Below are 72089 nucleotides of genomic sequence, written 5' to 3'. Positions count from 1 at the left end.
GAAGAAGAAAAACAGGTTTAATGGATACAAGATGATGTTTGGCTAGATAAGAGTTGTTTCAGTTCTGGACACTCAGCATGGCTTGCCATTTTTAATTCAACCGAAGCTGCCAAATTTATAATTGAACATAAAGGTCTGAACTTCAGAGAAGAGGCCAGAAATACAGACAAGAATTTGAGAAAAGTTAGTAAATAGAGGTAAATGAAAGACAAAGAGATGTATCATGTCCTAATAGGAAGTGAAGTGTGAGAAGAGAAAATGGTGGAAAAGTTCCAGGAACTTCCAGACTCATGACCCCCTAGAGGTAGAAGGATATACAGTTGTTATTTAACTCTCTCCTATTGAGGTACACTCTGGTTGTTTCCAATTTTTGCCTATCACACTCATACATAACAGCATTTTTACATACATTATTTTGCAGGTGAATAGATATGCTGTTGGCCAGATTCCCAGGAGTGGGATGGCTGAATATATGCGTGAATGCTTTCGCAATTTTGTTGGCTGTGGTAAGATAGCTTTCTATATGTACTGTTGTTGACCCTCACCAGTAGTGTATGAGAAAGTCTGCTTCTTACTAACGGAGTGCTTTGTCAAATTTTGGCATCTCTCCCAATAACCTAGGCGGCTCATGGAATCTCAAAAAGGTGTATTGCAGTTGTATTATTCATTAATCTTATCATAAGTTGGGTCAATCCTTTTTACATGAATTTTTGTTTGAAAATTCTTTCATGGGAAATATTTGTTTATGATCTTTACCCATTTTTCTCTTTAAGTTTTGTTATTTTTCTTTTCATTTTAGGAGCTCTTTTGTATTATAGAATTCTTTATTATAATGAGTTGCAATTTTTTTTCTCCAAGGTTATTGTTTTATTATTTTTTTTCTCTCTTGTCATGTTTTAGGTATGTTGCTTATATTTTATTTATTTGTTAATATAGCTGAACTTGTCATTTTAGTTTAATGGCTCCCAGATTTGGAATAATGCCTAAATTGTCTCTTGACTCCACATTTACAAAGGAATTCTGATGTTTTATGTAAGTACTGTTACTTTTTCACATTTAAGTGTTTAACATATTTGGGCCTATTTCGGTGTGTAATGTTATATGGAGATAATGTTAACTCTTATAAATGGCTGTTTAGTTGTTCCCACACCATTCATTACGCACCCATTCCATATTCATACTACATGACTTCCACTAGGCGTTTGGTTCCATTTCTGAACTTTGTCATCATTTCACTTGTGAATTGGTGCTGTTTTGTTTTATTAGGGAGGTTTTATAATATATTTTTTCCGTTGTGTTTAATCCTGCTCTTATTATACTTCTTTTGAAGAGTTTTCTTCCAGATTACTACCATTTCTCTTTATGTTCCTGATTCTTACGTACATTAAGGGCTGGTGGTGGGTCAAAGGGTAAAGGTGAAAATTCCATTAGTGGTGTGTAAATATGAATAAAAACAAAGAGGCTGGCAAGCCATTAATTCAGAAGGGTTTGCATTGGCAAAGAGAACTCAGGTTCGGCTAGTGATTATCCCTTGGTCCTCTAGTTTACCCTCATGGGAAGAGATTATGGAAGTTGGTCAGTAAAGGAGTCTTTCCACATCCCCATTTCATTTATGGCCATAGAGGATAAAGAACACTGGTGTGAAGTACCTAGGACTTGAGGACAATACACAAGGGGAAGGCTTCTAAAGAACAGAATGAAAGACTGCTGAATTATATAATCTAAGACTTTATGTAGGATAGCAAACCTTTGCTACTTTTTTCTTGCAGTTTTTTATTCGCAATTATCCAAAATAATTGTATATTTCTCATGATGTGTATTTTATTTTCTGAAAAGTTTTATTTTTAATTGTGGGTATTTTATCTCCCAGTTGTGTATCTTAGTGACGATATCAGCAGATAAATTCTAGTTTGTTCCATGAAGAAACACAGAGAATGGCCTCAAATGGGGAGGAGTTACCATAATCTTAAAATCCTGTGTATGAAGCTAGACACTAAAGCAGAAGTCCCGATGAGACTTTAGAGTCCTACCCCATGGACAGGGAGTGTGAGTGCTTCATTATGGAAGGAACGCTGCATGTGGAGGTGGGTAGCCAAAGGGGTAAACAGTGGCAGGCAGTTCTAGTTGTCAATCCTATATTCCTTCCCCTTCATCATTATTAATAAAAACCAAAGGTGGAATGCTTTCTCTGATATGTGGAAGCTAATCCACAATAAGGGGTGGGGGGATAAAAAGAAAGAATAGAAGGTCAGTGGAGCAGACAAAAGGAAATTGAAAGAGAGGGGGATGGGAAAAGGAGAGACAGTGGAATGAACCTGACATAACTTTCCTCCATACATATATGACTACACCACAGGGAATCCCCCCATCATGCACATCCATAAGAAATTAATTTTTAAAAAATAACTATGAGTAAATGGCAGTAGAGGGAAGGAAGCAGGGGTGGGAGCAGAGGGGGACTGAATTAGAACAAGTATATCACATGCTTTTATTATTATGTTAAAACAGATTCTAAGGTCATGTATAACTGAAAAGAACAACAACAACAACAAATCTCCAGATGTTTCTCAAGGTAGCAATGTGCTGACAGAGTTCAGGTACATTACCTTAAATATGGCATCTTAGCATTTGAGAAAATATCAGAAGCAGAAATTCTCTCTGGTCTTCTCCTGCCATTCTTACCCAAGAAAAGCCACGACATACTCTTTGACTTTCCTCCAAATTAGGCATGAAGGCCCTCATTTCAGAAGGTGGTCCCCTATATCCAAAAGAAAGGAATGAAAATACAGGGACATGGAGAAGAGTCCAAGCACCAGGCCTTGCCAGGTGCCAGTCCCCAGGTCATTACCATTAGATCAGGCCACATTTTTCTAGTCAGGCTTCTTTGTGACTTTCTGTTTTTTATTAAACCTAAAAGCATAAAAAGAGCCAATTTTCCCAGTTTCTCCGAGTCTTCATTTCGGAAGGCTCCTGTGTCATGTATAACTTATGTTACATACATTCCTATGCTTGTCTCTTATTAATACACCACTTGTTACAAGGGTGTCAGCCAGCCATGAATCTTACAAGGGATGAGGAAAAGTTATTACCTTTCTCCCCTACTGTGTCCAAATAAAAATCGCTGTCTGCTTTAGTGCTGAGTTTGGGTGAACAATCATGTATAAGGTAGAGTTGCTTGGATGGCCTCTGGGATGACATTTTAAAATATAGTATAAAAATTCTCAAATATGCACGAAAATTGAAATAATGGGATATCCTAACTGAAACACTTTGAGTGTAACGAACAACCTTCATGTCTTGATGATGTAAGATTACACATCCATATTTCCATCACAGTTTGCCGAGGGACTTTTCTCTAGGTAGTTCTTGCTTGGTATTGACTGGACATGCAACCATCATCTGAACTACTGCTAGTGCCATGGAACTAACAAAGGCAGCAAATTCTGTACTGACGATGTAAAATTCTGCCTGAAAACACACATGTCATTATAAGTTGTATTTCTTTGGTAAAAGAAAATTGTACGGCCATATCCCACTTAAGTGCTTGTAAAGAATAAACTTGGATTATTTAATCCAATCGAATATTGAGATGCTCTGAAGCTAGGCATAAATTCCTCTTGGATTAGAATCAGTCTTTTAAAAATTTATTTATTTATTCGATGCTGGGAATCAAACACGGCCTCACTTGTGCTAGGCAAACACTTTATCACCGAACTACATCGACAATCCTGCAGATTTTCTTTTCCAAGTCATCTCTTATGCCTATGGTATAACCACTTGGCATCCCAGTCCCTAAACCTGGGAGACTTTTGTTTTCTTCTTGATGAACCCTGAACCTCAGTAACTGTCAGTCTAGCACAAGGTCTTTCAAAGCTCTGTTGACAAATCAGCCTGTTGGCTAATGCTTCTGGATGCTTCTCCAAACCCATTAATCATTTCTGAGATTTTCATGTATATTTTGTCCCTATAATTCTTTTCTGTCCTTTTTATTCTCCAATTTTTCAAGAAAAGTTTTTTTTAATGTTATAATCATTTCTTGTTCACAGTTGTAAGTTTGCTCTGAATTATTTAATCCACCAGTTCTGGAACACTAGAAGAATTTATTTAAAAGAACTATACTCAACTGGCATCCACCTTTTAATTTTTCTCCTGCCCTTTACCACGTCTTCTATCTTATAATTTAGATGTAGCAATAGCATTGAAATAGTTATCCTGTGAGTTTGACAGTAAAAGCCACATTTGGAAGCTAGAGCGGCCATCTTGGATAATCCTGGAAGCCGGAGCTCCGATCTTTAGGTGGGGCAAATCCAATCCTGAGACGCCTGCTGGAGGCTTGATGCTCATTGTCAGGTACCTCTCATGCATCAGGCTAATGAACACTGGGAGGTTTGAATACTATATGACTGTTATAGTGTAGATTTTCCTTTTTCTCCTTATTGAACAATTTTAAGGTTTTTTTTCTTTACTTTTCATGCTCTCTTTTCTTTTTGTATACCTGTACCCTCAGAGTCTCTTTCTCCCGTTTTGCACGCTAACATCCAATTTCTTTTGATTACACTTTCACCCTTTCTATTATCTAGAATTTCTGCATATTCTTTTCTTATCCCATTAACAGCTACATCCTACATCCCTCTGCATCCTCTTTGTCCTCCATTAGAAACTGCAGACCAATAAGGTCTGCAAATATGTTTGTTATACTGAAGATAATATGACAATTTTGTTATTGTCCTCATAGGGGCTATTTGGTCTAGGATTGCATAGTGTCTGAATTGGGCACTGCTAATATTGATCTCCCCTTAAAGAAAAGGTTTTGGAAACCTATAGGGCCACTATAAGCCTATAGGGGGAAATTTGCAATACCCCAGATCTACACTGCTAGAGGGGAAGATACGTGAACAACATGAAAAAACAAGGGAACAAAATGATCCAAACAAATCTAGATTCTATAGTAACAGAATCCAATGACAGTATGTTAGAAGAAATGTCAGAAAAGGACTTCAGATTATACATGATTAAGATGATTCGCGAAGCAAAGGATGAGATAAGAGAGCAAATGCAGGCAATGAATGATAATACCAATAAGCTGAAAGAGCAACTGCAGGAAGCAAAAGATCATTTCAACAAAGAGAGATTTAAAAAAAAAAATTCTTGAAATGAAGAAAACAATAAACCAAATAAAAAAACTCAATGGAAAGCATCACCAAAAGACTAGACCACTTGGAAGACAAAACCTCAGAAAATGAAGACAAAATATTTAATCTTGAAAATAAAGTTTCCCAAACAGAGAAGAAGCTAAGAAATCATGAACAGAATCTCCAAGAACTATGGGACATCATGAAAAGACCAAATTTAAGAATTATTGGGATTGAGGAAGGCACAGACATACAAACCAAAGGAATGAACAACCTATTCAATGAAATAATATCAGAAAATTTCCCAAATCTGAAGAATGAAATGGAAAATCAAATACAAGAGGCTTACAGAACGCCAAATGCACAAAATCATAACAGATCCACACCAAGGCACATTATAATGAAAATGCCTAACATTCAAAATAAAGATAGGATTTTCAAGGCCGCGAGAGAAAAGCATCAGATTACATATAGGGGGAGACCAATACGGATAGCAGCAGACTTCTCAACCCAGACTCTAAAAGCTAGAAGGGCCTGGAACAACATATTTCAAGCTCTGAAAGAACATGGTTGCCAACCAAGAATCCTATACCCAGCAAAACTAACCTTCAGATTTGTAGATGAAATAAAATCCTTCCATGATAAACAAAAGTTAAAAGAATTTACAAATAGAAAGCCTGCACTACAGAATGTTCTCAACAAAATATTCCATAAGGAGGAAATGAAAAACAACAATGTAGGTCAGCCTTAGAGTAAAACCACTCAAAGGAGAAACCAAGCCAACTTAAAAACCAAAAATAAGCCAAATGACTGGTAATAAGAATCATATCTCAATAATAACCTTGAATCTTAATGGCCTAAACTCATCAATCAAAAGACATAGACTGGCAGAATGAATTAAAAAGAAAGACCCAACAATATGCTGCCTGCAAGAGACTCATCTCATAGAAAAAGACATCCACAGACTAAAGGTGAAAGGATGGGAAAAAACCTACCACACATGTGGACTCAATAAAAAAGCGGGGGTTTCCATCCTTATATCAGATAAACTGGACTTCAAGCCAAAGTTAGTCAGAAGGGATAAAGAAGGACATTTCATACTGCTTAAGGGAACCATAAATCAGGAAGACATAACGATAGTAAATATTTATGCTCCAAACAATGGTGCATCCCTGTACATTAAACAAATCCTTCTCAATTTCAGGAATCACATAGACCACAACACAATACTTCTGGGTGACTTTAATGCACCACTGTCACCACTAGATAGATCTTCCAAACAAAAACCAACCAAAGAAACCATAAAACTCAATAACACAATCAATAACCTAGACTTAATAGACATATATAGAATATTCCATCCATCAACGAGCGGATACACTTTCTTCTCAGCAGCACATGGAACCTTCTTGAAAATAGATCATATGTTATGCCACAAAGCAGCCCTTAGGAAATGCAAAAAAATAGAGATACTGCCTTGTGTTCTATCAGATCATAATGGACTGAGAATAGAAATCAATGACAAAATAAAAAACAGAAATTATTCCAACACCTGGAGACTAAATAATATGCTATTGAATGAATCATGAATAACAGAAAACATCAGGGAGGAGATAAAAAAATTCTTAAGAGGTCAATGAGAATGATGATACAACATATCAAAATCTCTGAGAAACTATAAAAGTGGTACTAAGAGGAAAATTCATTGCATGGAGTGCATTCCAGAAAATAATGAAAAGTCAACAACTATATGACCTAACATTACAGCTCAAAGTCCTAGAAAAAGAAACAGAATAACAGCAAAAGTAGTAGAAGACAAGAAATAATTAAAATCAGAGCTGAAATCAATAAAATTGAAACAAAAGAAACAATTCAAAAAATTGACAAACAAAAAGTTGGTTCTTTGAAAAAGTAAAAAAAGTAGACAAACCCTTAGGCACACTAACAAAGATAAGGAGAGAGAAAACTCAAATTATTAAAATCCTGATGCAAAAGGAAATATCACAACAGACACCACTGAGATACAGAACATAATGAGAAGCTACTTCGAAAATCTGTATTCCAACAAAATAAAAAGTACCGAAGACATTGACAAATTTCTAGAGACATATGCTCCTCCCAAACTGAACCAGGAGGACATACATGATTTAAACAGATCAATATCAAGCAATGAAATAGAAGAAGTCATTAAAAACCTACCATCCAAGAAAAGCCCAGAACCACACAGATTCTCAGCCGAGTTCTACAAGACCTTCAAGGAAGAATTCATTCCAATACTACTCAAAGTATTCCAGGAAATAGAAAAGGAGGGTACACTACCAAACTCATTCTATGAAGCTAATATCACCCTCATATTCAAACCAGGAAAAGACACATCAAGGAAAGAAAATTTCAGACCAGTATCCTTGATGAATATAGATGCAAGGATCCTTAACAAAATATTGGCAAACTGTATCCAAAAGCATATTAAGAAAATCATGCACCACGATCAAGTGCGGTTCATCCCTGGAATGCAAGGATGGTTTAACATCCGTAAATCAATAAACGTACTCCATCATGTCAACAGACTTAAGGATAAGAATCATATGGTTATATCAATCGACACAGTAAAACCATTCGACAAAATACAAAACCCTTTCATGCTCAAAACACTAGAAAAAATAGGGATAGTAGGAACATACCTGAACATTATAAAGGATATTTATGCTAAGCCCATGGCCAACATCATTCTTAATGGAGAAAAACTGAAACCATTCCCTTTAAAAATGGGAACAAGACATGGATGTCCTCTTTGACCACTTCTATTCAACATTGTCCTCGAAACTCTAGCCAGAGTGTATGGCAGATTAAAGAAATTAAAGGGATATGAATAGGAAAAGAGGAACTTAAGCTGTAACTATTTGCTGATGACATGATTCTATATTTAGAGGATCCAAAAAACTCCTCCAGAAAACATCTAGACCTCATCATGAATTCAGCAAAATAGCAGGCTATAAAATCAACACGCATAAATCTAAAGCATTTTTATATGCAAGTGACGAAACAGCTGAAAGGGAAATGTGGAAAACAACTCCATTTGCAATAGCCTCAAAAAAAAAAAAAAAAAAAAACCTTGGGAATCCATCTAACCAAAGAGGTAAAAGATCTCTACAATGAAATCTACAACACATTGAAGAAAGAAATTAAGGAAGACCTTAGAAGATGGAAAGATCTCCCATGTTCTTGGATAGGCAGAATTAATATTGTCAAAATGGCCGTACTACCAAAAGTGCTATACAGATTCAATGCAATTCCAATTAAAATCCCAATGATGTACCTTACTGAAACAGAGCAAGCAATCATGAAATTCATCTGCAAGAATAAGAAACCCAAAATAGCTAAAGCAATCCTTAGCAGGAAGAATGAAACAGGTGTTATCCCAATACCACAACTTCAACTACACTACAAAGGAATAGTAACAAAAATGGCATGGTATTGGCACCAAAATAGACAGGTAGATCCATGGTACAGAATAGAAGACTTGGACACAAACCCACATAAATACAATTTTCTAATACTAGACAAAGGTGCCAAAAACAGGCAATGGAGAAAAGATAGCCTCTTCAACAAATGGTGCTGGGAAAATTGGAAATCCATATGCAACAGAATGAAACTAAACCCCTATCTCTCACCCTGCACAAAAATCAACTCACAATGGATCAAGGACCTTGAAATCAGACCAGAGACCCTGCATCTTATAGAAGAAAAAGTAGGTCCAAATCTTCAACTTGTTGGCTTAGGATCAGACTTCCTTAACATGACTCCCCTAGCACAAGAAATAAAAGCAAGAATCAATAACTGGGACAGATTCAAACTAAAAAGCTTTCTCTCAACAAAGGAAACTTTCAGCAATGCGAAGAGAGAGACTACAGAGTGGGAGAATACCTTTGCCACTCATACTTCAGATAGAGCACTAATTTCCAGAATATATAAAGAACCCAAAAAACTCTACATCAGGTATACAAATAACCCAATCAACAAATGGGCTAAGGATATGAACAGATGCTTCACAGAAGAAGATCTACAAGCAATCAACAAACATATAAAAAATTCTCACCATCTTTAGTAATAAGAGAAATGCAAATCAAAACTACCCTAAGATTCCATCTCACCCGAATTAGAATGGCGATTATCAAGAATACAAGCAACAATAGGTGTTGGCAAGGATGTGGGGAAAAAGGTACACTCATACATTGTTGGTGGGGCTGCAAATTAGTGCAGCCTCTCTGGAAAGCAGTATGGAGATTCCTTAGAAAACTTGGAATGGACCCACCATTTGACCCAGCTATCCCACTCCTCAGCCTATACCCAAAGGACTTAAAATCAGCATACTACAGAGATACAGCCACATCAATATTCATAGCTGCTCAATTCACAATAGCCAGATTGTGGAACCAACCTAGATGTCCTTCAGTTGATGAATGGATAAAGAAACTGTGGTATATATATACAATGGAATATTACTCAGCCATAAAGAATGATAAAATTATGGCATTTGCAGGGAAATGGATGAAATTGGAGAATATCATGCTAGGTGAGATAAGCCAGTCTCAAAAAAACAAAGGAAGAATGATCTCACTGATAAGCGGATGATGACACATAATGGAGGGATTGCGGGGCACAAGAATGGGGGAATGAAGGACTGTATAGAGGGAAAAGAGGGGTGTGGGGGAAAATAACAGAATGAATCAAACACCATTACCCTATGTAAATGTATGATTCCACAAATGATTTGCTGTTACTCCATGTACAAACAGAAACAACATGTATCCCATTTGTTTACAATAAAAATAAATTCAAAAAAAAGAAAAAGAAATAAACAGGAAAATAAATTGGTTTACCTCAGGACGATGTGCAGAAAATGGGTGAAGCATAAACTGCTGAGACTAGCCCAGTGGTAGGATGGTCCTCTTGTACTTCATGTGCTCTGACCCAGTAGTGCTGGTGACACCCTGGTGGTTTACCTGCATATGTTGGGTTAGCATTATCTGCATTGTGTTAGAGTGAAATAGGTGTCCGGTTGTCACTTACACACATTTTTAATAAGAAATCTTTTATCAAGGGAGCATCTTTGGACTCTCTGTTTTTAAAACCTTCTGAACCATGACTTGGAGCCGGCAGAGTAGGCTGTGGCTCTGGACTTCAGTACAACCATCAACATTGCTGTTCAAGAAATTACAATTTACGTCCATTCCAAGTTGTAAATGCTAGTCTTTTTTTTTTTTTTTCCAATAAAGAGACCATTACCTTAAAAAAAATAAAACACATCATTACCCTATGTACATTTAGGATTACACGAATGGCATGAATCTACATCGTGTACAACCACAGAAACGAAATGATGTACTCCATTTGGGTACAATGAATCAAATGCGGTCTGAAAAAATAAAAAATAATAAATAATAAGAGAATATCATGCTAAGTGAGATAAGTTAATCTCAAAAAACTAAAGGATGAATGATCTCGCTGATAAGCGGATGAGGACATATAATGGGGGGTAGAAGGGGTAAGCGTTAGGGTTAGGGTTAGGTTTAGGATTAGGGATAAGGAGGGTGGTAAGAATGGAGGAAGGAAGGACTGTATAGAGGGAAAACATGGGTGGGAGGGGTGGGGGGGAAGGGAAAAAAATAACAGAATGAATCTAACAACATTGCCCTATGTAAATTTATGATTTTTAATAAAAAAAAGAATGCAATGTGTAATGCAGAACAAAGGAGCAATTTAATATCTGATAAATAAAAGCAAACATAAAACTAGCAAATTGATCTACCAGCCCTAAATAAGTTCAAGATACCTGACATGTAGTTAACCTACTTAACAGTGGCTCTTGACAAACTAACAAGGAAACTCTGTAGTAAAGAATGAGAACTAATATGGGGTACACAGTAACTAAGATTAACGTTTTATGGGGTACACAGTAACTAAGATTAACGTTTTGTAGTCAGTGTGTATCAAGACTCTGATTTTGTGGGTCACTGCACCACATAACTCTAATTGAAGTTCTCATAATCTTTTAGAACACTGGGTCAGGTATGTGGTTATGTGTTTTACGAAAGAATTAATAAAGCCTGCAAACTGTGAGGCATACAAGGCTGTCAACAGATATTGATCCACAGCTATCTTTCCGCTAGTGACATTAAGCTAAATTTCACCTCTCCTTATTCTGAGTCTGAGAAAAAGAATAATAAATAATACAAACCCCTCAACTAGGCATCATTTTAGCTGTATATCAAAAGAAATTCAATGATAATTTAAGCAGTTTTTATTCCATTCCATGGACATTTTAATAAAATTTCAAATATAGCTCTTAACTACCATTATTCTTTTGTTGTCTTGCCAGCCACACCGTCAAAGCCTCAGGAAGAGAACCATTAGACATTTTACACTTCCATTCCTGTCTCTTCTCCAGTTAAATTCTGTACATAATATTCTATCTAAACCCTGAGAGCAGCGCACAGAGAGTTGTACATTTTTAGTTCTTCCATTTTGGTTAGTGCATACAGAAGAAGAGAAAAAATACCAGTCTATGTCAGTTGGCTAGTATGTGTGCATATGTGGCTAGGATAGAGTAGAGAATTGGGGAGGGAAAATAATCTAGCACTCTTATCTTCTATCCTGTGTACTTTATATTCATCTTCTCCCAAAACCCCAAATATACAGTACTGTCCACCTATTTTCATATATACTGTAGAGTGGAAGATAAAAAACATTCAATTCCCAATCATGTCTGACTATTTGAGCTACTATAACAAAAATGCCTGAGACTAAATAATTTATAAACAGCTTTGAAGTTCAAGATCAAGACACCGGTAGGCTTACAGTCTGGTGTTTTCTCCGTCAGTGTTGTCTTCTCACATGGGAAAAGGAATGGAAGGCAAAGTGGTCCAGCTGGTTCCTCCAACTCTTTAATAAAGTCATTAATTCCATTTAAGAGGGCTCACCTAGAGGTCCTACCTCTTACTACTATCACATTGGGATTTAAGTTCCAACATAAATTTTGATGGAATACATAGAATTTGAACCATAACATTGTTTCCCTAAACCTTTCTCTATACTTTTTAATATAAAGACAAATTTCTCTTTAGTTATGATGTGAAATACCATCCATATTCAAATAACTACCCAATCCATTTATCCACCCTTGTTTTCTCTTCTAATCTAAATAGTTCAGATACACCAAGCTAGCAACTTATTATCTCAGTTGCATGTCTTATGGAAACACATTAAACAGATTTGATTCTAAATATTTGGTTAATCTCTACAAAACTTTTTTCTGCATTTCATATTGTCCATCTAAAAACTCTTATTTTCAATTAATAGTTCCTGGGGAGAATTAGATGAGCATTGGTACCTCTCTGTCTCCAACCCATAATCAATAAAGTATATTAATAATCTGCTTACTCTTTATGATTATGAATCTGATCGTTTTCTCCTTTTCACTGTTATCCAATATGATCTTTCCAGATAATCTTGACTGCAACCTTCTAGATGTTCTTCCTTATTTGGTTCTTGATCTACTCCAGTCTGCTCACACGACCAAGGCCAAATTCATGTCCTCAAATAAACATTTCATAACTTTACACAGAGTCATCCACTCCTTCTCTAAAACTTCAGTTTTGCCGCATGTTTTTTCTTTCCTTTATTACAGTTATTTGCTCCCATTTGTTAACTACGTTGAGTTCTCCTTCTGAGTATGGTTTAGGATTTTACTTTCTTGTCCTCATGAGTTTAGTCATGGCCGCATGACTTTCATTGAACTACAGGCAATATTGTTTTAGAAAGATATATACTACATAATCCTCTTATTACAAATGATGTAGAAGTTGAAAGGCACATGAAGATACACAGGTAGGAAGTAAATATCCATTATTTTAAAACACAGAGACTCAACCATTATTTGCTTGTCTTTCAAAGAACATGCCACACTCCTTTGTATTTCTGAACAGTCACACGTTTTTCCTCTGCTAGAGTGCTTCACCCATCACCTTCCTCTCCATCATCTTCACCTTCATACCTCAATTTATCCTCCCCTATGTCTGTTTAAATGAGAACTTCCCTGGTGCACCAGATTGCATGCTCTCGTGTTTCCTGGTTTTAAGTATTTACCATAATTGTAGGATTGTTTTCAAAATAACATGTAAAATGAAATATTTTAAAAGTATTTTGATTATTAGCTCTATGAGGACATGATGCAGGGTCTGTCTTATTCACCAGAATGAATAAACAAATAAAATCCTTCTTATGAGATCTGCAGGGGGAAAAAAAGCATTTTGGAGTTAAGTAAGCCTGATTTTCATTTGTCTTGAGCTATTCAGTAGAATATTCCATTGAACAAGTTACAAAATTTCTTTTACCATTAATTTCCTGATCTGTAAGTGGGTGTCCTGGACTATTTTATGTTGCTATAAAAGAATGCTATAGGTTGGGGAATGTATAAAGAACATACCTCTATGTCTTCATAAGTCCTGGAGGCTTGGAAGTCCAAGGAACCAGCATTTGATCTGGTGAAGCCCTATTGTGGTTGTGTCCTCGTGTGGCAGAAAGTAGGAGGACAAGCTAGCAAACTGCTAGTGAAGCCGCTTTGAAAGGACCTTAGTTCCATAAGTAAGGGAACAGCCCCCAGAGTCTAATCACCTCCTAAAGGCTCCACCCCTAATACTGTCGTGGGGCAACACCTGAATTTTGTAGTGGACACATGTGAACTATAGCTGTGGGGTAGTGTTTATCTCTAAAATTTGTTGGGATAATCAAAAAATTAAAGTACTAAAATGTCTATCATGCTATCTGGCATGAAGTAGATGCATAAGAATAGTTCCTTTTCTTCCCATACTGAGCAAGTAAAATTCTAATGTCAGTGCTATCAAGATATTCAGAACTTTACTGACCCATTATACAAAGGGAATGTTGGTTTTTTTTTATATCAGGTAATATTTCAAAATCACATTGATTTCCCCATCCATTTTCCTTGCCTTATCTGTTGTATTGTTATCAAATTATAATATCTTAGGACACACAGTCTTTGCTGACAATATTTCAAAATTAAGCATGTTCCTCCATATACAAATTATAGGAAAAAATAGTTTCATACTAATAAGTATACCTTCATGACACTGTTATGTCACATTAGCTTGGTCAATTGTAAATTGCCTTGTTTTGCTACAATTTGATAATCATTACTGTTAATCATTAAGAAGTTCCATCCAGTCCTTGGCCAGAGAGTCAAGCCTTGTGCATTTAGCCTAACTTAGTCTTAATTTTGGACAACTGCTTTTTCTACCTGCCATGTATGTAGCATTGTGTGAGTTAGTATAATTGACTTTTTGGGGGGTTGCAGAGCAGGTAATGGATTATAGAATCCTGTATTTGAATGAGTTACTTGAGCAAAAGTCATAATGGTTTGGATAGCATTGAAAAGCAAGTTAAACACTATGCAGTTTCAAAAAAGAGAAAATTTGTCCTATTGAGGAAGAGATGTCAGTAAAGAATTAGTGAAACTTTCCATGAAAGTTGCTTTAGATAACAGTGACATTGAAAAGATAATTGTCTATGAAGTTAGAAAAGCATTTATCACATACAGATACTTAAATAAAGTACTTGTGCTTTTTGAGCCTTTACTTATTTGCAAAATACAGACTACTGTAACTGTTCTGTAGATTTGTATGTTATTTAAATTATATACTGTTTGTTCTGGTACCTAATGATACTGTTATTTATTTATGCTTTAGATATGCAACATTTTACTGTTCTTTTTAGTGGCCAAAAACAACTGAGGGAAGCATAATATTTAAGCAGATAAAGATCAAATAAATATTCAGCTTATTATTTCAAATTTAAATTATTTTAAATTTTTTATTTTACTTTTTTTTTTAAATTCCAGTGAAGACTGGGTTGAGTGTGGTGGTTTAACTATGTAGCAACAGTAGGTTTCAACTGTGCAGCAATAGTGGGTTTCCTAATATTGGGCCCAAGGTCTCAATAGATTTATGCATTCGTCAAACTACACTTGTTCTGGAAATGGGATAGAAAATTTATAACTAAGTGTAGTTCATCATGCAGCCCAAAAGGGAGGAAATCATAATCTCTGAAAGCAGTTTTACCCCAAAGTGTAAATATGGAAGAAACTGAACTACGTATACCCAGTGTCTTTTCCAAACTTGGTAATCGAATAAATTACTTCCTCTCTAGGAATGAGGATGAATGAAAGAAGAGTCAATAGAGATATGTTCACAAAAGGACAGATCCAACATGGCAGCAAAACACTACCTTCACATAGTTTCCACCTTGGAATTCTCTTTCCAGTTCAGAGGAGGAAGGTCATGCCCTTAGAGGAGATTCATGGTTTACAGCCCAGTGCCAATCCCACCTTGATATTGTCACCCCTCCATATCAGCTCAGGCTTGATTGTAGATTAGGCCTCCAAGAACCATTGCACACACTAGATTTTAGAACCCCACTCACCTCAGAGGGAGGGAATTTCCATAATTCTTACAAGATTTAAACCAACTCCAAAAGTAAAAATCTGTGGAGCGAAGTGGCTACAGAAGGATTTGAGATTGTGGTTATCTCTACACAATAACCATTTGTAAGCAAATAGTTGTTCAAGAGTTGAAAAAACAATGATGTTGAAGAAAACTGCTAAGCTAGTATAAGGACAAAAATGAGTTAAAAAATGAGTTAATTATCTCTTGAAAATAAGGGATTGAGATTTCCCTCCCTCTTCTATTTTTCCTCCGAGCATTTAACTTAGAAAATTTGTAACTGTAAGTAATTTCTCATCTCCTTAAAATGTATGTATGCATACAAGTTCTTTTGAAGAATAGACAGACCTTTTTCCAGTTTCATGACCCAGGGAAATCATTTGCTTTGAAATGTGAATATCAAGGGAGAAAGTACTTTCTGTGAAAAGGTAGGAACCTAGTTTCAGTAAGGTCCTTGCTCCAAGTTGTAAAGCTCCTTCTTGCCAAGAGAACTGAGAACACTTTTCCACCTCTGGGTAAAGCCAATTGGCTAACACAGATGGTCACTCCTAAGTTAAAATGAACTGTGTTCTCCAAATAGTATTATAAATTCTGTTTGAGGGCAAGTTGTTTACTGCTTATCTTAAAACCCTGATTTAATGAGTTGTATGTTTGGCTATGTAAAAGGAAGAGATTTCTTTCTGTCTTTGCAATCAATCTCTGAATGGATTGCCCAGGGTGTACATCACATTCTGATCTAACGCTTGCTCAATTTAAAAACTTTTCTTTCTCTTATACTTTTGTGGAGAGATTTTATGGGTTGGCAGAAAATTTTGTTTGTAGATTACATTTAAACACTAGTAACCTCATGCTTTAAAGCCAAGGATGTTATAATCAGAAATCCAAAGAGGAGAAGAATGTAACATGAAATTATGGCAAATGATGATTTTGGATCTAGAGATCTCTGCAGTGGGTTATAAGGGTACATTTATTAAACTTCATGGGACCTCTGTATTCTACACTCAAAGATCATTATAAACACTCTTATTGTAAAATAACCTACTGGAAATTTTGAAATAAAGTTAAATTGACTTTAAGCACTCTGATACTAAATTGCTCATAATTGGGCATCCTACATTTGATTATCTATGTCTTTCTGCTATTATTTTACCGGATGAAAATTAATATCAAGCATTCAGATTGCTTTGCAATTCAAAACTTAAAGAAATTAAGATTCATATTCTAATTCTTCTGGTTTTTTTGAATTAATAGTCAAAGAAATTAAAATTTAAAATCTATCTCACCCAATTACATATTTTGCTGAATCTCAGCTAGGAAAGTTCTAAATGCTTCTGAACCCTCTTGGGTTTATCTCTACTGTTGTTTCCTTGACTGCTTCATGCTAGAATGAGTGCAGTTTGATCAAGAATTTTTATCATCAAGATCAGCCCTCTGATGTTCTCCACTTCGAACATCCAAGGATTTACAAATAAAGAATGACATGACACTGGCCTCACAGCCACCAAATTTAGTTCGATTTTGCCAGCAAGGACCATTATCTGTTGTTTTTTTCTGGCCCTGAGAGTCTCAAAGCACATGCTCTCTACAGATTGGCAGATCCCAGAAGGGGCGAAATGGGAAATGGGAACGAGGTGTGTGGAAGTCAGGGGAAGTCCCACTTGCTGAGCACCTCTCTGAAATCAATTTCCAGGCTGATGAGTCAATCTTCATCTCTCCCCAGAAGGAATAAACGAGGAGAAAAGAGGATAAAGGTAGTGTACTATAGGCTGTCCAGCCACCATTGAAAAGGAAGATTCAGGAGTGACTACTTTTCCATAACACTGTTAATAACAGATTGTCCCAGAGTACTGTGATTTCTCATACTTTTTTGTCCTGTCTTCTCCTAAGTAAATTTTCTTTTCCATTCTACCAAAGTTGTGTTTTATTTTTATTTTCAGTCAATGTTCTTGGTTTCATGTTGTGTCTTTGTCTTCCTCAGATTTCTGACTATGAGAAGTCTTTTCATCATGAGGCTGAGTCCAGTAATTTCCTTCTATATATATTAATTTGTTTAAACTTTTGAATAATTGTTTTCTTATAAAACTACTTTTAAGTAGGATGAGCCAAAATCCCAAGTCCTTTTGTAGATATTTTGTTCCACAGGCTTTTTATTTCTTGGAGTAGGATTTTGAATCTTGTAAGACTTACATTTTATGCTCTCCCAGTGAGTGAGTGGAGTTATAAACTCTGCTACACAGGTGGTGCATATTTCATGTCTGTTATGTCTGTCTGTGTTGTTAGATGTGTAATGCTAGCAGACATGAACTGTCATGGAATTATTTCAAAATTTAGAGAATTTTAAAGCAATTGTTAACAGCACTGACATAAGCAAGCAAGTTTGAGACATATGAAGGAAAGATGGTCTCCTACATATCATTTATTTAATTAGTTATATCAAAAATAGTCTCAATTAAAAGTGACCCTTGGGAACTGAAATCCTAGAAATAAAATAGGACCTTGTTTTAGATGAGAGATTTTAGTAATACCTCTGAACAGAAATATCTGCATGGCAGGACAGTATTCTGGGGATTTTAAACCTAATGCACTAAAAGATAATTTGATATTTTGAGGCATTCCACAAATATGAAGATCATTTCAGCAAACATTGTTCTAGTAGAGTGATATACAAAGAAACATAAGGAATACTGAATTCAAAAACAGACGTTCACATTTAAACAATGCAGTGTTTTTGTCAATTCAGAATTTCACCTATTCATTTATCATGCAACATTCCCTTTAATTCATTTTGTTAGTTGAAGCAAATTAACATCTACACACATGGAAAAAAAGACACCTCAGACGGTCTTAAGAGTGCTATCCCTCTTAAGTAGTAGTAGTGCTATCTACTTTGTTTCATAATGTGATAATGTGTGTTTGTGGTTCAAAATTAACTCACCATGAAAAAGCCCAATCTAATGTTTATATTTAAAGTACCTAGAAACTAAAGATAATATCTTTTTTGTTGTTAATAAATAATGGATTAGTAGTAGTGCTATCTACTTTGTTTCATAATGTGATAATGTGTGTTTGTGGTTCAAAATTAACTCACCATGAAAAAGCCCAATCTAATGTTTATATTTAAAGTACCTAGAAACTAAAAGATAATATCTTTTTTTGTTGTTAATAAATAATGGATTAGTAGTAGTGCTATCTACTTTGTTTCATAATGTGATAATGTGTGTTTGTGGTTCAAAATTAACTCACCATGAAAAAGCCCAATCTAATGTTTATATTTAAAGTACCTAGAAACTAAAAGATAATATCTTTTTTTGTTGTTAATAAATAATGGATTAGCATATGAGGTTATAATTACAAGTGTGGTCACTAAAACTAAAATGAAAAATATCCACTTGTTAAAACACACACACACATACACAATATTGTAGAGAAATGTCTACAATTTGAAGAAAATTGAAAATTTTGGCACAAATTAGGGACTTAGGAAATATGAATCAGAAAAATTTTAAAAATGAATGCACAAAATTAAAACTGAGAGTGTCATGGATGGATTTAATACCTAATTAGACACAGGAAAGAAAGAATTGGAAAATCAGAAGAAAGACCCAAAGAATCAGAGAAAGAGACAGACAGACAGACACACACACACACACACACACACACACACACACGCATACACACACACACACACATACACTGGAAGTTCTAATTTGAGAGCAGCAACTGAAAGTTCTTCAAAACTCCAGCAGTAAGAAATTCCCAGATATAACTGAAATTATGGGATTAGAAAAATAGACTCCGGTTTTTAATGGAATGAATGGAAAATTCATAATCAAAGGGGCATACATTAATTGATAGAAGAAGTGACATGTTTTTATAATAAGAATATGAAATATCATTTGGTAAATTCATATAATTAAATTTCATACAGTGATATAAATTAATGAGTTTACTTCAAGTATTGTTAGAAAGCAAATTTGTGAGATAAATGCTTCTGAATTAAACAAAGTAAACATATGTGTTTTGTAAGTCACTATTGTCAATGAGAAAGAATAAATCACAAAAACTTGTTTGTGCATAGACTATTGAAACACATGCAAGAATGGAGGCAATATGATTGCTTTTTAAAAGATTAACTGGATGGTGAATTAAGGAATTATTACCATATTATTCTATGGAGTTTGATTAACTTAATATAAGTAAAAATATTTTAAAAGATTGGTGAAAAAAATCTGATCATTGAAGTCACTGAATATTGAGACAGTTAACTAGCCATTTTTATAGGAAGAAAAACTTTATATAAACAATTACACGTCAGGCAGTGAATTTAGAATAGGAATAAAACTTTTTCATATTGGGTTAGAGTTTGAACTTACTTTTTAGGTAGTTGTTATGATTTGAATATGAAGTGTCCCCCAAAAGTTCTTGGTGATAATCCAGGAATATTCAGAAGAGAAGAAATTGGATATGAGAGATGTAATTGAGTCAGTGCATCAGTTTGATGGGCTAACGGGGTTGTAACTGTAGGCAAGTGGGGTAAGTCTGGAGGAAGTGGGCCATTGGGGATGTGTCTTGGAAGGGTTCAGCTCCACTGGGGTACCTTCGCCTTGCTCTTTTGGCTGCTTGGATGCCATGACAGTAGCGGTGCTCCTCTGTCACATCCTTCCGCCATGATGTTCTACCTCATCTTGGGCCCAGAGCAATGGAGTTGACACACCATGAACAGAATCTGAAACTATGAGCCAAAATAACTTTCCCTCCTCCAAATTATTTTTGTTGAATATTTTGGTCACAACAATGAAAAGCTGATTAACACAGTAATGATAAGTCATCACTTGTTTCTGCCTTGAAGAGGCACAATGAAACCAGAATATCGGAGACGTGAGTCTGACAGTTTTGTCCAAGATAGAATGAGGAAGTCTTAGATGCAGTTAGAAGTCTATTGCAAGTCTAGAGGCATTGTTGTTCAGGAGAACTAAACGTATTAAAAGCTGGTACCCAGTTGCTATAAGTTAATTCAGGTCAACTGAGATAGATGAAGCAAACCATAGGAGCTGGGGGAGGTTGTGAATTTGATTACTTACTTTCTGTGAGTAGTCTTTGAGAAGTATTGGTGACCTGGAAAGATGCCCAAATGATGCAAAAGTGATACATTGCTTCAGTGGTTTTTAAATTTTTTTTAATTTTATCTTTTTTGGTAAAAAATAAAATAAAACAAAAGTAAAATCTACAGGCAATAAAATTGAAAGACATGCACTTAGAATAAAGTCCATTTCTAATTAACAGGGACCAGCAAAATTTTACATTTTGACTTAATTTAACATTAATTTGAAGTAGGCAGAACACGAAGTCCCAAAAGAAGTGTTGGTGGTAAGATTCTGGGCTATTGGGACTCAGAAATGACTACACGTTTCATAACATTTTTGAAGAGTTATTAGTAAATAGAAAAGTTGTTTCTGGGAAGATAAAACATGCATGCTCTTCTTCTTTCTCACACTAAGTTCCCCTGGGCTTTATATAAAAAGCATGTGAAGACTCTGAAAAGCTCAGAGAAAATGACGGATTGGCTAGGAAACTTGGGATCCAAGGAATGGCAGTGGTATTTTCCTTTTGCCTCATGTATATCAGACTTGAACACAAAGAAGCCCATATGCGGAAATACTAATGAGTTCAAACAAAAACCCCAATCCCAACCCAGGCACCCCCCCAAACCTGCTCTCTTTAGGCAGAAAAACTGTGGGCTTTCTTTTGTTTTGTTTGTAAAAGCAAAGTGAGGAGCCTAGACTCCCATCTTTGCCAGGTTATGCCAAAGCCCTTCAACCCATCCACCTGGATAAGTAAGAGAAGGTCACGTAGGAAGCTCTGACTCTCATCCTCCCCAGGTAGTAATGTCCCTTCACACCAACAACAATGCCAATGGAGAACATGTTGGAGTCTGGAATTTCATTCCCAGCTGACAGTGGGCACCCTACCCGTACTCACTGAGGGGGTGTCTGAAGAGGATTAGTGGAGAATCAGGACTTGTACCATTTTCTTGCTTCCCAGAGGTAACAAGGACTCTCCCTCTGAGGTACCAGTGGAGGGAACGTGGGATCAATAATGAGGTATTGCTGCCTCTTCCAGCCAAGTCAGCATCAATTGAGACCCAGCAGGTAGTTAAAATTTCCATCACTTTTGAGCCGTAATGAAGATCCCTCTACCTCCCACTATCTCATGTTACCGGCACCTGAGTGAGGAACCTGGACTTCTCACCCCAACTGCCAATAAAAAAGAGACACCTCCTCCTCCATCCCTGTATTTGGGGAAGAAAACTAAAATATATTTAAATGTTATCTGGATTCTTATAACATAGACTCCATAATGTTTAAATCATATCAAAAACAGGATCTCAAACTCCATGGTGAGTGACAATCAATAGAGACTAATTCTCTTAGGAAGGAGAAGTTAAAATGTTCTGACAATGATTTTAAAGCAACCATCATAAAAATGCTTCAACTAACAATTACAAACACACTTGAAAGAAATGATAAACTTAAATGAAGAGTCAATAAATAGGACTTTTCAAACTAAAGTTTCTTCTCAGCAAAGGAAACAATCAATAACATGAAGAGAAAGCCTACAGAATGGGAGAAGATCTTTACCACATGCACCTCAGATAGAATACTAATCTCCAGGATACGTAAAGAACTCAAAAAACTTAACACCAAATAGCCCAATTAAGGAACAGGCTAAGGAACTGAACAGACATTTCACAGAAGAAATACAAGTGATCAACAAACATGAAAAATGTTCATTATCTCTTGCAATTACAGAAATGCAAATGAAGACTCCTCTAAGATTTCATCTCACTCCAATCAGAATGGCAGTTATCAAGACTATAAGTTGTGGCTCAGTGCTAGAGCATTTGCCTAGCATGTGTGAGGCCCTGGGTTTGATTCTCAGCACCACATATAAATAAATAAAATAAAAGTCCGTCAACAATTAAAAAATATTCTAAACAATAATAATAACTCATTGAAAAACAAAACAAAAGAATACAAGCAATAATAAGGGTTAGTGAGGATGTGGAGAAAAAGGTACACTCATACATTGCTGGTAGGACCACAGATTGGTGCAACCACTGTGGAAAGCAGTATGGAGATTCCTCAGAAAACTTGGAATGGAACCACTATTTGACCTGTATCCCACTCCTTGGTTTATACCCAAAGAACTTAAAATCAGCATACTACAGTGACACAGCCACATCAATGTGTATAGCAGCTCAATTCACAATAGCTAAACTATGAAACCCTTTAATAGATAAATGGATAAAGAAAGTGTGGTACATATAAACCATAGATTATTACTCAGCTTTAAAAATGTATGAAATCATGGCATTTTAAGGTAAATGGGGTTGGAGAATATCATGCTAAGTGAAATAAGTCAATCCCAGAAAAACAAAGGCCAAATGTTTTCTCTGGTAAGTGGATGCTGATCCCTAGTGAGGGGTGGGTAGCAAAGAATGAAGGAACTTTTGGATTATGTAGAAGGTAATGAGTGGAAGGGAGAGAGTGTGGGGTTGGGAAGGATGATCAAATGAGACAGACATTATTACCCTATATACATGTATGATTATACTATACCCCTGTGACTCTGCACCACGTACAACCAGAGGAATGAGACGTTGTGCTCCATTTGGGTACAATGTGTCAAAATGCATTCTATTATCATGTATAAGTAATTAGAACACATTTTGTAAAAATGTAAAGAATTTGCTGGGTGACATGGTGCATGCCTGCAATCCCAGAGGCTTGGGAGGCTGAGGCAGGAGGATTATGAGTTCAAAGCCAGCCTCAGCAAAAAACAAGGCACTAAGTAAGTCAGTGAGACTCTGTCTCTAAATAAATAATAAAAAAAAAAAAAAAGAAAAAGAAAAAGTCATAACAGAGAGTCACAAGAAAGACATGAAAGTGAGAAAAAAGGACAAAATGAAAATTTTGGAGATGAAGTAAATAAAGTAAAAATTTAATGGACAGGTTAACAACAGAAAGGAAGAAGCAGAAAAAATACTCAGTGAAATTAGTTTTATCATTTAATAATGCTTGAGTATTGATTACATGCAAAAAGTTTTCAGTGAGAGTAGAAATACCCAAAAAGATACTACATTATATTAAAAATAAAAAGGCAAATTTAGAAATAAAGTTGAACTAGAGTTGGAGTAAAATTTAAAAAGAAAATCACACCTGATTCTTCTCACTTTTCATTTCTCTTATAAATTTAATAAGAATGATGCAGTCATTCTTAAATGACTTAAATGTAAAGCAGTTCTATTGAACATAGAAATGCTGACTTCAGCAAACAGTGTAGAAATGCACATACATGATAGAATAGAAACAAGTACCCCAAGAGAAGGAGAACTAGAGAATAAATAACATTTCAGTAGGGAAGGAGTTATCTAGTAAGGGGAAGACCCACGAGAGGTGTGGACTTACAGTCCGCCTTTAAGAATGGGAACTACTGCTGGGCTTGGTGCACCCCTGTGGTCCCAGTTGCTTGGGAGGCTGAAATAGGAGGATCTTTTTTTTTTTTTTTTTAAATGGGTGCCAGGGATTGAACTCAGGGGCACTCCACCACTAAGCCACATCCCCAGCCCTATTCTGTATTTTATTTAAAGACAGGGTCTCACTGAGTTGCTTGTCTCCTCACTTCTGCTGAGGCTGGCTTTGAACTTGTGACCCTCCTGCCTCAGCCTTCCAAACCATTGGGATGACAGGCCTGCATCAGGATGCCCAGCTAGGACAATCTCGAGTTTGAAGCCAGACTCAGGAAAATCGAGGTGCTGAGCAACTCAGTGAGACCCTGTCTCTAAATAAAATATAAAATAGGGCTGTGGATATGGCTCAGAGATCTAGTGGGCTCAAATTCAATCCCCGGTAAACCCCTCCCTGCAAACAAAGAATGAGAACTACTGATGAAAAAAAATAAATAAATAAATTAAAAAAAAATAAATGAAAAGATCTTCATCTGAAGGTATGTCTGGACATGTAGACTATCTGCATAAATTTGAAAGACTCAGGAAATATAAGCTCATAGGACTGACAAATAATACATGTTACCAATATTCATATTTGTAAATCTTATTCTTTCAATCTATCAGTTTAAAGGCAAATAGTTTTATACTTGTTAAACCTATCACCAATTACTTGGACAAAAATCTAGTACAATGCTCAATGTTTACTTGGAACCTATTAAAGCTCTTTGAATAAATGAAATCATGTCATATTAAATGGTTAGAAAGTATTAAATAACTGATTTGAAAATGAAAGCTAGGGAACAATGCAAAATACAATATGGAAGCTGCATAAACTTTGTTGTATTGTTTGCTAAGTATAAAATGTCACAAGACAAACCCATCCAACACCTGAATTCTGAGGTTACCTTGTGTTTAATAGCTTAACTGCATAGATGGTCCAAATCTATACTTATTGTGAGAAAAATTGAATCTGGCATTGTCTCTGATAAATCAGAAAACAGGGATCTTTATTTATCAAGGGTAATTTGACAGAAATATAATGTGACCTTGGGAGAGCCATATTATTTTCTGAACTATATAATGAGAGAAATTTTGCTGTATCCCACCAAAGTTTTGTTGCCCTTCTTGTTTTATTGTTGTTCTTTGTTCTTCATTCTTTTTAAATAAACTGCTACTATGTTTTCTTCATGCCTGCAATTCAAGATTTCTTCCATATTCCATGTTACTAAAAATATTTCTCTGTGAAAAAGGGCTTCACGAAAGAATCATGCCCTTAGAGAATTTTTGCTTCTTTCATATTGAGTTTTCTCTTTTCTTTTTTCTTCTTATTTTAGGAGATACTTGTTGTAGTTAATTGATGGCTCTTGAATTTGAAGACTAAACCTGAAAGAGGATCAAAGCTTGTGCCTTTGTCCATAACCTACCACCATTTTCATACTCTTTAGAAAATACATTGCTGTCATTTTAGTGTCACAAGATCAAAATTGTTTTATTTGTCTTAGATTTATACCATTAAGGTGCTACTCATTTTAATGTTAACTTTTCCAAGTTCATTTAATCTAATTATATTGTTTTTAATACTCCTTTTTACTACATTGATTATTTCTTTTTACATTGCCTAATTTATATTTGCCTTTCAAAGTACTTTATTATTAGGGTGGGGATGAACTTTGTACTTACATGGTTTAGGTCAGTGACCTTTGAATAATTCTGATGACATTAACTTGTTTTCATTTAAATTTAACTTTTAGAAGATTTTGTTTTTTTCAAAACACTATTTGCAGCTTAGGAAACATATTTTTGGAAATTCATTGTATTTACATAGTAAAAACTTTATGTGAGGCTAGTCATGGTGGTGCACACCTATAATCCCAGTGGCTCTGGAGGCTGAGGCTGGAGGATCCTGAGTTTGAAGTCAGCCTCAGCAAAAAGGAACATGCTAAGCAACTCAGTGAGACCCTGTCTCTAAATAAAATACAAAATAGGGCTGGGGATGTGGCTCAGTGGTCAAGTGCCTCTGCATACAATCCCTGGTACCCACTTCCTCTAATAAAAACCTTTATGTGTATATTGTAAGCGAAGCTAAAATGATTTGTCTCACTTAACAGAATTAAGAAGAGACTAGAGAATGACATTGTATTTTCAAAGTTCACCCTTGAACAAGACAGATTCTGTGTGAGGTCCTTTTATAAGTGGATTTTTTTAAAGAGTTGGGATAATTTGAAAGAATTTACAAACCACAGTCTAATTTTTTTTCAATTAAGAAAATTATGAAAAGATGAATGATCTCACTGATAAGCAGATGATGACACTTAATGGGGGGGTGGGAGGGGGGCAAGAATGGAGGAAGAAGGGACTGTATAGAGGGAAAAGAGAGGTGGGAGGGGTGGGGGGGAAGGAAAAAATAATGGAATGAATCAAACATCATTACCCTATGTAAATGTATGAATATGCAAATGGTATGCTGTTACTCCATGTATAAACAGAAGCAACATGTATCCCATTTGTTTACAATAAAAATAAATTTAAAAAAATTCACCCTAATTCAAGATCATAATTGGTCCTTAGAGAATAGAAAAAAAAAAAGAAAATTATGAACATGTAAAATATATGTAGTCTCTTTTATCATTCACTATCATATACACACTCAGAGAGACACACATATATTATAAAAAGACACAAACACAGGGGGTACCTGTGCTATTTATAGTGGAGAGAAATGTAAACAAACATAAAGATGTAGTATTCAAAAATAACTGCATAAAATTAAATGTAGCAAATCGACACTACTGCAATAACCTGGTGGCCACCTTCTGTTGCTATTGCAGTGAGCTCAAGCTTTGCAAGTATCCACTTTAAATGTAGTTCCTCTCTCCAGTTAAATCGAGAATTGCAGTACAAATCTCTCCTGGTTTCTCTTATATTTTCCACATATTGTAACACATACAACATACAAAATATGTGTTAATCAGCTTTTATGTAATCAAGAAGTTTTTGAGTCAAAAGCAGGTGAAAATTTTGGGGAATTAAAAGTTGTACATGAGAGGCAGTTGTGGTGGCCCATGACTATAATCCCAGTGGTTCGGGAGGCTGAGGCTGGAGGATGGTGAGTTCAAAGTCAGCCTCAACAACTTAGGGAGGCCCTAAGCAACTCAACCAGCCCCTTTCGCTGAATAAAAAATGTAAAAAAGGACTGGGATGTGGCTCAGTGGTTAAGTGCTCCCAGGTTCAATCCCCAGTACCAGAAAAAAAAAGTTGTATATGGATTCCCCACTGTGTGTGGGTTGGTACCTCTACCTCTCATATGGTTAAAGTGTCATCTATTTTATTTTTAATTTAAATTTATAAATAACAACACAGGAAGAAGTCACCCACTTCCCCTAGACTGCTGGGATTGCCCTGGATTGCCACTGAACCTGGATGACATTGAGAGTATCCTTCAATTATGGGATTCACACCAGAAGAAATGACACACCCCTCATTGATCAGTGAGTCTGGAATTACTCTGTAAATCCTGGGACTAGCTGGGTGCAAAAAAGAGTACTGGGAATTTAAATAAAGGAGAGATACATCTAAAACTGATTAAGAAGTCCTGAGAGAAAAAGTAATTGATTACTATATTTAACAAATTCTTATTGAGTTCATAATGCTAGGCATTAGGGAAATACGAGTGATTATCCATGAATCTTGCCCCTAATTCCTGGAGGTTTTACTCAGGCAAGGGAGGACATACTAGTAAAACAATTAATACTGAATGCACAAGTACATGCTGAGCTAAGGGATTTAAAGAAAATTAACACACAGTTGTGAGAGCATGGTCAAAGGACACTGGCCTTGAGTTGAATTAGGGATGATTTGCTCTATGAACATGAAACTGGAGGAAGGAGCTAAGGTCTAACAAGGTGAAGGGGATAACAGAAGGAAGTGGTGTCCCAGGCAGTGAGAGCAGCCTGTATAACATAGCTCTGGGAAGAAGGTCAGGAACTGGAAGGGGTGATGTGATGGCCGGGGCAGGGAAAGAGGAAAAGAGAAATGTTTCCCCTGGGCTGCAAACCGTGTTGAAGATTTGGGTTCCTCAGAGCAGTGAGGGTAGCATTCAACAATGTTAAACTTGGGTAGGAATTAAGATGATCAAATTGTTATTTGAAAATATCCCCATGGCTACAATCTGAAGAACAGATTGGAGAGGAGCCAGAAGAGATTCACAGAAAACATTAGTTGAGCATTGATAATATATGATGGTAGCTTGCACTACGATGGAGACAGTGACAAGGATGAAGTGTGGGTAGACCCAAGATGCAAGAGGTACAATAGTAAGAGGATTGGTGAAAATTTTCATATGTTAGGGAGAGGAGGCCTGCATTCAAGGGGACAGGCAACAGAAGAAGATGTACAGGTCTGGGGAAGGAACACATTCAAGTGTAGGAGGCTTTCTAGACACTGTGAAATCAATTCCTGCCTTTACTTGTCTGGAACCTATGGGCAGGAACTTGGCAAGTCACCAAACAAGTTGTAATTTACCTAGAACTGGATTCAAATAGAACACAGGCAGGGGCAGAAATGAAAGTCAAAGGTGCATGGAAGCCATTGAGAATAAGTGGTTGATTTTTATCTTCGAAATCAAATTTAGTCAATCACCAGGCAGACATTTATAATTTTCCTTCATTCAAGCAGATGAAAGAATCTAGCTAAAAAGAAAATAGTGATATAACTATTTAAATGTCCTTTAGATTGTCTTAACAGGAAGACATGATATGTAGACCTGACTGAGAAGTGGAGCAATATGGATTTCTGATGTGCTTCTTCCAAGAAAATATTTTCATATTGATTATCTTATAAACATTTTTTATTAAAAAATGTTGATTTTTTTCCCCCTCTTTAGACTGCTCAAAGCCCACCTCTAGAAATAGTTACCAGAAAGAATAGTAGATATTGTTTCAGAGAGAATAGCTGAAGTGTGGAAATTCCTAAACAGTCACAAGAGAACACAAGTTTAATAAAACATAGTGGTACTAGAGAAGGTGCAGCCCCTTAGCTTATAAGGAACGTTTCCCTAAGCTCCTGGGTGGGCTCAGACTCTGGTGGAACTGTTTCTTAGCTCAGTCACCTGTCATTCTCATTTGCTGGATACTCTCTGACCCCAACTATGCAAAATGGCTCTCCTTATTTAGCCTCTGTCCTCCAAGGATGATGGGGATTTTCTCATTATGTCCTTTAAGGACCCTGTGTTTCCTTATCTCAATTTGCATTCATACATTTGCAGGATTGTTCCATATGTATCTCTGCCACGGATATTCTAAGAAAGACAGAATTGTACAGGTCTAGACCCTGAACAGCTACATAGTAAACACTCAAGGCATTTTGAGAGATTAACAATGTGCATTAAAAATGGATCTCAGCCCAGTGAATTGTTATAATTTTTCTGGTTTGATAGAGTTTTTCTGAAAGTTTTAACACTGCTGTTTATATACAGCTATACACCCAGAAGCAAAAATGCCTAAGCCAAAATAAAGAGTATTTGAAAATAATTTAATACGAACATTCTTGATGTTTCATAATAAAGAGTCTGAAGTTATATCATTTAATGATCAGAACACAATATTTTAAATTAAATTGAAAGTAATTAAAAAGTGTATTACATATATGCATAAACTGATCTTATACTGAAACCCTCAAATTATGTACAAACACATAACTGTTGTTCAATTTTTGATGCTTTGTACTCAACAGAACAGCTTCCCCATCAGCATCTCATTTTGTTTTAAATCACAAATATGTACTTTGTACAAATATCAATCTGAAACAACTTCATTCACACAGATAATTAGGCTCTGAAATTTGAAAAGGTAAAAGGAAGCATAAATGTTACCATAATTGTTATAAAATTGTGGCCAAAATTTGCACTATGGAACGCAATGTCTTTTAAAAAGCAGAATGTAGTCATTAAAAAGTAGCTTAAGATGGTATAACTGGTGAATAATTTAGCTGGGCTAATAATTTTCCCTCTGTTAGATGCAGAAATGGTCACTTCCAAGATGGTACAGATGCCTTCTCTAAACTCATTTAAAAAAACCAGGGGTGTCTGAACAAAAAGACTCTGGAATGATAGACAATGTGAATTTGGAGGGAATTTGAGTAATCATCAGAGCTGAAGTTACATGAGAAAAAAAATGGAATAAGAATAAGAAATGATTTGTGATGATAATGCATTAGGTGCTCAGAATTGTGCTTGAAATTTTGTGTATACATTTTAGCATGTTATATGTGTCACATATATGTGTATATATACAACAATTTTCCAAGTAAGACAGTGGAACAGTCTTTGGCATACAGGTTCTTCAGCTTTCTTTCTTTCTTTCTTTTAACCATAAATATATGAAAGCTTGTATGCTTCATTTTATTTTATTTATTTTTATTTTGATTCATCGTACACAAATGGGGTACAACTATTGTTTCTCTGGATGTACATGAAATAGTCACACGATTTGCGTAACCATACACGTTATAAGGTAATGATGTTTGTCTCATTCCATTATTTTTCCTTCCCCCCACCCTCCCCGCTCCTCATTTTTTTCTATACAATCCATTCTTCCTTCATTCTTGCCTCCCTCCCCACACCCCATTATGTATCATCATCCACTTATCAGAGAAATCATTTGGCCTTTGGTTTTTTTGGGATTTGTTTATTTCATTTAGCATGATATTCTAAAATTCCATCCATTTATGCCATAATTTTATTCTTCTTTATGGCTGAATAATATTCCATTATGTATATAAACTGTGGTATATATACAGTTTCTTTATCCATCCATCTGTTGAAGGGCATCTTGTCAGGGTCTTAAGCCCCCTTGCTCTTCTCGACCAGCGACAAGGGAAAGGGACACTCCCCAACAAGGTCAGACCGGGATACGTAGGGCCGACTGACCACCCACTCCCAGCCCTCCGGGTGGAGGACAATGAGACGCGTCAGGAAGACCAGTCACAGCAGGAACTCATTTATTGAAGAAATCACACAGCTTTTATGTAGGGTGGGGGCTAGGCAGGAACCAATCAGCTTAAAGGTCAGCAAGGCATGGGGGGTTCACACAGTTGAGAGTCCCATAGGACGATATGGCAAGCACGAGCTGATCATGTTGGCAGAACTGTTGTTAACCAATCCCTGACGGTGGTCCGATTTATTGTCATTAACCTTTGAAACCACCTTTGAAGCCTTGATCTTGCTCACCCGCCAGGGAGTAAGGAGTCAGCCTGAGTTAGTTAACGTGTCATTAGTCCCAACAGCATCTAAGTTGGTTCCACGATCTAGCTATTGTGAATTGAGCTGCTATAAACATTGATGTAGCTGTGTTACTGTAGTATGCTGATTTTAAGTCCTTTGGGTATAGGCCAGGGAGTGGGATACCTGGGTCAAATGGTGGTTCCATTCCAAGTTTTCTAAGGAATCTCCATTCTGCTTTCCAGAGTGGCTGCACCAATCTGTAACCTCACTAGCGATGTATGAGTGTGCCTTTTTCCCCACATCCTCACCAACAACTCTTGATAATAGTCATTCTAATTGGGGTGAGATGAAATCTTAGGGTAGTTTTGATTTGCATTTCTCTTATTACTAGAGATGTTGAACAGTTTTTCATATATCTGTTGATTGCTTGTAGATTTTCTTCTGTGAAGTGTCAAAACTACCTCATTCACAATAGCCTTAAAAAAAAAAAAAAAAAAAAAACTTGGGAATCAATCTAACAAAAGAGGTGAAAGACCTCTACAATGAAAACTACAGAACACTTAAGAAAGAAATTAAAGAAAACCTTAGAAGATGGAAAGATCCCCTATGTTTTTGGATAGGAAGAATTAATATTGTCAAAATGGTCATACTACCAAAAGCACTATACAAATTCAATGCAATTCCAGTTAAAATCCCAAAGACATTCCTCATAGAAATAGAGAAAGCAATCATGAAATTCATTTGGAAGAATAAGAGACCCAGAATAGCTAAAGTAATTCTTAGCAGGAAAAGCAAAGCAGGTGGTATCACAAAACCAGAACTTGAACTATACTACAGAGCAATAGTAATAAAAATGGCATGATATTGGCACCAAAATAGACAGGTAGACCAATGGTACAGAATAGAAGACACAGAGACGAACCCACATAAATACATTTATCTCATACTAGACAAAGGAGCCAAAAACATACAATGGAGTAAAGATATCCTCTTCAACAAATGGTGCTGGGAAAACTGGAAATCCATATGCAGCAGAATGAAACTAAACCCATATCTCTCACCCTGCACAAAACTCAACTCAAAATGGATCAAGGACCTTGAAATTAGAACAGAGACACTGCACCTAATAGAAGAAAACGTAGGTCCAAATCTTCACCTTGTTGGCTTAGGATCAGACTTCCTTAACAGGACTCCCATAGCACAAGAAATAAAAGTAGGAATCAATAATTGGGATAGATTCAAACTAGAAAGCTTTTTTTCAACAAAGGAAACAATCAACAAAGTGAAGAGAGAGCCTACAGAGTGGGAGGAAATCTTTGCCACACACACTTCAGATAGAGCACTTATCTCCAGAATCTTTAAAGTACTCAAAAACTACACCAAGAATACCAATAACCCAATCAGCTTACTTTCTATGTGACCCTGGGCATTCAATAGAAACCGTTGGTCCTCAGTTATTTGATGTTACAAATAAAAATCATCATTTCTCTCCTCAAGATAATTGTAACATTGGACAAGATAATACAAATCAACATCTAGCTTAATACCTTGTGTACTGCAGATATTTTAGACATGGAAGTATTCTTCTTTAACACAAGTTTACAAATTTGTTCCCCAATATTCATGAAAAATTGCATCCAGCTTGGCTTCTCTCCTCTTACAGAGTGGAAACTTATTCTGTGTGGGCGTGTATGCATGTGTGTGGGAGTTTGTTTCAAAATTTGAAGTTATATAACTTCTTTCACTGAGATAACATTTACTTCTCACAGCCCATATCTAGAACAAGAGTGAAAGAATAGCAGGAAGATTGTCATAGGGGAAAAATATTGGCAAACATGGATTCCTGAGACTCATGGCAATCAAAAATGAAAGAGAATACAATTTTAAAAAAGCAAATTAAAGATTATTGTTTAACCAAAACAAAGACATAGGAAATGCAAAAATAAAAATATGATCAAATAAAAATATAAAAATCTTTTATTGCTAAAAGTAGTTTCTCATGTACTTGTCTTCCTTATCAGACAATATGTAGTCTGAAAAATATAATGCTAAAAAGTAGTATTATAAAAAATGGGAAAATATTTTCATAGGGTTCATTTTTAATTTGAAACAAAAGAACTCAGGACTAAATTGTACTTCTGTGAATGCATTTTTTCCTAGGGAGCCAAATTAATTCAGACTCACTTAGGATTTTCTGGTCATTTGGTTTGATGTATATTATATATAATTGCTTTAGTTAGCTTTTACATCACTGTGACCAAAATACCCAACACCTCCAGTGACCCACCTCCTCCTGCCAGGCAGTTACCACCTGCCTACAGCTACCACCTTGGAAATTCGAACTAGGACGGACTGAATAGGCTCCAGTCTCAAACTCCAGTTGTTTTTCCTCTGAAGATTCCTGCATTAACAGATTTTTGTGAAACACCTCATATCCAAGCCATAAATAATAATTTTTTTAAACACAAAGGAAGGGAAGGAGGAGAAGGAAAGTGAGAGCCTTAGCCTATTCTTAAAAGCAATTCCATCAGAAAATTTTTTCTTTTTTTTTAATTATTTTTTTATTTTTATAGATTGCATTTTGATTCATTGTACACAAATGGGGTGCATCTCTTTGTTTCTATGGTTGTGCATGATGTAGATTCACACCACTTGAAAGTAATGAGGGAAACGAGAGGGAGGAGTGGGTGAGGGTATGAAAAATAGTGGAATGAGCAGAAAATTTTTTTCTTTAGTTGTATTTTTGCCAGGACCTAGATAATAGTTTGTATCAAATATTACCATTTAGTGGCTTGAAGTCTTGCCATCCTCTGTAATTAATTGAAAGAGTATTCTCAGATATCAACTGACTGGAGGCATGCTGACATAATGTAATAATTAAATAATCTGGATTACGATCTCTTCCCTGTGGAAGATCTATTCACAGAGGATTGCTACAATAATAGACAAGTTTCAAATATTTGCCAGGAAGAAAATTCAGAGCTGTCAAAAAACAGAAATGATAAATTGAAGCTACAATTCATCACAATAGAAGATGGGCAGAATATCCCTTGATTTAGCCATATTGAAGGCAGCAGTTATCAATTATCTGATTTTGATTACTGCACAGAAGTTTTTGGGAGGTATTATGTTTGTGATAGTTTAATGTCTACACTAAAATATGGTTGGTACAAATAAGCCTCTTTTATAGGATACTCGATGAGTGTTCATGTGAAACTTCTGATAACAATGACAAAGTTAACTGCAGAGTATTGGCATTAAGCCACCATTTCTGAAAATACGTGAATTAAAATTTGGCTAATTGTGTTTTTCATTAAGTTTATTTTTCAGTGCTGGAAAGCATTCATGAACAAAAGAGGAAATTTTATTTAATGGTTAGATAATCCCAACTTGCTGCAGTAGTGAATACAAAAGAAAAAAAAAATTGAAGGACCATTTCAAAACCAAAACTTCTCCAATTTTCCGGTTTCTCTCTCACACTGGAAACACTAAGGAGAGCTATTACCTCTAACTCATTCTTAATTTGATATGTATATTAGGATAATACAAACAAAATTTTAATTAAAAAACATTTTGTCCTAATACTGCCTTGAGTCATATTTTGGGCAGCACCAAGCACAAGGACTTTGGTACAGGTAGTTTATTTGGAATGTGATCCAGGAGGTAGGGTTGACAGAACAGGGAAAGGAGGAGAAATCCTTCTGAGTGCACGATGGATTTACTGCTTCTGGGACACTGTTCCAGTGGGACCTCTGAGAAATGATATCTCCTACACTTGCTGACCAGGTTTGAATGGAGGCTGACCCCATTGACACACAGCTGAGTGCAAGGGACTGTCCTTCACAACTCCAGCTCATATCAGAGGAGAGCAGAGGGGAGGTGACAGGAGGCAACAGAGCTATCTACTACTACCACCTCCCTATTTTCCTTCCTCTTCTTATGCAACTGAGGTGGTTTTAAAATTTTTTTAAACTTATATGTAAGACTTCAAGTGTCATTCTGTTAATTTTTTAAAATGTTTTATTTTTATTTTTTTATTTTTTATTTTTTATTTTTGCAGTACTGGGGATTGAACCCAGGGCCCTGTGCTTGCAAGGCAAGCACTTTACCAACTGATCTATCGCCCCAGCCCAATGTTTTATTTTTTATCTTTCATAGTACTCTTTACTCAGCAATTGTGACAGGTACAGATATAACGTACATTTATTTTTCTGTCATTTTGTGTTTCCTTAATAACACTCTATTACTTGTTACTTTATGTTTGCTTTTCAACTGGAACTTTACATGCTCATCAGTCTTTGAGAGACAATAATTTAGTGGAAATTTTAATACCCATAGTGTATGTTAATATTGTAAAAATGCAATGATCTTTAATGGTTGAGTAATACAATATTCTGATATTTCAGTTAATTTTTTGAAATATTGAAGTTTTAAAATTCTAACTTCCTTACAATGGTTTAAGAAATAATCAGCTGGCATGCTAGTAGATAATTAGATCTTGGGTAATCTATGCCTATAAAAGGTGACTCTTTGGCTTTGGTTGTGGTTGTTTGTCTGTTCCAAATAACTGGAGATTTTATAGATCTAGGGAAGGTAGTAAAATACAAACTTGCCCTTGTATTCAATTTTTATTTGCTGTTATTGTCATAAAACACTTTGCCAGAATCCTGTTTTATCATGGTAATGAAATTGTATCAATTAATTTTTCTTCAATTAGTTATTTTGCTTTGATTATTTCTTTAAACTTTTTGCTAGTTCCAAGGATTTTTCTGAGACAGCTATGTAATGGTCTCTTTGTTAGGTGTCGTCAAATGCTTAGTGCTTGTATTGTTCAATCTTTTACTTTCAAATCCAGAAATAGAAAAACTAAGACTGACTCTTTATGCTGATCTGGCACTTTCATTCACTGAGAAGTTGGCCAGGAAATCAACGGTTCCATGACAAGTCAGCAAATACAGAATGTGGAGCTTGTTTTGATCTTTATTTAAACAGTGTAAAAATATAGGTTACTAGATACTTGATATGCAGGGATTATTTGAAAAGATATTCAAAGTTATAATAATGATCTTGTGACTATATTGAAATAAGCCCTTACATTTTGGAGAAGCATGTTGTGTTTATGGATACCAATATATCACATCTGGGATTGGTTTGAAAATAACCTGTAGGCATTGGATAGGGATATGATCCCATGGGTAGATGGGAGTTAATCGCATATGCCATCTGATTTTTTATGTTCCAAGATAAGACTGTTTAAAAATGCAAGAGTATCAAAGAACAACAAACGTCTTAAGTCTCTCATTTTATTCCAAGAAAAAAAAAATTAACTGCTTAAATGATTGACAGGTTCTTAAATGCCCTTCTTCCTTACTTTTTAAATTCATCATCTTTTTCTCTTCCTGCTTCGGTTCCAACTTGACTGTGCCTGAAGCACTTTAGGCAGCCACCTGTACAAAACCTTTGGCACCTAAGAGCCCTTCCTTCTGGAGTGTGCTTCTTTGCATATCCACTTGACTTTCGACTTTCAGATCTCTTAACAAATCTCCTTCCTCCAGGAGGCATCCCTGACTGACTCCACTTCAAACAGCAACTCTGCTAACATATGGACCTTCTACCTCACTGCAATCCTAATCTGTTCCACTTAATAATACTTTTAACATTTACTTTTTTTTTTCATCTGTCTATTGACTCTGTCCCTCCAATATAATACAAACTCAGGACTGAGAATTTTAATCTTTTTTTTTTTTTTAATTTTCTGTTAAATCCCTTAGTGCCTTCAAGGAATTCAACAAATATTTGTTGATGAAGTAAATGAATCAAGTTATAAGTAGCATGTTAGTGTACTTATTTATTGCTATGTCCTATTATTTTGTTAATTTCTTTCTGCAGTTGAAAAATATCATCAAAATATTCTCTCATTTTTAAAAAATCTTTTCTCTTTCAGTTACATAGCATACCAATTTATTTAGGATGTTAATGCTTTATGTATAAGAAGTGGATTATTATTCTTTAACAATATAATATTACATTAGAACTTTTGTTATTGTTTACACTTACTAATAAAAACACATGAATTCCTCCTGCAATCTATCATCACCAGGTTGGACCTTCATACTACCCGAAATAGGTAATATGCTCTCTGTAGATCTACTGTGCATATATTCTACTAGATTTTTTTCAAATTTTCAAGAACTGTTCTCTATTAAATACCTCTCTTGGATTTTTAAGATTTTTTTGTTTTAATACCAAACATTATCATACATGAATATGACAGTAGAATAAATCTTTGTGAAAAAAATACTTATGGAAAACTATTTTTAATTTGGTACCCTTTCTTTATGGGTAGGCCATGACATGAATTAAATTTGGAGCACTGAAACATTAAGGGACAGAGAAAGATTATTTGAGGATTTAAGGAAAGAAGCCATAGTATTTTTCAGAAAATAAAATTATATTGCCAAGGCAGTACAACATATAAATTGACTTGTCAATTGTTTTGGTCATCTCTATTATTTTATTCTCTTGTTCTCTCCAGGAATTTGTAATAAAATGCTATATGTTGGACATGTTGCATGACATCAACTTTTACAAGAGAGTGGGGTTTTGATTGTTACCTATTAGTAATTAACAAATGTCTAGGTTGGAGTTTCATTTAACCTGGTATTTTTTAGAGAATAATAAGCATTTTGAGTGTCTGAATGAAGCTCATGTTCCCATAATGCATACAAAGACTAGAAGCACTGAGGGATTCATGATTGTCACTTTTATTTCTAAGTAGGTGACCTGTACAAAAATAAGTAACCCCTATTCTGTCTAGAGAACAAAAAGAATTTGATTGAAGTCATCCTCTGTCCAACACATATCATCTTAAAATTAAATGTATCTATAATGTTGGAATCAAGTAACAGCATTGACAATTAAATTGAGTAATTTTAAAATTTTTACATAGTCTCTGTGATCACAGAAATAATTCATTATACTCTTGTTAAAATAAATTTACAAGTTGAAGAAACAATTGGCAAAACTGGTCAATGTCCAATGTCCATATCAACTATGTTACACCTGATGATTTGCACTACTATTATTTTTCCACAAGTTAACTTTCATCTGTACCGACTTGCAAAACAGTCTTCTTCTCAAATAAAAAGTGGATGTAAACTATATGGATGAACTAATTAGGGCACCCTAAAAATTATAATGTTGGACATTTTTCTTCACCTCTTCTATCCATCTGATTTGCTCTTCAGGCACATTGTGTGGGAAGGAAAACAATACATGAGGAACTGTGGAAATTTTACCTAACTGCTACTGTTTTAAGCATATGGTATGTTTTCTAAGCTAGGTGGATGTTTGAACACTCTCTCGAGAACATTTGTGAATTCTCTAGAGCCCCCAATTGCTGAGACATGTCAGAGCAATTTCGTTAATGGAGTAATGTGTTATTTTCTGGATGTTAACTTTCTCTTTGTTCTGTCTCTAGAAATCAGGAGATGATCTCTGCTTCTCTCTGTTGAGATGTATTACTCTTTTTTTCCCCCAACAGGTTCTGAGTAACTAGGGGCATCTTTCCATCAAAGGATCCACAATTGGTTCATGGCAAACAAGACTTCCCCTTTTGCTCTAATGAACTTGGGAGTTCAGATTTCCTGATGAACCCACTTGAATTCTAGCCCCTCTATAAGTGGTTTGCAATCTAATTGCTTATCCTTTATATTATTCAGACGGGATTCAGACATACCTGTGTCTATACTGCAGGGGTCACATGTCAATATCTTCAAACACTTCCTTTTAAGACCTACTTCCTTCATTGGATGTTATGTGTGATGGTGGTGTAGGGTGAAGACTCACAGAATACCAATGAAGACTCACAGAATACCAATGACTCTCAACAAAAACAGTGGCTATTAATCTTAATTCTCTGTTCTCTTGGCTTTAAAATCTTTAATAGCTGGAGGCAGGTGTCTTAGAATTGAAAAACTGGTGTTGTGATTTCTGCTTTGGAAATCTTGAATATTAGTATAACTTATAGATATGCTTTCTGTAGTTTTAATGCTTCATAAAGTCAGAGACTGGAAGAGTTCGACTTTCATGTTTTAGATGTGAGAATAATTCATCATGACCTTAATCTCTAGGTTTTCATATGTGACCTTTGGAGTGTCAAATAAAATCAAATTGGAACTTAGATAAGTAGACACATTTTTTTGGAAAAGTATTGCAATAAGGGGGAGGGAGGTATTGCCAACGGGGAAGGGGAATATATTTCAATGGGGAGACTGCTGTGATCATGAGATCTGCAAATTTCATGGAGGTCAGACAGAGAGGCATTTTCTTTATTTTAGGCAGGATAAATAAAGGTAGAAAAAAAACTGGGTACAGCTAATGAGTATGATCAGAAAGTACAGTTATCTGATTTTTGATTAAAAATAAAGTCTCTGGAGGGTGAGGTGTGTTAAGGAAATGGTATTCCAAGGCTCACTCTAATACTGACTTTGGCAGAGTGAGTCAAAGTGCAAAATTGGGAGGAAGGAAAGAAATCCAACCAACTTTTGGTGGAGTCAACTTAGCAGGTGCTTTGTCTAGATCAGTCAAAGGGTATAAACAGTCCAGCTAATCAGCTATAAAACAAAAAAGGGAAATTTGGAGATCTGTTGGTTCTCGTCATGGGTAAATATGAGGGGCATCCATGAATCTTACATAAGTTATATGGGAAAAGCTGGTTGTTTGCAGTTAAGCTGTTTGGGGAACACAAACAGATAGGGGAGTTTAACCATCCCTGTTTGCCATGAGCACAGGGCTCATATTATTTCACATGATTCGTGTAATCTGACCAACATATCTGTTAGCAGATTTTCTGAGAGCAGCTTCTCCATTTGTGTACTTCAAAAATTAAAATGATGAGATTTGGTTTCTTTTTGAAAGTGACAAAAACAAGAGTTTGTATGCAGTTTTTCAAAGGACACTGGAAACAAAATTATCTTTGGCAGCTCTATTCCTGAGGAGGCACAAAGCTGTAGGTCCCTGAAACCAGGCCATGTAGCTGAAAGCTTTATCACATCTTTGTTAAGAGGCCCCCTGTGAATAATTCCAGGAAGTTTTAAGTCTGTGAAGAATATTGTCACTTTAAAGAAACTAGAATTCTCCCTAAAGTCTATCCTATTAGTCTGAGCACTGGACTGGAAGATAGAACTCCAGTGTTCTATTTACAGCTTTAATGGGAATATGCTGTGATCACTTGGGGTCCTCCTTGCCTCAGCCTCCACGTTCCTATAAGTTCTTCACAAAAAAACATTTCACAAGCTCTTTAAAATAGAGTCGGTAAATTCAGCAATGAACATTGTGGGTACGTCCACAAAAGTGAATGCTGATCTATGGAAAACTTGTAAAAAGACTAAATGTATGTTTATTAAAGTCTATCTAATGTAAAAAAAAAAAAAATGGAACAAAAACTTTTTATCAAGAGTTTGTTATATTCCAGGCTTCATTCCAAGATCTTTGCATACCGTTTGTCATTTAACACTGGCAACAATATTTGGAGATTGATCTCATTATTACTTCAGTTGTATACAAGAGTTAACTAAAGGAAAGAGGTTAAGTAGCTGGCCCAAGTTCACGTGCTGGAGAAGTGAAGTTTTACAATTGGCTTCACTTCATTAATTTTCTGTTGATATAATAAAGGGCCTAATCCAATTAGAGCTTCAATCAACTTGCTGAAGACTTTAGTACACAAAGGTTTTAGTATATCAATCTCTGCACCAAAAAAATTTAAAAAAAAAGAAAGAAAAAAAATTATTTGAAGGAGAGTCTATAACTTGAATATTTATAATTAAATGTCACCTCTATTTGGAAAATTTTCCTTTCTGAAATATTCCGAATCAACGCACATCTTTATAATTGATATTTCTAGTAATTAATGTTATGGTGAGTAATATTATTTTACAAGCCACTCTTTGGAGGGTTAATGAGGATAGCTTTCGCCTATAATTCAGTCTTACGATAATTTTGGAGTAAATGGGAACATTATGTGTTAATAGATTCATTTATCACAGCACTCCAAAGCCTGATAGATCATACAATACCCCATTCTGCCTATTTGTCTTGCTTCTGCCAACACCCATAATAAGTGTGGCACTTGTGAGTTTATGAAATTATATTGAAGAGTTTATCATTAAGTATTGTCTTTTCTGGTCATTTCTACACATGATGGGTACATAATTAAGGTAATTATCTCTTTTAGAATATAAAACAATTGACTTCCCTTTACTGGAAGGATCAAACAAAATTTGGAAGCTCGAAATTGTTGAGAAAATCACCTCTCTCCTATCTTGCAAATATAAACTAAAATGAATCAAAGCCAGAAAAATGGAAAATATGTCTCTGAAATTTATGACACCATTTAACTCAATATGGCAAATCATTCTTGAGTTCTTTGAGCTGTTTTCTGAATAAGAAATAAAACTTTCTGAAAATGATGGTTACATCTACCTCATTGCAGGCAGCAACCTTTGAATTCAATGAGAAGCAGGTACCCCAGAGCAAAACTTGGCCCTGACAGCTCTAAGGGAGGATGAGAAGGTGAATATGAATTTCCTACACTAGGCTTTGCTCTCTGCTTTCCAGCATTTGTTTCCTGAAAGTTCGCAGCTGCCATACTTGTTCAGGAAATTCAGAACCCTCTGATGGTTTAGAAAGAGAAAGATGTGTGGTTATACTTCATGGCTGAACCTTCAACACATCTGATTTTGATAATACTCTTTCCTGGTAATGATTTATTTGTGGTTAAAAGAAACTCTTGTCCTTGATGCCAACCAGTTGGGTCAGAGTATCTTTTGAATGTGGAGGATTTAGTAAGCTTGTTGACCCACAGGAAGGGCATCCTCATGTTTGTAGTTAAACCTTCATAGTTTAATTGAGGGGGCATGTAATAAGAATGACACAGGGTAAAATCTTCCTTCAAGAGCAACAGCCAGAGTCAGGGAAATCTTTATTCTTAGAGCTAAAGTTTTGGAATCATTTGGCAATTAACTAATTTACTGAAAGCTTTAGTGAACTATTCCAGATAACAAATACAGAAAATGAGTTTTTGGCAAATTAACATTCCACATTTAATGTCAGATACTATAGTATGGAGATTCATTTCATACCCCTTCAGTAATCTAAATTTATGTCAAGATATACTTTTGTGATCTGTATGGACATTAAAACACACATATAAACTATTATTATTATGAATTCTAATAAAGTTATAGTCCTCATATTCTTCACTTGATAATCAAGACATAACAGAAAGTGTTCCGGCTAGGAGTAATTAAATTAATGAACTAATTGGACAATTGTCCTCTGAGCAGTTTGACATAAGTACATCAGACTCCAATTGGCCTACCATTATATTTATCTCATCAACTTAAATTCCTACTCTCATTTCAAAGTACAGCTCACATGCTCCATAATGCCTTTTACCCTTTCTTCATTTATTTATATTCCGGGTCCCCAAAGCATTGTAGCCTTTTTCTTTCTCTGACCTCCATCCTGTTTTAAAATTTCTGTTTGTTTCTGTGCAAAACATATTTTAATTTTATGGATCATGCAAAACAGTTTTCCTATTATAATAGAAAACAATATTTAAATTAGAAGTCATCTGCCAATATGGCCACATTTCCTTAGCAGTCTCCTTGGCTTAAAACTCCAAGAAAAATTCCAGAAATTAATCATCATTTATTTGGGGTTCATTTTGACATAATTTTACAAGCATGGAATAGTTTGCTCCAGTTCATTCCCTGGTAAATCCCTGTTTCCTCCCTTTCTCCCTCCCCCTTTTCCCTTTCCTATACTCTACTGAACTTTCTTATATTTATTGATAGCTTTCATTTAGATTAGTGCATTATGGATATACTAAAAGGTGAAATTCACTGTGGTATATTCATAATCTACAAAGAAAAAGTTTGGTCAGATTCATTCTGCCATTGCTCCTTTTTCCTTCACGTCCTCCCCCTATACCCCTTCAATTCTCTCCTCTTCTCCACTGATCTCTCTTCTATTATCATGAAATTCCCTCGGTCTTGCTCCTTTTTATCCCTTATTTTGGTTTTGCTTGTGCATAATAAAATATTTGACCACTGACCTTCTGGGTCTGGCATATTTCATTTAGTATGATGGTATCTACTTCCATTCATTTACGAGCAAATGCCATAATAGCATTCTTCTTTATGGTTAAGTAAAACCTATTGTTTATATATACACACCATATTTTCTTCATCAATTCACTTGTTGACAGGCATATGGGCTGGTTCCATAGCTTGGATATTGTGAATTGCACTGGTATAAACACTGATGTGGCTATATCTTTATTGTATACTTATCTTAGATCTTATCCCGCCAAGGAGTGAGATAACTGGGTCATATGGTGGTTCCATTCCTTGTATTTTGAGGAATTTCCATACTGCTTTCCAGAGTGGTTGTACTAATTGACAGTCCCACCAACAATTTATAAGTGTACCTTCTTCCCAAATTTCCTACCAATTTTATTATTTGTATTCTTGACAATTGCCATTATGACTGGGGTGAGATAAAATTTCAGTGTAGTTTTGATTGGCAGTTCCCTGCTGGCTAGAGATGTTGAACATTTTTTCATGTATTTGTTGTCCATTTGCATATTTTCTTTTGAAAAGTGTCTCTTTAGTTCTTTTGCCCATTTATTTATAGGTTATTTGGCCTTGGGGTATAAAGTTTTTTGAGTTCTTTATGTATTCTGTTTATTAATCATGTGAGGAGCAGGTAGCAAAGGTCTTCTCCAATTCTGTAGGCTATCTCTTCATGCTATTGTTTGCTGTCCAGAAGATTTTTAATATTTTAAAATATATTTTTAGTGGTTGATGAACCCAAAACCTTTATTTTATTTATTTATTTTTATGTGGTATTCAGGATTGAAACCAGTGCTTCACACATGGTAGGTGAGTGCTCTACCACTGAGCTACCACACCAGCCTCAGAAGCTTTTTAATTTGGTGCTGTCTCACTGATTATTCTTGGTTTTATTTCTTATACTTCAGGAGACTAGTTAGGAAGAGTCTTGCTTAGGAAACTGATGACTATGCCAATATGTTGGAGGGTTGGACCTATGTTTTCTTCTAGCAGTGCAGTTTCTGGTCTAATTCCTAGGTTTTTGATCCACTTTGAGCTGACTTTTACATAGGGTAAGAGATAGGGATCAAGTTTAATTTTTCTACATATGGATATCTGGTGTTCCTAGCACCATTTCTTGAAATAGGTATCTTTTCTCCAACACATATTTTTGGCATATTTTTTGAGTATCGGATGATTGTACTGATGTGGATTTGCCTCCCTGTCTTCAATTCTATTTTTGGGGTTGGTTCCAATATCATGCTGTTTTTGTTACCATACCACTGTAGTATAATTTGAAGTCTAGTATTTTGATGCCCTCATTGTTCATGTTCAAGATGGCTTTGATTAGTTATTATTCTTCCAAATGAATTTTAGAACAGTTTTGCTAGTTCTATGAAGAATGTCATTGATATTTTGATGAGAATTGCATTGAATCTGTAAACTGCTTTTAGTAGTATGACCATTTTTTAAAAAAATAATAGTTTTAGTTGTCAATGGATCTTTTATTTTATTTCTTTATATGTGGTGCTGAGGTTCACACCCAGGGCTTCACACATGACAAGCAAGTGATCTACCACTGAGCCACAACTCCTGCCCAGTCTGGTCATTTTGACAATATTACTTTTGCTTATTCAGGAACATGGGAGGGCTTTTCATCTTCTGAGATTTTCTTCAATGCCTTTTGGTTAGGGTTCTATAATTTTCATTGTAAAGATCTTTCACCTTGTTGGCTAGATTATTCCTAAGATTTTTGTTTTGTTTTGATTTTTCAGATTATCATGAATGCGAGAACTTCCCGAATTTCTTTTTTACAGAATAATTTTTGTACTACAAGAAAGCAATCAATTTATTTATGTTGACTTTATACCCTGATACTTTGCTAACTGCTTATCAGTTCTAGAATTCCTCTGGTAGAAGTTTTGTTTTCTAAATATAGGTTCATGTCACCAACAAACAGAGATAATTTGACTTTTTCTTTTCCAATTTGTATTCCTTTCACTTCCTTCTCTTGTCTGATAGTTCTGGTTAGTTTCATGGAGTGGTGAGTGGTATAGGAGTGGTGAGAATTTACATCCTTTTCTTGATGTGATTTTACAGAAAATACTTTCAGTTTTTTGTCATTCAGTATGATATTGTCCTTGGGTTTGTCATACGTAGCCTTTACAATGTTGAGGTAAGGTTGACCTATCCCTAGTTTCTCTAGTGTTTTAAACGTAAAAGGATGCCATCTCATCTGTACCTGTTTTAGTCAGGTATTTCACTGCTGTGATTAAAAGGACTCAACCAGCACAATTATAGAGGAAGAAGAGTTTATTTGAAAGCTCACAGTTTCAGGGGTCTTAGTCCATAGTGTGGCAGAGGGAAGAAGCTCAGTTATCAGGAAGCAGAAAGACACTCCACTCGCCAGATACAAATATATATATACCCCAAAGCCATGCACCAATTCCCACCTCCTCTAGCCACATCCTACCTGCTTCCAGTTACCACTCAGTTAATCCATCAGGGATCAATTCACTGATTAGGTTAATACTCTCAACCATTTCTCCTCTGAATCTTCTTGCATTGTCTCACACGTGAGCTTTTGGGGGACACTTCACATCCAAACCACAACTGCAGCTGAGTGCTCACTTCCTGCCATTGTGAATTGTTGGCCTCCATTCCAGTCTATGCCTGATATCCTGTAGAAGCTGTGCTAAGTGGGGTGGTTCTGTGTGTCCCACTGCCCTTGATTGTGGTGAGGGGGAGAGGGTTTCAGTGACTTTGGGCTACTAGTAATCTCTCTACAAGTTTCTTTTGAATAGATTACTGAGACTGCAGGGGTACTTCCTCTGATCAATTTGTTGCTGTCTGAAGGTGGGAGAGACCACTTTGGTTTAATGGTTTAGGGAGGTTGGTCAGCTACGGGCTCCACAAAATGGCTACTGTGTCCAGTATAGTTTTCAGCCAACAATTTGGGTTACTGCCTGACCTCCTTCACTGACTCTGATGTCCTTGTCACGTTTTAATTTGGTCTTCTGTTTTTCCAGCTGTTTTTAAGGAGTGAGTTTATGTGCTTTTCCTCTCCCTCTTCCTCCCTTTGTTGCCACTCTCCTCTTATCCTACCCTGGTGTCTGTTTGGGATAAAGAAAGTCTGTCCTTATTTTCTACTCCTGTAACTGAACTTGAAGTCTCTCCAAGTCTCTGACCATCCAATTTTGTGTCTTAAGAGCATTTATTCTGTTGCCCTCCTCTCTGGTCAGTTCTTCTTTCACCACCTCCTTTCTGTGCTGAGGAGGCCTTGGGGTTCACCTCCTAGCCATGCTCTACCATCTTCAGGTGGGTCCCAGTTCTTTGCTTGGCCCATTAAGACTTAAAGTGCTAATGTCTTCTGACTGATGGAGTCTCTGGAGACTCAATACCCTATCAGTTCCCTCCTGAACAATCCTGGTCAGATCTTTTTCCTGCCAGGAATTGGACAGGAACTTGAATCATTTGAGGTGTGTGTGTGTGTGTGTGTGTGTGTGTGTGTAAGGGGTGCCGCCATTTTTTCTCATGTGTTTATTTCTAATATAAGAAGGCATAATCTGCATCTTTATACATTTCGAGCTTTAGTATTTTATTTTAAATTTACACATCAAAAACATCACTTTAGCCCATTTGGTTTCCAACACTTCCTTTCTTTACCTTTAAAAACTTATTTGACTTGATATTTTAAATGGATTTATCCCTAAACACACATTCCTTATTTTTTATACATTTTATTGTGAGTCTTAAAGAAGTCTTCCTCCTGATTACCAGGCTATCAAGCATGTATTTCATTTGGTAAGGATAGTAGTGGGATGAAGTGGGGTACTGTTGTGCATGTTTGTCCTCTCTCAACAGAGTGGACGACCCTGTCCCTCTTCTCACCACTGCTGGGGAGAAGGAAAACTGGTGTGGAGTCAGCTCAGTGTTACTCTTTGAGGGAGACAAAACTTTCCTGAGAGATTAGTTGTACAGGACAGTAGCTTTTCACATTTTAAAGGCGTTCAATGGCCCTATTACAGAGCCCATTGCCAGGTGCTCAGGGTGGAACTCTCTGGAAAAGCACATAGTCTCTAGCAGTTGCCACAGCAGCCTCACAACAGCAGAAGTGTCTGAGAATCACCTCTCTATCGGTTCTCAGACCCTAAAATGAGAATGCTGGGAAAGTGGACCTCCACACAAATATGATGGTGGAAGCTGCATAGGTTTCCTTTATGGTCAGACAGTTTGATTTTCTCACAGTATCCCCCTAATGTTTTTATTGGATGAGCATTTACTAGTATGAATATTTCAGCTCCAAAATTCCTACTCCAGTGAATTTAGTAACATGGAAGATCTCTTACAACATGGAGGAATGTATTTTCCTCTTCAGCAGTTAGTCCTTATGCAAAGAGATTTAATAACTGGGAATTCTTAGCTCCTTCGTGATTTCTATAATTCTATGAACTCTAACTGGAAAGAGGAGAATTGATCTTTAAAAAGTGTTGCTTGAATTAGGGAATTAACCATTGAATATATAATTGCTGATGCTTGAAATGCTATAAACTAAGCAAGTCATACAATGTTGCAAAATTTCTAGTTTCCAGGTAGAGTTTTTTTCTTTTTTTGGTCATATATTAATATGACTTATTAGAGATTTAATTTGGTGATGCTGAAGAAAAGATAATATTAGATAGTGTGATTTCCACAAATTCATTACACTTTCAGCTTATATGAATTATGAAGGCAATAATTATGAACAAAACATTTACAGTCATCAAGACTATGCATTTGAAACAGGGAGCTGGTGTGTTTAAATTGCTAATTTAACAATGCAATTTTACATTTTTAATAAAATCGCCCCATGTAAGTATAAGCACATTACCCTTAAATTGAAAACATAATTATGAAGAGCAAAAGAAGGTAAAAAACTATAAATCACCCAACACAGGTATTCCTGAGAATAATTATATCACTCCTCAGATAAATGTTCAGACAGTAATTTTCTATATTTCAAGCATTCCAATTTGGCTGAACTTTCTGCTTTAATTCTTCATAAAGTTACATTATGTCTTCCAGTTCAGCTTTCAATGTATGTTTTTTGTCCTTTAATAAAATAATGAATACTCTGCCCTGTGTTTACATGGGCATGAGTATCAGATTTGGAGCTCCCTCCGAGATCTATGCTGAGGTAAACTTCTCTCTTCATGTACCCCACATCTGTTTGAGGTGCATCTTTCTGGCTTTCTCTTTTTGGAGGGTAAAATGGGCACCCATTGGCTACTCAAATGCAGTTAGTGCAGCTGCCATCCTTCAAGGCTCAGGTGAGAATTTTCCCGGCCCAGGCAAGTTCCCAATCACCTGCTCTGTACAGACCTGGCATGTTGGACTCTGCCAAAGCTGTTTCTTACTTCTCTGTCCAGGCCCAGAGTGCAATTGCCATCAGTACACAGTGTCCCTAGTCCTAACCTACCCAGGATGTGTTAAGGTGGAAGAAGGGTTGGAACAACTGTGGGTTTCTCTGGCCTGGGCTACCCTTGGGCGGATCCCAAAGTTTCCTTCTCTGGACTCCCCCTCCCGACTGCCCTAAGGGGTATCTAGGATGATTGGTTGACAAATGGCACTGGGGGAAAGTGCCAATTACCTTTGCCTCCATATTGGCTGCACAACACTCCCCCACATCCACTCCCTCCTGGATGCTCCCCTTCCCTCGCTGGACAGACATTAGGAATTCAGATTGTAGGATTAAAAGAAAGGTCTGGGATGATTAGTATGAAAATGCCCAGGTTCCCTTTGTTTGCATAGTTAGCCTTCACTAGTCTATCAAGAGTCTCCCCATTACTCTTCCTGTGCTTAAATGTGCTCACTGTGTTCTCTTTAAGCTGCAAGAGGGAGGCATTTAAAATCAACCCCTCCCGTGAGACCTTCCAAGCAAAGGGTATTATATGCCCACAACCAATAGATGTCCCCTCTTCCTCCGGAGATTCCTTTAAGTCTACAGGCAAAAAGATAGGCAAAAATGCACAGTTTTTACTTTTATCATTGTTTTTTCTTAGTTATGAGTTTATAGTGGCAGGGAGGAAAGTGGTAAGGCCCTTAAATCTGAATCCTCCAAGGGTCTGTAGCTCAGGGCAAACTGGGACCCTAGCACTTTGACGAAGAAGGCCAGAAATAACTTTGGCAAAGCCAGGTAGTGAGAGACGGGTTTTTCTGGACTGGTTTTTCTGAACTGTAAGGAAGCTCAGTTAGGGAGACATCCCTAATACTTCTAACTCAGATGGGAGGTTCTTTCTGACCAGTATTGACAGTTTCACCACTAGCCTGCACACTGCTGAACTATGAATGATCAAGAAAAGTGCCCTTCATATGTTACCATACTTGACATCAATAATCTCTACCATGAGAAGAGAAAGCCTTGAGGAATCACCTACTGAGGGAGAAAAATCAAGGAGACCCCTGACTTAAGATAGGTGAAAATAAATTTAGTGAGGTTTTTGGAGGATCCTAATAAATATTGAGATGTTTCAAAACTTATGGCAGGTATTTGACTTCACCTGGAAAAATTATGCTATTACTTAACCATCTAGAGCACAGGCAGTTCCCAGAAACCATCCTAACTGGGATTCAAACAATGAGTAGGATGCCTAGAAAACTATTATATGAGGCCTTCAGGAAAGTTCTGTGATTTTCATGGAGAGACTCAAGAAAGCAATAAGAAAACTCACCAACCTGGATCCTGAATCCATAGAGGGCCACCTACTTTTAAAGGATAAATTTATCATTCAGTCAACCCCAAATATTTAGAGGAAATTACAAAACTTGGTACATGGCCCTGATTAATCCTTAAATGATCTCCTCCAGCTTGCATCTTCCAGTTTTTATAATAGAGATCAGAAAGAAAGAGAGCAAGCACAAAGACCAAAAAAAAAAAAAAAAAAAAAAAAAAAAAAAAAAACAAACAAAAAAAAAAAAAAAAAAAGGACTTATTAAAATAAAGATCATTCAAAACCTTAAAGATCATTCAAAATGACAGAAACTTTTAATACCTTGCAACAGCCCAGGCAATTCACTTATTTTATGAGTTAAAAAGCAACCTGCATAGTCCAAAACCTTAGAATAATGAAGAAGTAATTTCCCCCACCCTGTAGTTCTTAATCCATACACTCTTACTTGGATGCCAGCTGCCGTTAGGTTTACTATGTTAGATTTAAAGGATGGCTTTTTCTGTATATGCTAGACTCAATTGCAATATCTGTTTGCCTCTGAGGAACTAAATAATGTATCTCAACTAACCTGGACAGTGTTGTGTCAGGATTTAGCTGGCCCTCACCTGTTCTGGATAAACCCTAGCTAAGGACTTAACAAAATTCAGAGATAGAATATCTGTAATTTTTCTCCAGCATGTAAATGACATCCTTTATGTGCCTCCACTCAAGAGGAATACCAAAAGGCCATTACAGAGCTCCTAAACTTCTTAGAACTTCTTAGCTGATAGGGATTATAAGATCTCAAAGAATAAAGCTTAATTATGCCAACAGGTTCAATACTTAGGATTGCAACTGTCTCAAGGAATCCACAAACTAGAACAGGAGAATAGTCATCATAGGACAATATCTTCTGCCCCAGGAATATCAAAAAGAGGCTTTACTTCAAGTTCCTGTTCTCAGTTTACCTGTGGAGCAAGATTTAACCTGTTTGTCACTGAGGGGAAAATAATCCTAAAAATATTCAACCAAAGTACTAGATAGGCAGCCATGGACAAACCAGTTAAATAATCAATGGCATATCTTAGTGAGGAGCTTAGCATAGTATCTTCATTCTCAAAAGTAATGGAAGATAAGGTCTCATAATTTTATTTGACACCCAAACCTGTCCTGAATAGAAATGGTTAAAATACCCGAGGCATCAAGTTTCTGCTAGAATCAGGTTTCTGCTAGAACCTGTTATCTCAGCTTCTTTCAAATCTCAGTCAAGGCTTACATTGAAATGTAAACAGAGGAAGCCAGAAGGCTAAGTGGGAGACCAGTCTCAAACCCAAGAAAACAAACAAACAAACAAAAAGCAAAAAGTTTTACCTAAACTCTGGCAAAAGTAAATTTTATGGTGTTTTACTAAAATAATTAACAACCACATCATTTTTCCAGGACTCTTGTATATTTTTCCTTAAATTCTATATTTTTTGAGCTCATGACTTTTTTTTGATCAGTTCTATTTTTTTATTCAACTAGAGTTTTTGAACATCTGTTACAATGAAATGGAGATTCACCTATAAAGTTACAAGGCCTTTGATTTTGTATTATGTGTATATTGTGTTGTCTGGGTTATGTTGTTTGTCTGTATATACATGATATCAAAATTGAGCCTTCCTAAAATTAAAATTTAAAAAAATGGATCCAGATATTTTTAATTCATGTGATTTAAAAGGTTCAATTTAAATTGAGTAAACTAATAAAAGTAAAATGTCTTTAAAATTAACTCACTAGTCTTCAGGTGTTCAAACTAATAAAATGTTGATGTTTATAAAATGTCTAATATCAATTGTTTACAGGACTTTTCTTCAACAGGAAAGAGATGGTAAATACTGTTCAGTACACTTGTCTGATATCTTGTTTTCTTACAATAAGATTAGTGAATTAGAGTTGGCATGTATGGGATTACTCAAATGTTGTTTGTTAGAGACATCTGATTAATTTACAAAGTTAAAATGCTATTACATAACATTGAGTACTCTTAACTCCTTAAATTCTATAGGGTAACATACTTAAACATTATTGGTGTTTTCATAGGTTGGTAAATAAAAAGTGTTTAAAATTGCTTTGTGTCATCACTAAACTAAAAAAAAAAAGTTACTAAGAGTACCTAACAGGTACAATTCTATATACAAAGTGTTCCAAAATTTCAACTGTTTCAATTACATTTCTATAAATAACAAAATATCTAATCTTTTTAAAATGAAGTAATTTATCTAAATTTAGAAATTTTATAAGAGTTGATTTGGAATGTGGACAAAAAGGGGGTCAACAGATAGGAAAGAAAATAAAAGGTTCTAGATATGGAAATATGTTTAGTGAAAAACAAAATGTTTCTGGGTAAGAAAATGCTTATATGATAAAATACATGAGGGTTTAAGTAAGTACTAAGAAAATCTGTGTAAGTAAAGGGCAAATTTCAACAAGTTTGTATGTAACTAAGTTGGTTATATGTACATGAGACAATCAGTTAAAGTTATTTAAGATTTTTCCTAAAGTCAAATACTACTGTACTGATATAAACTAAATGTTAAAATTACAAGGATTTCCTAGAAATGCTAATTTACTCATAACATTGTGTCTATTAAGTTTTATTCTTTAGAACAATTAGGCTTAAAATTTGTGGTTTATACAATTATGGTTAAACAACTGTTAAAGTATTGTACTACATTAGAGTATAAATTTTTCTTTCAAAACTAAATTTGGTTAATATAAAGGTATCAAAGTAATTGAGGAATGCTCACTCTGTATATTAAATGTATTCATATTTTCCAGGTATACAAGCCTTTAAAACAGAAAATTTATCAAACTACTATTTTCTAAATTAAACTTGTCTGTATTGGAAATTTTAAACTTATAAAGAGTACATTTTATTGGGGATTTATTTCTATCATTTAAAGTTCTATTATAGGACCTGTTATCAATAGGGTATATGTAAAATTTTTTACTTTTACACTGAGATGAAAATTTTAAATGTAAATGTATTTTTAAAAGTTAGTGAGAGCCTGTTTTGTTTAAAGGTTAATATTGTGAAACAAAAAAATATTTTGCCACTTTGCCACACAAAAGGAAAGTTAAAAGCTCTCTCAGCCTTTCTTTGATTCATGTTTTAGATATAATGTTAAATTGTGTTAACTAATGTTCATATAGAGTCAGGGAACAATATATGTAAACTTCAAATGATATTTAAGGAAGTCAAAGATCAGCATCAGAATTAGAACACTTAAGATTTATGAAGAGTCATGCCTTACCTGAGATAAGGCTCTGCCTCCTACCTTATTGCATTTTAGAGTGGCTCCAAAATAAGCCAGACTTCAGCTTATTTAAATTTAAGAGTCAAAAGACTGGTTTTTGTTACTGTGATCTCAAAAAGAGGGAATATAATGTATAGCTCAGCAAAAATTCAAGATAGCTATTATACAAGCTGAATTTTTACTCTTGCTAATTTTATTTTGTAAAACTGTTACCTATTAACATTTTGCAGCAGTAGTTGCTTCAAGAACATACAACCTAGGTAACTAGATAATTTGTGATAATAAGCCATCATCTACAGGACAGATAGTATATGGTGGTAACTTCCAGTACTAATACACACTCCAGTTAAAGAAAAGGGTAAATAACTATAAAGTTATAGACATTGAAGTTAAAGCCCAGTACTCATACTTTATGACTGATGAGACTGGCTTGCTGGATGGATAAGATCAAATTTAGAGATTGAGATTAAATACAGAGGCCAAGAAACACCAGTATTTGGCTCTTGCCCTCAGAGTCAGCCTGAATCCAGGGAACAAGAGAACTTCTCTAAGTAGCTTTGCAATTCTGGGTCACACAACATCCTGATCAAGAAGATTGATGAGGCCACTATGAAAAGCCAATCAGTGCACCTGCTGCAGAAGATGGTCATTGGAAAATGGAGACATCCCTGATGATTCCAAGGGAAGCCACCTCATCAAACAGACCCTATCTAGTGAGTGGCACTAAAGGAGCTAAGAAGCTACTCAAGTTTTCCACAAGTGAACCCTGTGGGAACTCAACTGACTCTTAACAGACAGGAACAAGTCAATTTGACCAACTTGATCTTAGACACCCTGCAAAACAGTTAAAAACAAAATATAGCCATTCTTGGGCATTTAAAAAAAATAACAATAATTAAATGTAACTTAAGATGTACACTTGTGTTAGCTCCCTAGAACAAAGACTGGAAGCTACAAAAGAGAGATTCTTAGGCAAATGTGCCTGATAACTATCAAGAGAAACTGCCAGAGTAAAAAAAAATTTAATCAGTTTAAGACCTACAGATCTTCCTAAGCTACACAGGTAGCCTTAACTTATGTTTGCTAGTAAGATTATCTAGCCCTAAGTAACAGAAATATAAGGATCTCTACTAAACACAGGTTATACCAATAAAATGATATTTTACAAAAATCTGATGACATTAAGTAGCTTAACTATATTTTCTGGGTACATCAATGACATTAAGAGTTAAATGTTGTGTTTACATTCCTGATAAATTGGACAATGTTAAAGTTCCCAAATAAAGGCCTTGTCCTCTCCAGCCTTTGTTAGGTCTTGCTATGGGAAAAACTCAGTTCTTCCACCACCTGGTGATAGTATTGACTTCTGTCATCTTCATGATATTCATTGGCATGTTCTAGATGCTGCAACATTTATTTTGTACTAATCTCATTTCAGTAATCACATATTTTTGTTTCTCTCTCATTGAAGTACCCACCCCCAGATGCCTTTACAACCTGCTTTTCCCCAGCCAGATTTCTACCATGGACCCCTCGACTGACTTGATTTCTAAAAGGGAACTCCAAACTGCTTGTCCCATGCTGCCCTCTCCCGCTAGAAGCAGTCAGAGTGGTCATCGTCCCATTTCCTTACAGCAGTTAGGAGTTCCTAAAGCAAAAGGGGGGAATGAAGCCAGAGTTGGGGACAGGCAGTTAGTGTAGAAATAGGGGTTTGTGTCAAATCGAGGAAATGGAGGCCATGAAAGCCATCTGCCTCTGGAATTTGGAGACTGCCCCTGGGAGAATGAAATATCAAGGATCTCTAGAGCCCATTGATTACCAAATTTACCTGCTCTTATCAAGGACTGAAAGCAAAGAGCTGCTAATTAATGCCCCCTGGGGAATCACTTACCTGGCTGAATCACTTTGGCCCTCCACCTGCCCCATCTGCTTCTCACTTTATGCATCTCACCTGCAAAACCAGGCCTAGTCATGTAGGCAGGAAGGAGAGATAAGAGGGGAGAGAACTGGAGAACAAAGAGACCTTAGACTATAAAAGATGTAGGGTGCACTCACTTCTTGGGACTTTAGAACATCAGCCATGGCACCCTTCTCCCTCCTGGGAGAAGTCTGTATTATTACCTTTAAATAAACCTGCTTAATATGTTTGCCTTGGCATGCTTCTCTAGTGTTCAAACTTAAACATTAGAGGGAGCAGAACTTATTGCCGGTAAATGGAGGTATTGATAATAAACAGTCACTGCAATCCTAAATCTATTTTTAAAATTAAACCTTAAATCACAGAACCAAGCCAAGTCAAATGGCCACAGGGAAAACAATTGAGAAAAAAAATCTAAGTGATGCAGGTAATTATCCATAAGCTGCACATAAGCTGGTCTTGAACTAGAAGCAGGAGGATCATACAAGGCCAGCCAGGGCAATCTGGTGAGACCCTGACTCAAAGTAAAAATTTAAAAAGGTACTGGGATATAGCAGTGGTAGAGCATTTGCCTAGTGTGCACATGACCTTGGGTTCAAACTCAAGTACTACAAAGAAAAAAATATGCACAAAAATATCAAATAAGCGAATTCCTAATTTCTTAGCAGTGTACATGAAACTCTCAAGAACAACATAATGAGGTGGCTTATCAACCTATACAAGATTGCAAGCCAGAATTTCCAAGGAACCAAAGGTTTTATTTTTATATTTTCACAATTAATTCTCTTCCCACTCTACATAGAATTGAAGTGCTAATCTTGACATTCTCATATTATTTGAAATTATTCTGATGCAATAACTTAAAAAAATAAACAGATATTTTAGGTAAGTTTCCTTTTTCACAGTAGCTTCAAGTTACCTTTAGTGGAAAATCATTGTTCTTTATGACTTTGAAAGGTAATAAAACTCTAATATCAATGACTTTTTAAAAATTCTTTATTATTTTTATTTTATAAAAACAGTTGCATATACATATCTGTGTGTATATACATATAGATATATAGATGGATCCTATTTTATATATATATATATCTATATATATATACCTATACATATACCTATATATATACCTATACATATATATATACCTATAATATTATCCAAAACAAGCATTGTATAACTTTAGCAATTTTCTAACTAAATGTAGATAAATTTTGCTTTTAAATTACATGAAGGAGCAAAATTCTCTAGAGCACAGAGCAGGATACCATCCAAGGCTTTTAGATCTGGAAGCAGCTTTCTGATTAAAGGAATTCTGTCCTGGGAACTGAAGTGGAGTAGGAGCTCACTAGCTAACCAGTTAACCACAGAAGGTGAGAGTAGGAATGTGTTCAGCAAAAAGATCAAGTCATGATCTTAGAGTACAGGTCAAATCTGGAAACTTTGAAAACTCTATGAAATATGATCTTTTTTATGATTGCATGTAAATTTCAAAACACATTAATCTCTCTAATGTAATACGGTCAAGTGGAAGTGCCCCATCACATTTATAAATTTATTCATACTTCCTAGACCAGAGCATTTGTTCTTTATTTAAAGTTAAATGAGGTATATATATTGGGGTGACGTAGAGAAGCAACAAGGTTTGGAACAGACTGATATCTCTGATGCTATACATGGAAGGCAGTCCAGTATAATGGTTAAGAGCACAGATCGGGGGCTGGGGTTGTGGCTCAGTGGCAGCCCACTCACCTAGCACACGTGAGGCCCTGGGTTTGATCCTCAGGACCACATAAAAATAAAATATATATATATACACACACACAAATATGTATAATAGACTGGCTTCAGGTCCCAGCTCCACCATGTAACTGCTACAGAACTTCAGGTATATTTAGCATTCTAAGTAATTCATTGTGTCATTTAAAAAACTGGGGATGTGAGCTGATGTTAAACACTTAGAGCATTACCTCCATTGAGGTAAGTGCTCCCTGGTGTATTCCTTTCCCCACAATAGCACCTACATAGCTGAACATACAAGAGGGGTCATCCTTCATTGCCATATTGAGCACTGCAGTTCCTTTGTGATGATGTTGAGAGTCGAGGCCCAAATTTTTGATCTGTTCATTAATACATGTTCTTGTTAATAAGTGTGTCACTCTGACTCAGTGAGGATGGAACTACACAATTATGTGGAACCTCTCACTTTTTTAACCAGTTATCACAACATTGAGACATATGCCATTTTGCAACCTCGGTATGATATGTCACTAACCGTGAAAGCCAGTGTCATCATCAGACTTGAAAATAAACTTTCTCAGGTCATTTCTTTGGGAATAAATCTTATCAGATTAAACTACTTCCCTGGTTACATATTAAAGAAACTACCCGTACCTATTGGGTTTACTCCACTGGTATTAATCATGTTTCTGGGTAAGGCAGAATGTACGGTCTATCTTTGATTCTGCTTTGATTGCATCTCGCTGCCACCTTTCTGTGGACTTGGAGGCAGTGTAGCCTTTAACCTTCTCACCAGTCATTACTCTCCCACTTCAGCCATGCTCTCGGGTGTACCAAACTGCTTCTGCCTTAAGACTTTGCACGAGGTGTCCCTAGATGCTCAGATGTCCCTGCTATCATTTGAGTCTTGGTTAGAGATCATTTTCCAAGACCGCCCTGTCACTGTGTCTTTTACTTTATTTTTTTGTGGTGCTGCTGAGGATCGAACCCAGTGCCTCACACGAGCTAGGCAAGCGCTCTGCCACTGAGCTACAGCCCCAGGCCCCGTGTCGCTGTGTCTTATCATTCTGTTTAATGTCCCTCCCTGTATATCAATGAGTACTGCACTTCTTTGATTTCTCTCTTATTGCCTGGGCAGTGTAGTAAGTGAATGGGGACGTGAATACAAGCTCCAGCTGAAGGAACCAGTCTTTCTCTTCACCTCTATATCTCAGGGACTAGAGCTGTGACTGGTATATTCCTGTGGTTATTAATCCCTCAGCATGGTGCTTTCTTTCTAGAGGATGAAAATGCCTCATTCCATATAAAAGTATTAATGACTATCAATATGGAAAATGACACAAGCCCTGGTATTATAGTAATCCATCTAAAAGTCTTACCTTTTAAAAACAATGTGCTCAATAGCCGTGCACATATTTTAAAGAGAAAGCACTGAAAGTTGTCAATGACCTCTTCCAAAGAATGAGGAGGCAGATACAGAGAATTTCTGGTTCTTCAACACATCACTACTCTCTGGTCTTTATAAAGATACTGGAAATTTGAGAGGAAAAACTTGAGTTAATGACCTTAGTATGTTCTTTCTCCCATCTGATATTTTGAGAATAATCACACTGATTTCTTTTTAAGAAAAGATAGGAGGATTTTAAAAATCTGTACTAGTTGGGGTACTTAAAATTAGAAGAATTTGACTTTTTATTGTTAGCTGGAAATTGTTGAATTACATCATAACTCTGGTTGAGGTTTACTCTAGTGTCACAGGGACAGTTAGTGAGCATGGTAAGGGTCTCTTTAAACTTTGAGGGCTTAAAGTAGCATTAATAATATTAATTAGTAGCTTAGAAAATACTGAATGCAAAGAACTGTCTGGAATAGTTCAAAACTGTAGAGCAAACAGAGAGGACATTAAGAAGACAGTTCAGATTCCTACCATGTGGAGTAAGGATATGTGAACTCTCAATATCACTGTCAGGGAAATATTAAGTGTGATAGTTTCTCTGGGACTTCAAAAACACTACTATATGTGTCTGACCAAGAAGGCATTTCAATGTCCTCAGCACAGAAAACATAAAGAATAGTCTAGAATACAATCATTCATGAGGTAGTATTGACTGCATTTCTGACACATGGTTGGGGGTTGGGGGAAAGATCTTTGGATTGGCATTTTAGTGGGCTAGTGTCACCACGTTCTGGGGTTTGGCAGATTATAAAGTGGGGCTCTTCCCTTTCCCATCTGGGAAGAATACATCTTTCATGGCCTCAATGATTCTCTCATCCCAGCGTCTTGATGCCTATTTCATCTCTTCCCATGGTGGTTTGTGATTCTTTTAGATCTAGGCACCATGCAGACACCTCAGCTTCTCTCCCTTTGTCCTGCTTGTATCCTTTATAGATAGGATCTAAATCGGTTTTTTATAGCATCCTCTTAAGGTCTCATGAGGTCTGAAGAAAACGTTCTCATTTTCTTTGCCCTAGGAGTACACACCAACCCAGGGCAGAACCTCTCTCTTTTTGAGTGGTTTAGGGTTAGGGTTAGGGTCACCAACCAGTCTTCCGATCTGTCAGGTTCTCCAACCTAAATGGGATACCAATTCCAATGATATCGTGACTGTAGTGAGCTTCTCAGATGATCTCAGAACCCCGTTCTCTAGGCCTGAAGGCCTGAGCAGTCATGACCATGCTGACATGATTGGATCTTTCAGGACACTGGTCCAAAACTTCTATCCCAGACCAACCTCACTTTAAACATTCTATATTCTTTCTTTTCTCAGGGAAGTGAAAAAGTAGAGAAATCATGTCAGACTGTTAGTTCATGTGTTTTCAGTAAGTGGTTGTAATTGGAAATATAGAAGCAGTTGCCAGTTTTACAGTGATTGTTTTTTTTTTATACAGACACACATGCATTCACATGTAACTGGTTACCTTCCAGAAGAATATTAAAAAAAAAAAAATCATTTTTGTGAGTAGTAGGCTTAGTGTATAGAAGCAATTGGGGAGATATTCTCTTAACTTTAATTTTATCTTTATCCTGTATGATGTCTAAACATTTCTTAAGTGTGTGTATGCATATATACTTGGTATAATTTTTAAGCATATGTGTACATGTGTATGTATATGCACAATGCACAAAGCAATGCACAGAGTTTTATTTTCAGAAATGTTTTCCCACTGAGTACAATTTGTGCAGTTGGCACTTGCTGATAGCCAAAATATATCCCAGCCTGAGAAAAATACAATCAAGATTAATAGCAAATTCTCAGTGTTCTCATATGTCATGCTTACCTCTGTACTTCAGTCCTTGATTACAGTGTTTACCAGATGTGTCCTGATATTCCACACTGAATCATGCCTGTCTTTTACTTGATCTTCTCTTTCAGTCAGACCTTTTCCTTTGTAGGTTAAAATCTTGCAGAATGGAAAATTTTTAGAGCTGAGTCATCCTACTGTCAAATATGGGGTTGAAATTTAAGTGAAAAGTGTATCAGCGACCCAGCTTTCAATGCTTGTTCCTCAAACGTACCAACAACAGACACTAAATGCTAAGAGATTGAAAAGGTTATGTTCAAACTAATGTTCTATGGCAACAAAATGGCATAGAATGCTAAGAAAATCTAAGTCTAACAGAAGAATGGTTAATATAATTATAGAAAAAATAGCGAAAGAATGAGAAAATGTACATTTACTGCAGGTTTAACTCAAAATTAAATTTGTAAATGGCAACAACACAGTATTAACTGATTTTGCTATATCACGAGATTTCTCCCTAAAAGGAGACTATAGTTTTAGGTTTTCCTAAAACCTGGTATCAGCGTTCTCTGATTTTTGAAATAGTTTTTCAAAATTAATAAATAGATTTTTTTAAAGATGTAAATAAATTTATAAACATTTTCCAGTGGTCTGAAAGTTTCTTTTGAAAATAAATATAAATCTTATAATATTAACAGTAGTAATAGCAAGTAAAATTGGGAAAATATAAGTATGATTTAGATCAGGTATATCTGCATTTTTTAGGTATTGACAAATTCAACATTAAAAGTTCCTGTTCACCAATAAGTTCGTATATATTGAGTCAGAAAATAATATGTTATTAGAATAAAATTAAAACTGGAACCTGATTATTATGGTAGTTTTAATCAATGGTTCTAAATTTGGCATCTTGTTTGTAACTCAAAGGAATGCAGGTTGTATGTGGCAAATAAAAATCTTGAAATAATAATATACCATATTCATTTCATATTCTTCTCTTAAATCAATACATGATGACCCGTTAGTACTACAGAGGAAGAAAGTTAAACCTATTCTGATAATAGACATTTCAGAAGATCTTTTTATTCCAAATATTTGGTTGCACGTTTTGCACTGTTGGGAGTGCCCCGCATCATGAGTGAGTCTTTAGTAAAGAACATTTTACTTAGAAGAGTAGCAACCTGAGCTACCATTCCAACCCTGCCATCTCCATGACCTTCCATAAGTCACTTTTTTTTATTCTCTTTTTCACAAATGCATAAAGTATAAGATTGAGCTAGCTTATTTCTACAGTGCCTTTTAGCTTTCAAATTTGGATGAACATATCAAAGATAACATTTATTATAGGTGAGAACTTTAAAAAATTGGAACATAGGGAATTTCTTGGAAAAGTTACTTTTGGTTGTTGAAATCTTAAACTATGTGAGAGCAACCAAAATTTGGAAGTAGAAAAGTACGAACACATGACTACTTTCCAGATCTTGTTATTGTTTTAATGCCATATCTAACGGTACATGTATTCTATTTTTAATTACATTGTTATGAAACAGAGGTAAAACAGTCTTATTTGACTTCCGTAGAATAGAAACCATACCTATATCTTGCTATAAATATTAAGTGAAATGAAAAATTTATGAACTCTCTCCACATATACGTATATACATACACATATTTATATGTGAATATATGTAAAGCTACTTAGACTTATTGCTGTTTAAAAAATATGAATTTGAATATTGGAATTCTGATTGCAAAAAGATTACTTTAACATTCCTCTTAGAATTCTGTGAACAAAGAACTAAGGAAGATTTTAGGAAAAGTATAACTACTTCCTTGGATCAGGAGTGATTAAATACGTTTCTATTTCTCAATAATTTGGGAAAGCAATTCACATCATCAGGATGGGGTGTAAAAATTACCTCCATCAGTTTTCAAAGTTCATGTCCCTATTTCTACTTTCTTTCTCCAGCAGTCCATCTGCTTCAGATGAAAGTCTGAGTGTCACTGAGGGGTTTTCCATGCTTTCAAGTGTGTGCACTTATTCACTGCAAACCAATCTCTTCCAATGTCATACTCATTGTGCCAGCTGCAATCCCTTTGTTTTCTTTGTTGTGTAGTATTTATTATATCATGCCAGGTGATTAAATATAGTCAGGTTGTCCATTATTTAGACATGCAAGATATATCTATATTTTATTGGTTCTTTTTAGTTATAGATGACAGTAGAATCCATTTTGTCAAAAATACAAAAGCATAGAATACATCTTGTTCTAATTCAGTCCCCAGTACCTCTTCTTCCCTTTCCCTCCCTCCACTCCTGCTCCCTTTCCTCTATAATTCTTTCGGCCTTTTACCCACACTCATTTTTGTCCAATTAATTTCTTGTGGATATACACAATGTTGAGTTTCACTGTGGAATATTCATATGTGTACATAAGAAAATTAGGTCAGATTCATTCCACTGTCTTGCCTTTTCCCATTCCCCGTCCCTTCCCTTCATTTCCCTTAGTCTACTCCATTGAATTTTTATTCTCCCCCCACCCTTATTGTAGGTTAGATTCCACATATCTGAGAAAACATTTAACTTGGTTTTGGGGGATTGATTTATTCCACTTAGTATGATAGTCTCCAGATCCATCCACTCATGGAAAAATGTCATAAAGTCATTCTTCTTCTGAGTAATACTCCATTGTGTAGATACACCACTTTTTATTTATCCATTATCTGCTGAAGGGCACCTAGGCTGGTTCCATAGTTCAGCTATTGTGAATTATACTATTGCAAACATTGATGTGACTGTGTCACTGTAGTATGCTAATTTTAAATCCTTTGGCTATATATCAAGGAGTGGAATAACTGGGTTAAATGGTAGTTTCATTCCTAATTTTTGGAGGAATATCCATTCTGCTTTCCAATTGGTTGAACCAATTTGCAGTCCCACCAACAATGTTTGAGTGTACCTTTTTCCCCACATCCTTGCCAACATTAATTGTTACTTATATTGTTGATAATTGCCATTCTGCCTGGAAAGAGATGGAAACTCAGTATAGTTTTAATTTGCATTTCTCTGTTTGCTGAAGATACTGAACATTTTTCATATATTTGTTGACCATTCATATTTTTCTTTTGAAGTGTCTGTTTAGTTCCTTTGCCAATTTATTGATTGAATTATTTGTTTTGTTTGGTCTTAAGTTTTTTTTTTTTTTTTTAATCAAATAAGTCACTTGTAACTCTTATTCCAAAAGAGTGAGTGACTTTCAAAGAACAGACAGGAAAGGTCAAGATATCAGAATAAACACTTATTTTCCAGGATGGGAATACAGCTTAGGAATGGAGTGTCATAATAGTGTGCAAGTGTTTACAGATTGGGTGTACAGTAAACTGGAGTTTTTAGTTACCACTTACAGACTGAAAATCTTGAAAGAGGAGAAAAAAACATACATTCAAAATGTATGGAGTGGGGCATGGCTGCAGATGCTTGTAATCCCAGCAACTCAGGAGGTTAAGGCTGGAGAATTACAAGTTCAAAGCCAGCCTAACACCTTAGTGAGGCCCTAAGCAACTTAGTGAGACCCTGTCATAAGATAAAATATAAAAAAAAACTGGGGATGTAGCTCAGTGATAAAGTGCCTCTGTGCTCAATCCCCAGTATCTCTCAAAAAAATTGTATATGGAAATTCAAATTAAAAGAAGTTAATTTGCAAACTGTGTCCCTAGTACATTAGAATTCAAACTTAATTAAGAGACACAAATAGAAGCAATATGGGAATCACAATGGTGTGAAATCAGTAGCCCTTTAAATTTGGTTCATTTGTCCTTTGCAGTGAATTCGTGAAAATCAGTTCCTATTGGACTCTATCTCCATCTATCAAAGAAATGGAATGGACTGTAACCTAAAAAAGATCTTTAACAGCTCTTTGCTTCTATAATCCTCTGTCAAATGCTTGCCAGGTCTCCAATGATTCTGACAGCTTTGCAATAACACATGGGGACATTCATAAATGAAAATAAACACGACATCATAAATTAAAGATAAAAGTGTCGTGCTTTTCACAACGTGCTCTTAGGTTTGATGAATAGAAAACATCCTTTAAAAAGTCAAGAAGCTCGAATGATCCAAACTGTGGTTTTTATCCGCATTCTTCATTCAAATGGAAAGAAGAGTCCCTTCAGTTTTCCTCTCTTCTTCATGTTGACCATAGTAATGAGGGCCTAGGGAATTCTCAGTGTTTCCTCTTATTTCAGGCAGGATATGTGATTCATAATGAATATATCTTGCTATTTTTGTCATGACTCCTCCCTAGAGAACACCTGCTGTTTCTTCTTCAGCTGAGGTACCACACTCACTTGTGGTCAGTAATAGCACAATACTTGCTTGGGTTTATACTCCCTATCATTGCTCAGTTTATTTACTTAATCCATTGCAAAGCCCATAAAGAAGATCTACTTTTCTGTTTTCCTTTCTTATCTCAATCCATTTTCTCACTCTAACACCCTGATGCTGACCTTGCAGAGGCAGTTAGAAATCTAATGTATTTTTTTCTCTTACTTATCCTATTTCTTCTTAAAGACCACCTCTTCCCATTCTGCATAGTCCTGTGTTTTATTTGGGCTGCCCTCCATGTAAGGACTTGTCAGAAGAAATTTGCTGAAAATATGACATTTTAATAGCTAATATGAAATAGATTCAGAGCCCACTGGGAGAATGTGGAGACAGTAAATGAGGTATGGGGCTATTCCTGCTGGAAGGGGCAGATTTTCATGGTTTCTAAGAGAAATGAAAGAGCTTATCTCTTTCATTGCATATCCTCATAGTAGCAGTTACTGTTAGGAAAAAAACAGCCCATCCCAATCACAGCTTGAAAATAGACTTTCTAGTCCCACACAATCCACTGGGGTAGCCTGGCAACCCAAAAGCCCAGTAGCAACAGATATGAGCAGCAGGTGAAATGACCTCCTGCTATTCTGTCTGCTGCTGATGACAAGAGATCAGTATCTACCCATATGCACAGAGGAACTCCTACTGCTGAAAAGAATTAATCAATACCTTATCAAAAAGTATTTTGCCTGTCAGAGTTCTGTTGATTCTATAGTAGGCTTTAAAAACTGATACTTACATTGTCCTCTGCTATTCTTTTTCGATTTCTTTTCCAGTGACTCTTTACAAAAATTATCAATATTTCATTACAATAAAGATGTATTTATCAGATATTGAAAATATATTTCAATATATTAGGTATATTTGAAACAAATTACCTTTCCCTACTAGCAAGGTTTATTAACTCTGTTTATTGTTCAAATTATCTTCAGATAATTTGAAAGTCTTGTTTTCACTGTTATCAAACTAACTACAAATAAAATTAAGTAGACTTATTTAACTATCATATAAGAGAATCCAAAATTATTTGTAAATCATTAAACATGATTGTTTTCACTACTGTGACTAAAGGACCTGATAAGAATGATTGTAGGGGAGAAGTTTAGGGTCTTACAGTTTTAGAGGTCTCAATCCATAGACAGAAGACTCCATTTCTCAGGGCTCAAGGTGAGGCTGAACATCATGGAGGAAGAATGTGGCGCAGGGATGCAGCTCACATGATGTTCAGAGAGCTGAGAGAGGGATTTCCACTTGTCAAATACACCCCAAAGACACGCCCCCAGTGCTCCACCTCCTCCACCCACACCCTACTTGCCTTCAGTTACCACCCAGCTAATCCCATTTGGTGGTTAATTCACTGATTGGATTAAGGGCCTCATAACCCAATCATTTCTACTCTAATCCTTCTTGCATTGTCTTATACATTAGCTTTCAGGAGACACCTCTTGTCCCAATCATAGCAATAGTACATAAATAATTATTGTATATAGCACAAAATAGGTATCATTTATCTGAAAATCTAAAATCTGGAAGGCTCTGAAATCTGAAACATAGAGCACAATGGATTTGGGAATATTTCTGATTTTGGATTTATTGATTAGGTGTGCTCAGTTGGGAAAATGTATGAAAACATTCTGAAAATCTAAAAATCTCTAAAATCTAAAAATTATTTTCTATTGCCAAATATTTTGGAAGGGATACTCAACCTATATAGCATTATATATTATAATAAAGAAAAACTAATGAACTGAAAAGATGGTAAAATCTAATGCCATTATAATAATAGGCTGTTAAATAGAAAATACACAAAAAATTAGGACAATATGGACATATCGACCCCAAGGAGAAAATAAAAATCATTGCTTTTTTTTTTTCTCTTGTAATTTAATTTAGAGTCACTACCATTAGTAAAGTGATTCAATGTAAAGAGAAAATTTGGTGTCTCTTTCTTGGTCTTTGCCATAACTGGATTGACCTGAGTTTGAATAAATTCACAGGCACAGCCATTCGGAAGATCATTAGAAATATTATTAAATAGCAGGGTAAAGAGCTAAATATGAGGCTAGAAAAGAAAATAAACTTAGTTGAAAGATAGCTGAGGAAATAGTAAAGGCATTAAAGGAAATCTGCCATATGATAATGCATGGTCAATTTATAAGATTGTGGAAAATATTTAAGAAGTGGTTGGAAATTTTCCAATTGGAATGCATTTTTCAGTAAAATCCTAACTTGACAATATCTCAAAAGTCTAGAAAGCTCTTGACTGTTGAATACAGTCACTTAGAGTAACAAAATAAACGTGCCTTTGGCATTGAACTGCTTTCAATTCACTCCAGAAGTTCAGCATCATCACTTTTACCTAGTCTTCATAAGTCTGACTTAAGACATTGCCACTGATGTACTGCTTTCCATAATAAACCAGAGTAACTTGAGCATTTGGGGTCAAATTTTCTAAGCTCACCATTTGGGACCATTTGATGTAAAACTGGCAAATATGACAAGATATATAATCTTTCTGGTGTCTCAGCAAGAGAGTGGTAGAGTCAGACAGCCTGAATCCTTAGGTCTATAATGACATAACTTTTCCCTCTTTTAAATACCATCTACTAGAGGGAAGAACTCAGTTTTGCTTTATACATTACTGAACTGAATCACAGGATTTTCAATTTGTGTGGAAGAAGAAGCGTGTTCTCATTGGGTTATTGTCACAAACAACTTGCAACATGACCTTCAATAAATATGGAGGTGCTGCTCTTGACTCTGAGACCCTGGACGCATGATGCATGTCCCTCCTCAGTGTAGCTCTGGACTCATGCAACACTGGTGACCACTACAGATGAGGTGAGGAAGAAGCCAAATCTTCTACCATTACTTGACTTTTTAATTTCAGACCTGCCTTTTCAGGTGGCTTGGAATCAATTAGACATTCAAGTCTTAGTCTTCTCATATTGAATAGGAAGGTTTTACTAGGTAATTCTAACTTTGATTATTTTTTAACGAAAATTTGCTGAGTTTCTGGTTGAAAATTGGAAAAGAAAAATTAATATCAGTGCTAGTACAATAACAATATCTCCTTTATATTTCACCTTGGCAACTCTGTTGTCATTTGTTTTGTTATATTCCTTTCTCCTTCATAAGTTCTGTTCAGTAAATTATATTGTTTACTTACTGTATCTTAAGTGACATATTTACTTATGGATTGTCTTTTTTTGTCAAAAGTGCTCACCTTTATCTCAAAAAAGGAAAGAAAAAAACACTGAATTAAGCTTCAGCTTAACCCAATCAATATTCTACTGTGCTCTGTCAATCTCCACAAGGTTGTTGAATGATGATCTACACTGTCTACATTTGCTTTCTACCTTATGAATCCTTTGAAAATGGCTTAACGGATCCCCAGTACATTTTCCTAATCCAAATCCAGTAGGTTTTCTCAGTCCCAGTAACTTGCCTTTCTATAAAACTTTATTTCAGTAACTTTTCACACCTCTTAAAATCTTCTCCTGTCTTTAAGTAAATGATTTTATTCTCTCCTAATCCAACAGGTTATATCATCCAAGAGGATTCATACAAGTGTGACTTCCTCCCTTTGATTTGTTTTCTCTCCTCTTTTCCTTAAATTAGTCACTTTCAAGCTTGCAATTGTTACTTCTTCTTAATAACTCCTTAATAACTTATTTAGCTATAATCTTTTGCTCCAATCCCTTTGAATTTTCTCATTTCCTTACCTCACCTTTTTTTGTCTCAATGTTTATATAAAGAAATGGTGATCGAAAAAGAATTTTCTTGGACTACTGACCTTAAAAAAAAAAAAGAAAAGAAAAGAGAGAGAGAATAATATCTATTGGCATGGATAATTTTATCTCTGAACTTTTGAGACTTAAAAATGAGAATGTGTTTTCAAGTTCAGTAAATAAAATTGAATCATAAAATGGACATATGTACTGAAGCCAATTAAATAGAAATAACCCACGTAGACCTCCAAACCCTGCTTAATGATTTTTCTAGACTATCAAGTATGCTGTAATAAGTTTATAAAGCTTCCATCTGCTTATATCAGAGAAGAAGAGAAGAAATATAGAATTCACCTGTCTCTGTGAAGAAAAAGGATATTTGACTTCGGGAGAAATTATGAGATGGAGAATAAGAGGATAAAGTAGCTCAGTATTCAGAAGAAGGTTCAATAATGTTTTTAAAAAGATCAGAAGACAATGTCATAATAGTGCCTGGATTTTGGTTAAGAACCAAGAACTTGATCATCATGCATAGTGTCTTATTCAAAGTTACAAAGGATAATAGCATGTCTCTTAGTTATATCATTCACATAGCAAAAAGTATGATTGGATGTCAATCCCTTTCTCAAAAGTATAGTTTCTTCTTTGAGGGGAGTAATTATAAGGATGACTTAAACAATTTTAGTTAAGTTTGCTATTTTTATTGAAATCACTCCAAAATTCACACACATCAGAGTCAGTAAATAAAAACACATCTTAGAAAAAGACATCTCAGCATTAATCTTGGTGGCTAAGCAAGTGAAATTCAGGCAATGATGCTAAGGTCATTCAGTGCATTCCTGAAAGATGGCTTAATAAATTTGACTGCTTGGAGAAATGTATTGTGTTTGCTTCACCATAATAAAAGTTATTTATCTTTAAAATATAAGGGAAATAAAATAAAACCTCTCAAAAATATAGGGAGCATGCTGAAGGGTGTGCCATAGGGAAGATTAAGTTATTAGCTATTATGATCTTTTTTGATTAATTAGGATCAGAATTTCCTATGTTGTGATTTCATTAGAAATTTTTCAGTAGTCATGATTAAAAATAGAAATATGGGGTAAAAAATTGTAAATTGATGTCATTGCTATTATTTTCAACACACATGGGTTGTACCCATGGTCAGTAAAAGCATTTCAAAGCAGTGTTAAATAGCATCGTATCTACAATGCTATTTTGAGTGATGTATATATACATCATAGAAATTTTTTTTCATAGCCTTCTTACATCTGATTTTAAATCAGTGGAACTAATTAAGAACAATAAGGGATACAGTCTATGAAAATATGATAGCACAATACAAAAAAATGGAAATACTTAAGCTCTTACAATAAAATTTAAGCATTTAATATATATCTATTAGAAACTATTTTTTCTATCCATCTTTCTTCTCCAGAGCACAGATCTATACTTGTATGACATGATATAAAAAAACAAAGCAAACAAGAAAATCTGGAATTATGAAAAAAAAAAACATGATTCATGGGATATGGACCTGAAACTTTTATAGATTTATTTTGAAAAAAAAAATTGATATTAAATCTAAGTTACTATCTTGGTTCAAAGAAGCACATAACTAAGAGTAAACTATAGATTATTGGTAGAAGAGATCATTATATATTTATTATTGTAACTCAGAGTAAGTTATGATTGTACTGCTAACTTTCATTATTTATTTACACTATGTAAATAAAACATGTGGATCATTGCCTTGAGATGAAGCAGGTGCACTCCAACACACATGTAGACTATACATGGGTAATGGTGATCATTCACTGCAGAGCCATCTCTTTGGTGAGGGGGTCACCCTTTAGATGTCTTCAATATGAAGGTCTCCTTTAGCTCTCAGTTTCCCTAAGGATATTCCATTTTTGTCCCACTGTACAATTATAGAGATTTAATGGTAGTGAAAACTTTTGGACACACCTTCACACAAGTGGAGTTTACTTTTATTCATTTTGAAGAAATTAATCCTATTACTGATTGCCCCCCAAAAAGATATAAAGATAACTTTCAACATAACTGTGTTACTGCTTATTATGACTTATTCTTGCTGGATATAGTGGAGATATATATGATATATATACCATCTGTCCATCTGTCCATCTGTTACTGGCCAATTATGGATTCTTTATCATGTCTATTGTGAGTAATGGCTTACTGAACATGGGAACATAGGTATCACTTCAGCATATTGATTTCATGTACTTTGGGTATATGCTCAAGAGTGGAATTGCTGGATCATATGATAGTTGTATTAATTATTTGAGGAAATTTCATATTGATTTCCAAAATAGCTGTATGAATTATATTTCTACCAACAGTGAACATTATTGCCAACATTTGTTATTTCCTATGTTTTTGATAATAGTCATTCCAGCAGTTACTGATGATGAGTACTTTTCCATATATGATTTGGTCATTTGCACGTCATCTTTTGAGGGGAATTGGTATTTTCCTAGAAACATACAATGTCCAAAAACTAAATCCTGAAGACAGAAAATCTGAACACACCAATGACGAATAAGATTAAATCAGTAATTTAAAAAATGTCATCAAAGAATAAAGCTGTCATCCACAAATCAAGTCACAAAGGATTAAGCACCTAAATATAAGACTGGAAAGGGTACTTGCAGAAAAATATTGGAGAAAAGCTCCATGACTTTGTTCTAGGCAAAGATTTTTTGGATATGACCCCAAAAGCCTAAGCAATAAAACAAAAATTGACAAATGGTATTGCATCAGAAATAAAAGCTTCTGCACAGCAAAGGAAACAATCATTAGAGTGAAGAGACAACACGTGGACTGGGAGGAAACATTTCTGAACCATGCATCATTGAAAGAGCTAATATCCAAAATATATGAAAAACTTAATAGCAAGGAAACAAGTTGATTAGAGAATGGAAAGAGGGAAAGGGAGTAGGGGAAGAAAGGTACTAGTGAATCCCGTAGCATTCTCATTTTGTCTGCCATGAGCATGCATGTAGGCAAACAACACTTTACCAATGAAGAAGACATTTCTACAAAGGACAAGTTAATATGAGACTCCAAAGGCTGGCACATTAAAAATAAATATAGCAGAGTTTGAAATATTTTCCAAGAACTTTCTTGAGTGTGGGTCATCAACATTCAAAACGTTACTAAATAAGATGTTTATAACCTCAGAACAATGATGTAGTTAGTCATAACCTCCTTAAAATCATCAATTAAATAAGGAAGTGTTCAAAAAAGAAGAATTTGAGGATTATTCCAAGAACTGGAAGGATTCAGAAACCACATACAAAAGAGCTCAAATCCAAAAGCAAAAATAGCCATTGTTTTCCAGGTTGAACTCTCACACCTAAAAGTGACCTTTGGCATAGCTATTGTGGTACTTACACAACTGAACAAAAGCTTCACAAAGCAAAACATAATCAGTTTACTCTGAAGTGTAAGGATGCCAATGTATCTTTTATTTTGTGCTACATTTTTGAACATCATTCAATTAGAAAATGTGTGTGTATGCAAGGACACTAAACCTCACCACACTGTATTGGAAACTAAGCAACATAAATAC

This window comes from Sciurus vulgaris (assembly GCF_902686455.1).
Source record: "Sciurus vulgaris genome assembly, chromosome: 5".
Classification (NCBI taxonomy): Eukaryota; Metazoa; Chordata; class Mammalia; order Rodentia; family Sciuridae; genus Sciurus; species Sciurus vulgaris.
Note: the sequence above shows the minus strand (reverse complement) of the source record.